This window comes from Lolium rigidum, chromosome 6 (assembly GCF_022539505.1).
Source record: "Lolium rigidum isolate FL_2022 chromosome 6, APGP_CSIRO_Lrig_0.1, whole genome shotgun sequence".
In the NCBI taxonomy this organism is placed as follows: domain Eukaryota; kingdom Viridiplantae; phylum Streptophyta; class Magnoliopsida; order Poales; family Poaceae; genus Lolium; species Lolium rigidum.
The window spans coordinates 47430472-47502298 of NC_061513.1; the positions used below are offsets into that span (position 1 = coordinate 47430472).

General features: G+C 44.8%; 4 protein-coding genes across 6 annotated transcripts; 1 reads left to right on the top strand and 3 right to left on the bottom strand.

Annotated features, from left to right (window-relative positions):
- Nucleotides 1-23681: 23681 nt before the first annotated feature.
- Nucleotides 23682-26058, top strand: LOC124667802 (pentatricopeptide repeat-containing protein At3g29230-like). Of its 2 annotated transcripts, none has more exons than XM_047205044.1 (3): nt 23682-25593; nt 25687-25789; nt 25873-26058. In XM_047205044.1, exon 1 carries the CDS (start codon nt 23682-23684, stop codon nt 25425-25427), a length of 1746 nt encoding a protein of 581 aa, XP_047061000.1. In that variant the 3' UTR covers nt 25428-25593; nt 25687-25789; nt 25873-26058. The 2 variants fall into 2 exon arrangements, with proteins under 2 accessions (XP_047061000.1, XP_047061001.1); XM_047205045.1 differs by having other exon boundaries at nt 25702-25789.
- Nucleotides 26059-28391: 2333 nt separating this feature from the next.
- LOC124666387 lies at nt 28392-29559 on the bottom strand. 2 transcript variants are annotated; one of them, XM_047203716.1, is made up of 3 exons: nt 29342-29559; nt 29146-29219; nt 28392-28801 (listed from the first exon to the last, which is right to left on the bottom strand). In XM_047203716.1, exons 1-3 carry the CDS (start codon nt 29460-29462, stop codon nt 28616-28618), a joined length of 381 nt encoding a protein of 126 aa, XP_047059672.1. In that variant the 5' UTR covers nt 29463-29559; the 3' UTR covers nt 28392-28615. The 2 variants fall into 2 exon arrangements, with proteins under 2 accessions (XP_047059672.1, XP_047059673.1); XM_047203717.1 differs by having other exon boundaries at nt 28392-28798; nt 29342-29556.
- A 3861-nt stretch (nt 29560-33420) lies between these two features.
- On the bottom strand, nt 33421-33907 carry LOC124660598 (putative lipid-transfer protein DIR1). Its single transcript, XM_047198424.1, has one exon. It carries the CDS (start codon nt 33905-33907, stop codon nt 33581-33583), a length of 327 nt encoding a protein of 108 aa, XP_047054380.1. The 3' UTR covers nt 33421-33580.
- Nucleotides 33908-36945: 3038 nt separating this feature from the next.
- LOC124662564 (protein NRT1/ PTR FAMILY 2.13-like) lies at nt 36946-38918 on the bottom strand. The gene is made up of 3 exons (XM_047200384.1): nt 38738-38918; nt 38422-38639; nt 36946-38343 (listed from the first exon to the last, which is right to left on the bottom strand). The coding sequence occupies exons 1-3, from the start codon at nt 38916-38918 to the stop codon at nt 36946-36948; spliced, it is 1797 nt and encodes a 598-aa protein (XP_047056340.1).
- Nucleotides 38919-71827: the final 32909 nt, after the last annotated feature.

The window sequence follows — 71827 nt, forward strand, 5'->3', positions numbered from 1 at the left end:
AGTGAGTTTACAGCTTTACCAAGATCACGACTACTAGTTTCTCTTGTCGGATGACTTTAAGATTCGTGACAGTCTAATCGGATGCTTCAACCGCTCTAAAGGACGGTCGTTTTTTATAATCTTCGTATAATATATTAGAGGTTCCGGTCCCATAGATTTTGGTTCCGGTCCCGCATTTCTGGTTCCATCAATTTAGTTCCGTCTATTTACCATCATAGGATCAGGGTGGATGGACGGTTATTAAAAATGTCAACCATTGTAAAACTTGTATTAAACATATTAAAAAGTATAAAAAATATAAAACAAAATGTTGCGCATACATCTCAACATCATACTGTTCATGAAGTCGTTTCAGGGAAAAGTGACTTCTTATGTGGCTTGTGAAAAAAAAAAGACAAAAATCGATGCTAAAATAAGCCTTTTTTACTCGGCGTTTGTTTGTCTTTTTTGCATAGGCCACAAAAATTATCATTTTACTATAAAACTGTAAGTGATGATACAGAATGTGGAGATATATGTGCTAAAAAAATTGTCCAATTTTTTAATATTTTAAAATTTATTTTTTAAATAAAGGAAGCATATGCACCTGGGATCAAAAGTGCATTTCTTTGTTCTACATTCTATTATACATATATACATGACCCACTTGTCATTTGTATATCTTTTCTATTTTTTCTCTCTCCTTTGTCCATTGTTCTTTCAGTCCTAGCCCTCATCCTCCTTGATCTCGAGCGCCACCTCTCCCTACTCTCAGCAATGGCCTACATGTGCCCTAGCTCGCTATCTGGCAGCTAAAAACTCTGGACGACCATTGCCCCTCCCCTCAATGCCCGTCCCCCATCTACAACTGCCTCTCCCCTCCCACTCACAATCCATAAACATATAATGGCCAAGCATCACAACGACGTGATGCGCGCCACAACGTTAGATGGCTTGCTGTGTGCTGACATGCGAGACGAGTGCTCCGAAGAGGATATCTAGTGCTCCAACTGATTTGGGTGTTACTTGATTACAATTTGCAGGCAATTCTGAGCCTTCAGATAGAAAAAGAATGGCCAAGGTGTAGCACAAAAACAACCCAGAGTTTAAGGGGTGATGCGCGTGGTTGACGTATTGTCTTTTCGTTCGACACGCGTCCGTTGGGAACCCCAAGAGGAAGGTGTGATGCGCACAGCGGCAAGTTTCCCTCAGTAAGAAACCAAGGTTTAATCGGCCCAGTAGGAGTCAAGAAGCACGTTGAAGGTTGATGGCGGCGGATGTAGTGCGGCGCAACACCGCAGATTCCGGCGCCAACGTGGAACCCGCACAACACAACCAAAGTACTTTGCCCCAACGAAACGAAGTGAGGTTGTCAATCTCACCGGCTTGCCGTAACAAAGGATTAACCGTATTGTGTGGAAGATGATTGTTTGCAGAGAAAATAGTAAAACAAGTATTGCAAGCAGATTTGTATTTCAAGATAAAAGAATGGACCGGGTCCACAGCTCACTAGAGGTGTCTCTCCCATAAGATAAAATCATGTTGGGTGAACAAATTACACCGGGCAATTGACAAATAGAGAGGGCATAACAATGCACATACATGACATGATAAGTATAGTGAGATTTAATTGGGCATTACGACAAAGTACATAGACCGCCATCCAACTGCATCTATGCCTAAAAAGTCCACCTTCAGAGTTATCATCCGAACCCTCCAGCATTAAGTTGCTAAACAACTGCACAATTGCATTAAGTATGGTGCGTAATGTAATCAACAACTACATCCTTGGACATAGCGCCAATGTTTTATCCCTAGTGGCAACAAAGACAACACAACCTTAGAACTTTTTGTCACCGTCCCTGTGTCAATGCGTGCATGAACCCACTATCGAGCATAAGTACTCCTCTGGAGTTAAAAGTAAAAACTTGGCCGTGAGCCTCTACTAGAAACTGAGAGCATGCAAGATCATAAACAACACATGTATAATAACTTGATAATTAACATGACATAGTATTCTCTATCCATCTGATCCCGACAAACACAACATATAGAATTACCTATAGATGATCTTGATCATGTTAGGCAGCTCACAAGATGTAACAATGAAGCACAATGAGGAGAAGACAACCATCTAGCTACCGCTATGGACCCATAGTCCAGGGGTAGACTACTCACTCATCACTCCGGAGGCGACCATGGCGGTGTAGAGTCCTCCGGGAGATGATTCCCTCTCCGGCAGGGTGCCGGAGGCGATCTCCCGGATCCCCCGAGATGGGATCGGCGGCGACGGCGTCTCGCAAGGTTTTCCGTATCGTGGCTCTCGGCATCGGGGGTTTCGCCACGGAGGCTTTAAGTAGGCGGAAGGGCAAGTCAAGAGGCGGCACGGGGGCCCACACCACAGGCCGCGCGGCCAGGGCGGGGCCGCGCCGCCCTAGGGCTTGGCCACCCCGTGGCCCCTCTTCGTCTCGTCCTTCGGACTTCCGGAAGCTTCGTGGAAAAATAGGCCCATGGGCTTTGATTTCGTCCAATTCCGAGAATATTTTCGTTACTAGGATTTCTGAAACCAAAAATAGCTAGAAACAAAGAACTCGGCACTTCGGCATCTTGTTAATAGGTTAGTTCCGTAAAATGCAAGAATATGACATAAAGTGTGCATAAAACATGTAGGTATCATCAATAATATGGCATAGAACATAAGAAATTATCGATACGTCTGAGACGTATCAAGCATCCCTAGTTTAGTTTCGCTCGTCCCGAGCAGTGTAAAACGATAACAAAGATAATTTCTGAAGTGATATGCCATCATAACCTTGATCATACTATTTGTAAACATATGTAGTGGATGCAGCGATCAAAACAATGGTGATGACATGAGTAAACAAGTGAATCATAAAGCAAAGACTTTTCATGAATAGTACTTCAAGACAAGTATTAATAAGTCTTGCATAAGAGTTAACTCATAAAGCAATAAATCAAAGTAAAGGTATTGAAGCAACACAAAGGAAGATTAAGTTTCAGCTGGTTGCTTTCAACTTGTAACATGTATATCTCATGGATAATAGTCAACATAGAGTAATATAACAAGTACAATATGCAAGTATGTAAGAATCAATGCACGGTTCACACAAGTGTTTGCTTCTTGAGGTGGAGAGAGATAGGTGAACTGACTCAATATAAAAGTAAAGAGAATGGTCCTTCAAAGAGGAAAGCATCGATTGCTATATTTGTGCTAGAGCTTTTATTTTGAAAACATGAAACAATTTTGTCAACGGTAGTAATAAAGCATATGAGTTATGTACATTATATCTTACAAGTTGCAAGTCTCATGCATAGTATACTAATAGTGCCCGCACCTTGTCCTAATTAACTTGGACTACCGGATCTTTTCAATGCACATGTTTTGACCAAGTGTCACAATGGGGTACCTCCATGCCGCCCGTACAAAGGTCTAAGGAGAAAGCTCGCATTTTGGATTTCTCGCTTTTGATTATTCTCAACTTAGACATCCATACCGGGACAACATGGACAACAGATAATGGACTCCTCTTTAATGCATAAGCATGTGGCAACAATTATTATTCTCATATGAGATTGAGGATATATGTCCAAGACTGAAACTTCCACCATGAATCATGGCTTTAGTTAGCGGCCCAAAGTTCTTCTCTAACAACATGCATGCTCCAACCATGAAGGTGGTAGATCTCTCTTGGTTCAGTACAAGACGGACATGCATAGCAACTCACATGATATCCAACAAGGAATAGTTGATGGCGTCCCCGTAAACATGGTTACCGCTCAACAAGCAACTTAATAAGAGATAAAGTGCATAAGTACATATTCAATACTACAATAGTTTTTAAGCTATTTGTCCCATGAGCTATATATTGCAAAGGTGAATGATGGAATTTTAAAGGTAGCACTCAAGCAATTTACTTTGGAATGGCGGGTAAATACCATGTAGTAGGTAGGTATGGTGGACACAAATGGCATAGTGGTTGGCTCAAGGATTTTGGATGCATGAGAAGTATTCCCTCTCGATACAAGGTTTAGGCTAGCAAGGTTATTTGAAACAAACACAAGGATGAACGGTACAGCAAAACTCACATAAAAGACATATGGTAAACATTATAAGACTCCATACCGTCTTCCTTGTTGTTCAAAACTCAATACTAGATGTTATCTAGACTCTAGAGAAACTAAATATGCAAACCAAATTAGCAAGCTCTAAGTATTTCTTCATTAATGGGTGCAAAGTATATGATGCAAGAGCTTAAACATGAGCATAACAATTTCCAAGTATCGAATTATCCAAGACATTTTAGAGTTACTACATGTAGCATTTTCCAATTCCAACCATATAACAATTTAACGAAGGAGAAACTTCGCCATGAATACTATGAGTAGAACCTAAGGACATATTTGTCCATATGCAACAGCGGAGCGTGTCCCTCTCCCATAAAGTGAATGCTAGGATCCATTTTATTCAAACAAAACAAAAAACAAAAACAAACCGACGCTCCAAGCAAAGTACATAAGATGTGGCCGAATAAAAATATAGTTTCGGGGAGGAACCTGATAATGTTGTCGATGAAGAAGGGGATGCCTTGGGCATCCCCAAGCTTAGACGCTTGAGTCTTCTTAATATATGCAGGGGTGAACCACCGGGCATCCCAAAGCTTAGAGCTTTCACTCTCCTTGATCATATTGCATCATACTCCTCTCTTGATCCTTGAAAACTTCCTCCACACCAAACTCGAAACAACTCATTAGAGGGTTAGTGCCTAATAAAAATTCACATGTTCAGAGGTGACACAATCATTCTTAACACTTCTGGACATTGCATAAAGCTACTGGACATTAATGGATCAAAGAAATTCATCCAACATAGCAAAAGAGGCAATGCGAAATAAAAGACAGAATCTGTCAAAACAGAACAGTCCGTAAAGATGGATTTTATTAGGCCACCAGACTTGCTCAAACGAAAATGCTCAAATTGAATGAAAGTTGCGTACATATCTGAGGATCAATCACGTAAATTGGCATAATTTTCTGAGTTACCTATAGAGAATTAGACCCAGATTCGTGACAGCAAAGAATTCTGAAACTGCGCAGTAATCCAAATCTAGTACTTACTTTTCTATCAAAGACTTTACTTGGCACAACAAAACATAAAACTAAGATAAGGAGAGGTTGCTACAGTAGTAAACAACTTCCAAGACACAAAATAAAAACAAAATACTCGTAGGTAAAAACATGGGTTGTCTCCCATAAGCGCTTTTCTTTAACGCCTTCGCCTAGGCGCAGTAAAGTGTATCTCAAGTAACATCGAAAGATGAAGCATCAACATCATAATTTGTTCTAATGATAAAATCATAAGGTACCTTCATTCTCTTTCTAGGGAAGTGTTCCATACCTTTCTTGAGAGGAAATTGATATTTAATATTACCTTCCTTCATATCAATAGTAGCACCAACGGTTCGAAGAAAAGGTCTTCCCAATATAATGGGGCAAGATGCATTGCATTCAATATCCAAGACAACAAAATCAACGGGGACAAGGTTATTGTTAACCATAATATGAACATTATCAATTTTCCCCAAAGGTTTCTTTTTAGCATTATCAGCAAGATTAACATCCAAATAACAATTTTTCAATGGTGGCAAGTCAAGCATATCATAGACTTTTTTAGGCATAACAGAAATACTTGCACCAAGATCACATAAAGCATTACAATCAAAATCTTTGACTCTCATTTTAATGATGGGCTCCCAACCATCCTCTAGCTTTCTAGGAATAGAAGTTTCAAGTTTTAGTTTCTCTTCTCTAGCTTTTATGAGAGCATTTGTAATATGTTTTGTGAAAGCCAAATTTATAGCGCTAGCATTGGGACTCTTAGCAAGTTTTTGCAAGAACTTTATAACTTCAGAGATGTGGCAATCATCAAAATCTAAATCATTACAATCTAAAGCAATGGGATTATCATCCCCAAGGTTGGAAAAAATTTCAGCAGTTTTATCACAAGCAATTTCAGCAGCTTTAGCAGCTTCAGTGTAATTTTGCGCGCTTTGCACTAGGAGTAGAAGCTTTGCTAACACCAATTATTTTATCATGGATAGTAGGAGGTGCAGCAACATATGAATCATTAGCATTGCTAGTGGTGGTAATCGTCCAAACTTTAGCTACATTTTCCTTTTTAGCTAGTTTTTCATTTTCTTCTCTATCCCACCTAGCACGCAGTTCATCCATTAATCTTATATTCTCATTAATTCTAACTTGGATGGCATTTGCTGTAGTAACAATTTTATTTTCAATATCCCTATTAGGCATAACTTTCGATTTCAAAAGATCAACATCAGAGGCAAGACTATCAACTCTAGAAACAAGAATATCAATTTTATTGAGCTTTTGCTTCACATACTATCTTTTGCGAGTGCATCATTAAAACTGCTGAGCCCATCTTAATGGCTATAAAGAAAGAACTTCTTGGGAGATAACCCATGTGTTATTTTACTACAGTATTTTTGTTTTATATTTGAGTCTTGGAAGTTGTTTACTACTGTAGCAACCTCTCCTTATCTTAGTTTTATGTTTTTTTGTGCCAAGTAAAGTCTTTGATAGTAAAGTAAGTACTAGATTTGGATTACTCGCGCAGTTCCAGCATTTCTTTGCTGTCACGAATCTGGGTCTACCTCCCTGTAGGTAGCTCAGAAAATTAAACCAATTTACGTGCATGATCCTCAGATACGTACGCAACTTTCATTCAATTTGAGCATTTTCATTTGAGCAAGTCTGGTGGCCTAATAAAATCCATCTTTACTGGATCTGTTCTGTTTTGACAGATTCTGTCTTTTATTTCGCATTGCCTCTTTTGCTAAGTTGGATGAATTTCTTTGATCCATTAATGTCCATAAGCTTTATGCAATGTCCAGAAGTGTTAAGAATGATTGTGTCACCTCTGAACATGTGAATTTTTATTATGCACTAACCCTCTAATGAGTTGTTTCGAGTTTGGTGTGGAGGAAGTTTTCAAGGATCAAGAGAGGAGTATGATGCAATATGATCAAGGAGAGTGAAAGCTCTAAGCTTGGGGATGCCCCGGTGGTTCACCCCTGCATATTCTAAGAAGACTCAAGCGTTTAAGCTTGGGGATGCCCAAGGCATCCCCTTCTTCATCGACAACATTATCGAGTTCCTCCCCTGAAACTATATTTTTATTCCGTCACATCTTATGTACTTTGTTTGGAGCGTCGGTTTGTTTTTGTTTTTTGTTTTGTTTGAATAAAATGAATCCTAGCATTCACTTTATGGGAGAGAGACACGCTCCGCTGTAGCATATGGACAAATATGTCCTTAGGCTCTACTCATAGTATTCATGGCGAAGTTTCTTCTTCGTTAAATTGTTATATGGTTGGAATTGGAAAATACTACATGTAGTAATTCTAAAATGTCTTGGATAATTTGATACTTGGCAATTGCTGTGCTCATATTTAAGCTCTTGCATCATATACGTTGCACCCATTAATGAAGAAATACTTAGAGCTTGCTAATTTGGTTTGCATATTTGGTTTCTCTAGAGTCTAGATAACATCTAGTATTGAGTTTTGAACAACAAGGAAGACGGTATAGAGTCTTATAATGTTTACAATATGTCTTTTATGTGAGTTTTGCTGTACCGTTCATCCTTGTGTTTGTTTCAAATAACCTTGCTAGCCTAAACCTTGTATCGAGAGGGAATACTTCTCATGCATCCAAAATCCTTGAGCCAACCACTATGCCATTTGTGTCCACCATACCTACCTACTACATGGTATTTATCCGCCATTCCAAAGTAAATTGCTTGAGTGCTACCTTTAAAATTCCATCATTCACCTTTGCAATATATAGCTCATGGGACAAATAGCTTAAAAACTATTGTGGTATTGAATATGTACTTATGCACTTTATCTCTTATTAAGTTGCTTGTTGTGCGATAACCATGCTTCTGGGAACGCCATCAACTATTCCTTGTTGAATATCATGTGAGTTGCTATGCATGTCCGTCTTGTCTGAAGTAAGAGAGATCTACCACCTTAATGGTTGGAGCATGCATATTGTTAGAGAAGAACTTTGGGCCGCTAACTAAAGCCATGAATCATGGTGGAAGTTTCAGCTTTGGACATATATCCTCAATCTCATATGAGAATAATAATTGTTGCCACATGCTTATGCATTAAAGAGGAGTCCATTATCTGCTGTCCATGTTGTCCCTAAGTATGGATGTCTAAGTTGAGAATAATCAAAAGCGAGAAATCCAAAATGCGAGCTTTCTCCTTAGACCTTTGTACAAGCGGCATGGAGGTACCCCATTGTGACACTTGGTTAAAACATGTGCATTGCAAAGATCCCGGTAGTCCAAGCTAATTAGGACAAGGTGCGGGCACTATTAGTATACTATGCATGAGACTTGCAACTTGTAAGATATAACTTTCATAACTCATATGCTTTATTACTACCGTTGACAAAATTGTTTCATGTTTTCAAAATAAAAGCTCTAGCACAAATATAGCAATCGATGCTTTCCTCTTTGAAGGACCATTCTTTTTACTTTCCTCACCTATCTCTCTCCACCTCAAGAAGCAAACACTTGTGTGAACCGTGCATTGATTCCTACATACTTGCATATTGTACTTGTTATATTACTCTATGTTGACAATTATCCATGAGATATACATGTTACAAGTTGAAAGCAACCACTGAAACTTAATCTTCCTTTGTGTTGCTTCAATACCTTTACTTTGATTTATTGCTTTATGAGTTAACTCTTATGCAAGACTTATTAATGCTTGTCTTGAAGTACTATTCATGAAAAGTCTTTGCTTTATGATTCACTTGTTTACTCATGTCATTACCATTGTTTTGATCACTCGCATCCACTACATATGTTTACAAATAGTATGATCAAGGTTATGATGGCATGTCACTTCGTAAATTATCTTTGTTATCGTTTTACCTCGCTCGGGACGAGCGTAACTAAGCTTGGGGATGCTTGATACGTCTCCGACGTATCGATAATTTCTTATGTTCTATGCCATATTATTGATGATACCTACATGTTTTATGCACACTTTATGTCATATTCGTGCATTTTCTGGAACTAACCTATTAACAAGATGCCGAAGTGCCGCTCTCGTTTTCTCGCCGTTTTTGGTTTCGTAAATCCTAGTAACGAAATATTCTCGGAATTGGACGAAACGAAGACCCGTGGGACTATTTCGCCACGAACCTTCCGGAAGACCGAAGAGCATACGAAGTGGGGCCACGAGGTGGCCAAACCACAAGGCGCGGCGCGGCCAAGGGGGCCCGCGCCGCCCGTGGTGTGGGCCCCTCGTCGCCCCCCGACTCGCCCTTCCGCCTACTTAAAGCCTCCGTCGCGAAACCCCGAGGCGAAAAACCACGATACGGAAAACCTTACCGAGACGCCGCCGCCGCCGATCCCATCTCTGGGATTCCGGAGATCTCCTCCCGCACCTCGCCGGAGAGGGGATTCATCTCCGCGAGGACTCTACACCGCCATGGTCGCCTCCGGAGTGATGAGTGAGTAGTTCACCCTCGGACTATGGGTCCATAGCAGTAGCTAGATGGTTGTCTTCTCCTCATTGTGCTTCATTGTTGGATCTTGTGAGCTGCCTAACATGATCAAGATCATCTATCTGTAATACTCTATGTTGTGTTTGTCAGGATCCGATGGATAGAGAATACCATGTTATGTTAATTATCAAGTTATTACATATGTGCTGCTTATGATCCTGCATGCTCTCCGTTACTAGTAGAGGCTCTCGGCCAAGTTTTTGCTTTTAACTCCAAGAGGGAGTATTTATGCTCGATAGTGGGTTCATGCCTCGCATTGACACCGGGACGATGTGATGTAAAGTTCTAAGGTTGTGTTGTGCTCGTTGCCACTAGGGATAAAACATTGGCGCTATGTCCGAGGATGTAGTTGTTGATTACATTACGCACCATACTTAATGCAATTGTCTCGTTGTTTTGCAACTTAATACTCGGAAGGGGTTCGGATGATAACCCGAAGGTGGACTTTTAGGCATAGATGCAGTTGGATGGCGGTCTATGTACTTTGTCGTAATGCCCAATTAAATCTCACTATACTTATCATGCCATGTATGTGCATTGTTATGCCCTCTCTATTTGTCAATTGCCCGACCGTAATTTGTTCACCCAACATGCTTTTATCTTATGGGAGAGACACCTCTAGTGAACCGTGGACCCCGGTCCATTCTTTAATACCGAAATACAAATCTAGCCGCAATACTTGTTTTTACTCGTTTTCTCGCAAACAATCATCTTCCACACAATACGGTTAATCCTTTGTTACAAAGCAAGTCGGTGAGATTGACAACCTCACTCGTTTCGTTGGGGAAAAGTACTTTGGTTGTGTTGTGCAGGTTCCACGTTGGCGGCGGAATCTCTCGGTGTTGCGCCGCACTACATCCCGCCGCCATCAACCTTCAACGTGCTTCTTGGCTCCTCCCGGTTCGATAAACCTTGGTTTCTTTCTCGAGGGAAAACTTGCTGCCGTGCGCATCATACCTTCCTCTTGGGGTTGCCCAACGAACGTGTGAAATACACGCCATCAAGCATATTTTCCGGCGCCGTTGTCGGGACTCCGAAGAAAAGCTACACCACAAAGATTTCTAACTCCCACGTCAACTACGCACCGGATCCCGGCGGACAATCGGCTCCGCAGGAGTTGACGGGCACGCACCCATGTGGAAGAAGAAATCTATATTTTGGGAGCTAGAATATTGGAAAGTCCTAGATGTCCGCTCCGCAATCGACGTGATGCATGTTACGAAGAATATTTGCGTGAACCCGCTAAGCTTCTTGGGTGTGTATGAGAAGACAAATGATACAAAGGAAGCACGGCAGACCAAGCAACGTTTGAAAAACCCGCATGATCGGCATCCGGAATGGTTTCAAGGTCGTGCCAGCCTACGCTCTTACCAAAGAAGAGAAGGTCATCTTTTTGAATGGCCGAGCAAGATGAAGGCCCCGTCCGGCTTCTCGTCGAATATAAAGGGAATAATAAACATGGTGGACAAAAAGTTCCAAAACCTGAAGTCTCACGACCGCCACGTGATTATGACGCAATTGCTTCCGATTGCTTTGAGGGGCTCCTACCGGAAAATGTTCGAGTAGCCATTGTGAAGCTATGTGCATTCCTCAATGCAATCTCTCGAAGGTAATCAATCCGTAAGATCTATCACGGTTGCGTAACGATGTGGTCCAATGTCTTGTCAGTTTCGAGTTGGTGTTCCCACCATCCTTCTTCAATATTATGATGCACCTCCTGGTTCACCTAGTCTAAGAGATTTCCATTCTCGGTCATGTATTTCTACACAATATGTTCCCCTTTGAGAGGTTCATGGGAGTATTAAAGAAATATGTTCGTAACTGTGCTAGGCCAGAAGGAAGCATCGCCAAGGGCTATGGAAATGAGGAGGTAATTGATTTTCGTGTTGACTATGTTCCTGACCTTAAGCCGATTGGTCTTCCTCAATCGCGGCACGGGGGAAGGCTAAGTGGAAAAGGCACGATCGGAAGGAAATCAATGATATGTATGGACGACCATTCTATGACTGAAGCACACCACACAATTCTGACCAATTCCAGCTGGGTGGCTCCGTACTTAGAGGAACACAAGAATATTTTACGCTCGGACAACCCGGGGAAGCCTGAATCCTTGATTAGAAAGGCCCACATGGAGACTTTCGGCGGTTGGTTGCGAAAACATTTAATGAATGACAATGATGTTGGATATCAGTTGTACATGTTGGCCAAGACACCATCTTCGACTATAACGACTTTCCAAGGGTACGAGATAAATGGGAATACATTTTACACGATCGCCCAAGATAAAAAGAGCACCAACCAAAACAAGTGGTGTCCGCTTTGATGCAAAGAACCGAGAATGGGCAAAAGGTCACATATTATGGTTACATAGAGGAGATATGGGAACTTGACTATGGACCCTCCTTTAAGGTCCCTTTGTTCCGGTGCAAATGGTTCAAGCTAACAGGAGGTGGGGTAAAGGTGAACGAGCAATACGGAATGACAATGGTGGATTTCAACAATCTTGGTTACCTTGACGAACCATTCGTCCTAGCCAAAGATGTCACTCAGGTTTTCTATCTGAAGGACATGAGTAGCAAACCGAGGAAACGGAAAGATAAGAAAACGATCGACACATCATGCGATGATCCAAAGCGCCACATTGTTCTTTCAGGGAAAAGAAACATTGTGGGAGTGGAGGACAAGACAGACATGTCAGAAGATTATAATATGTTTGGTGAAATTCCGCCCTTCAAAGTGAATACTGACCCAAGCATTAAGTTAAATGATGAGGATGCTCCATGGATACGGAATAATCGTAAGCAAGCAGGGACACAAGGGAAAAAAATGATGTGTAATAATTTATTGTACCAAACTTTGTTGAATGGATCATGTGAATTATATTATCTGTGATGTGTTTGGTGTCCATTTTCGAATGATTCGATTGATTCGAGATAGCACTGATGATACATGAAATTTGAACTACAACCAATGATGTGAAGGACATGCCTAGGCCTAGGAGTACATCTTGGAATGTTGGAGTGATTTAGTCATACTCCTGCCTAGGCGTATAATATGCATACTCGTAGTCTTGATAGTCGCCACCGTTGTACTGTAGTCGTCGCCTTCTAAGTTGCCGCCGCCGCCGCCGCCGTCGTCGCCGCTGCCGTGCGGCGCCGTGGCTCGAACCGAGGGTAGCGCAGCGGGGATATCGCCGGCCATGATGTAGTCCATGACGCTCCGTAAAGTCCGGCCGTACCACCATAGCCGACGGCCGGCCTCGTGGAAGTTCCCAGGAGGCGGCATCGTCCTCCTCATACTCGGCGAGCGCCCTCTCACGCCGATTGATGAAGAAGGCGTCCCAAGTATGTCGGTTATTGGGATGCCGCCGGGATTCATCCGCCGCTCCGACGTGAGGTCGAGGCGGTAGTGGTTTGTGATGGCCGCCCGACGCGCAGCACTCGAGGGACCGGAGGGACCGGCACGCCTCCGGCGCTTAGGCTCCAGCCCGGCGGGGACGCGGTGAGTCCTGGTGGACAAGGGTAGTTCGAGGTGCAAAGCTCCTCCACCTGCTGGTAGGTTAGAGTGGGTACGGTGGAAGCCATGAGAGATTGTAGAGATGTGATAATGCTGGACAAGCCGGGCTACATATATGTAGTGGGAAATGGCGGGAAAAATCGGAGCGGGAAGACAGGAGGCGGGAAGAAAGTGGCGGGAAAAAAGAGGCGGGAAGAAGGAGGCGGGAAGCGGGAGGCGGGAAGACAGGGAAGAAATGGCGGGAAGAAGGGGAATCCAGAGTTGGTCATCTAACCTTTAGTCCCGGCTGGTGGGTGCAACCGAGATTATAGAGATGTGATAATGCTAGCCAAGCCTCTGATATTTTTTCCTGCAAACCCGTGAAAGACAGAGGCGCGGAAGAAATGGCGGGAAGAGGGGGGGGGGGCGGCGGGAAGACAGGAGGCGGGAAGAAATGGTTTCCATTTTGAAATGAATTAGTTTCATTTTTCTGAATTTTTTGATATATTATTTCCATTTTTTAGATTTTGAAATGAATTATTTTTAATTTTCTGAATTTTTTGATATATTATTTGTATTTTTCTGATTTTGAAATGAATTAGTTTCAATTTAGTGAATATTTTGATATATTATTTCCATTTTTAAGATTTTGAAATGAATTATTTAATTTTCTGAATTTTTTGATATATTATTTGTATTTTTCTGATTTTGAAATTAATTAGTTTTATTTTTACGAATTTTTTATATATTATTTCCATTTTTAAGATTTTGAAATGAATTAGTTTTAATTTTCTGAATTTTTTGATATATTGTTTGTATTTTTGCTGATTTTGAAATGAATTAGTTTTACTTTTATTTTTCTGAAGTTTTTTAAAAACAGAAAAAACACCTTTAGTCGCGGTTGGTCTGGACAACCGCGACTAAAGGTCTTTCCACGGGAACCTCTAGAATTCGGGCGAAAACCCTTTAGTCGCGGTTGGTGTCGCCAACCGCGACTAAAGTCCCGACAATATAAATACAGCGCGCCGCGGTTGGCGGTTCATTCTCGTCTTCTCCAATCTCCTGGCGAAGCTCTGCTCGACGCCGTCAGGCTGCCCTCGACGCCGCCATCAAGCTCTGCTCGACGCCGCAGCCCTTCTCGACAACGTCGCCCACGCCCGCCGCCATCGACGCCGCCCTCGCCGGCCGCCTCCGTCTCGTCGTCCTTGCGCACGCCGTACGTCGTCGCCCGCGCCCGCCGCCCTCGCCCGCCGCTCGATCACCCGGCCGCCGCGCACGCGCCATGGGCGATAGCAGAGAGAGAGGCAGGGGAAACAGAGAGATGGAAGAGGGCCGGCCCTTTTTTGTTTTTTGTTTTTTTACTAAATACAAATTAAAATCTTAACTTATATAACAAAAAAGGGTAACAAAATGGGGGAGAGGCGTTTTGGGACATGGGTGTGGCCGATGTAGGTAGCTGCATGGCTGGCCAGGAGGAGCCGTTGGCCGCTGATACCGCGGAATCAACTCGGCAGGACGATCCACAGACGCCCGGATGGAAGAAGAGGTAGCTCAATGTGCGGCCTAATTTTCCATATTAGTGTGTTTGTGTACGGTTATTATCATGTAATCTGTGAGATTTGTTAGTCAGTGATGTAGGTTTGGATTAGTTTCGATCAGTTATGAAATGTAAGTAGGGTGCATGGGTTCCATTACAGCTGACGAAGAACAAATTGGCTATTCATGTGAACAGACATCAAATGAAAAAATGGTAGCTCGTGTACACCAATGAAAAATTTGAGCTAGTGATTTAAGAATGTACTAATTGCCTACAAATTGTAAAACACATATTGCAGGTGAAGAATGCCTGTCCCTGTGCTTCTGTATGTACGTTAGATTTTAATTAAACTAATTGGCCGGAGAAAATGAAGTTGGTATATACCCGTAACCGAACATAGATCGTTTGTAGATGGCGATGGAAAATGGCCTGCTGCTATGTGTTTTCTTAGGCAATTAGAACTGAATCTTCTGATGTCAGATGTAGGCGCATACGGGGGTAGGTAAATTTTGTTGTTACCTATTTCTTTGATGAGAAGGAACTCGCGGATATCTCGTGTGAGTAGTTAGACCTTGCGCTTGGTAATTTTTGTTTGTGTGCGTGGTTGTTATGCTTGAGCATGAACGGAGATGTAATTTCTGAACCAGCATCCGGGATATTGTTGTTTACTGAATGGTTGGAAAAAACTCTGATTTGCAGAGTCTGTGTCGGCCCTGCACCACCAGGTAGAACTCATTGCGCGGAACGGCAAAGCGCATTGGAGAAATCAGTCTGGTGTTATGCAGAGAAACTCGGCGATGAGGTCATTGACCCCTGCTTTGGAAAAACCTTGACTCGATAAGTGAGGCATACAATTTCTATAATATGTATTCCTGGGAACATGGTTTTGGGATCCGATATGGAAAGAGCCGGTTAAATTCTGAGAAGACAAAATGCATGCAAGAAATCGTCTGCGGGTACTCGGTGAGGCTGATGTTTCGAAATTTTATTTATTTGCTTATCTGTTTCTGGTGTTGTATAAAGCATTTACATACAGTTTCCTTTTGTCCGGTGACGCAGGGCAAGCCAACAGGTGAAAATACGAGGTCCTGTCGCTGTGAATGTCCTGCGATAATCCGGTTGTTGAGGTCTGCAGACAACGGTTGGTACATTACGGAGCATTGGGTGACTCACAATCATGTGCTAACGGAGACATGTGGTGAGACTGCATTCTGGCATTCACACAGGCACATAGATATGTTCACCAAAGACTTGGTGAAACAGCTTAGGGATAACAACATTAACCTGGGGAAGGTGTACAACATTATTGGAAGTTTTTTTTGGAAGTGTTGATGACCTCCTCTTCACGAAGCGCTCTCTCGGGAATTTGTGTGGACAGATAAGCCGAGAAGATGCAGACGATGATGTAAGGAAGACAATTGAGGTTTTTGACCAGATAGGTGCGAAAGACCCAGATTTCGTGTTCAGAGTGCAGGCTGATTTAGATACGAGGATCAAGAACCTCATATGGACAACCGGTGCAGGCATGCTGGAGTACAAATATTTTGGCGATGTCATAATATTTGACACGACTTAGCTTGTATGACATGCCATTCCGTCTGTTCGTCGGGGTTGATAACCACTTCCAGAGCATAATTTTATCTGGGGTGGTGGCGCGAGATGAGCAGATAGATAGCTTCGAGTGGGTGTTTATGGAATTTGTCCCTATGATGGGAGGTGTTCCTCCGCAAACCGTACTGGCAGGTGATTTAATTCTGCTTCTGCATTTAACAAAGAGCTTTGAGTATGCTTTCCATTGTGTATCTGGCTCTGGAACTTGACCGTGGATTGAGGACTAGTTGCAGAGGGAGAAGTTGGGTAGAGGCTGATGGAGGGCGGCGGTGAATACTTGGCCACTTAAAGCAGATCCAATCTGGGAAACGCATGTGTGCTTTTTTTTGTGCTTCGTGTCACAATATTGGAAGCCTTTGAAGTCGGTCCAGATTGGGTAATTCCGTCTGCTAGCCATCTTAGACCGAGTGGGGGGCAACGGACGAAAGGGCTTTCAATGAGGTCGGTGTGTGGGACATGGTACTGTTAAAAAACCAACATACGTGACAGAATACATCATCCTATACAGTCTGACACACAAATCTCTATGCAATTGAATGGTCCGGATAAAGGGATCATCTGGACCTGGGTTTCGTTTCGAATTTCTCCCAACAAAATGAATTAATTAATTTTGAAAATAATTAGTGTTTTAATTAACAAACGGTAAACAAAAAGGTAAATCGATCTTAACTATAAGAAAAGTACAACGACCACGCGCGTATACGGATGGGGCAGCAAGGTGCGCCGCCTCCTCCGTATACGCGCGGGTTTTTTTTGTTTTTTTAGGCGAGAGAGAGAAAGAGAAACACACGTACCGACCCCGCGCGTATACAGAGGGGGTGGCGAGGGGCGACGCACAACTTTGTGCGCCGCGCCCCCTCGTCGCCCCCTCCGTATACGCGCGGTGTTTTTGTTGGATCGAGAGGGGGCGGCGAGGGAGGCCCCTATGTGTGTTGTCCTCGGCACCGCCACCGCCCTTTTGCCACCGCCGCCCCCCTTTCACCACCGCCACCGCCCCCCTTCTGCTGCCCCCTTTCGCCACCGCCACCGCCCCCTTCTTTACTTAATTAATTAGTTTTTACTACATGTTTTCAGGACTGACATATGGCGGACGATAGAGCTGACCCGATTATGGAACACTATGATCCGGAAGCCGAAGCACATTTAACCGCCATCATAAACGGCGATATTGAGTATGTACCGGAAGAACATGAAGAAGATGTCTCTTCTTATGTGAACCTTGACGGTGAAGGTGTTGGTGAAGGTCGAAAGGTGATGGCGAAGGAAAAATGGAAGTTCTTGAAACGACATACGACGATCTCGAATTAGCAACCACCTCCGGCGAGGTATATATATACATTGAGCCTCTGGTGATACAAACTTACTGATTTGAATAAATATGTATTAACGCGCGCGACTCTCTTTCTTTTTTTAGCCCTCGACCGGATCGTCGAAAAAATCGAGTACGACAAAGCGTGGAAAAACCAAGACGATGAAACAAGGAGAAACATATACCATCGATGTTGTCAGTGCAACCGGCAAGCCGCTGGAGCCCCAAAAGCACTACACAAAGTTTATCAACCAATGCGGAGTCGTTGTTAGAGACAACGTCCCGATCACCGTCCAGGAATGGAATGAGCCAAAGAAGGCACGTCTTGGTTTCAGTTTTGTCGACAAGAGAACGAAAAAGGATTGCTGGAGAAAGCTTATGGAACATTTCATTCTACCTCCGAAATTCAACAAACGCGATGAACAGTGGTAACGAGATTCCGGTGGACGTGAGAGGAGGAGGCTAGTCAAAGAGTTCGCTCTTCAGAAGATGGCCGAAGCATTCCGGAACTTCAAGAAAAATTTAGCCCGTGACTATGTCAACCAGAACAAGACTCCGGATTTTAATGGACAATATGAGAAACTGAAAGATGATTGGCCAGAATTTGTGAGGCAAAAGAAATTAGAGCATTTCAAGGAAATATCGATAAAAATAAGAAAAATGCGGCTAAGAAAGAGTACAATCATATTATGGGGCCAAGAGGATACCGCCTTTCGGAGCCTAAGTGGGAGAAGATGGAGAACGACCTGAGGGGGAATCCCTCTAGGTATAGAGGGATGGGACCCAAGAGCCAAAAGCTGGTGGTACGGGCATGGGGGATCGCTAGACCCGGAGACAGGGATGTGTGTTCACCGGAAGAAAGCGTTTAAACCCACCCAAGCCCTTATTGACGCAATGACACAAGCTCAAGAGGGGAAGATCAAGTTCAACAGAGAGAACGACACGCTGATATTAGCCCTCGGGAATCGTGAACACCCAGGACGTGTACGAGGCAAAGGCGCCATTCCGTGGAAAGTAGGGTTTTCCCAGGAAAATGACCCGTACAGTTACAGAAGCCGTAAGAAAAAGACGGATCGGGATGCAGATCTTGTGGGGCACTTGGCATCGGAACTCCATGAGGTGAAGCAGATGGTGTATGAACTAGTAAAAGAAAGATCGGCTGCAGGGCCGCATGAAGATCATGCAGCGGATCTCGGAAGCCAGCAGCGTGGCTTCCACGGATGCCCTGCCTGGTGCTAATGCACCCTTGCTGGCTCCGGCTGGTGCTAATGCACCCTTCACCTCGGCTGGTGCTAACGCACCGACGATCGAGATTCGTGCACCGGAGCCTCACTACCCCGTGGATGATGTAAAGGAGATGAAAGAATGTGATATGCATTATCCAGTGGGGAACATTTCCACGAAGGTAGCTACCGGCAGTGCTTTACCCTGTACACCTGGAGCACTCCACCACAACAACCCCATTGAAGATGGCTATGCTCTTGTCACGGTGGAAGACATAGTCCAAGGGTTTGAGGACCTGGAGATTGACTATGCTACACCCGAAGGGGAGAGAAGACTTGGAGATATCAAGCTCCAGTTCATTCTATGGAAAAAGAAGTACATAGTGTTTCCAGGCGAGGCGCCAAGGCTAACAAGTCCACCCCCCTCCAGTGGTGGTGGTGGTGGCGGCGGCGGCGGTGGTGGTTTACCTACACCTCCTTCACTTCAATCGACGCCGCCCCCCAATCCACAACTTCCGGCGGGTAAGCAGCCGCCGCCCCCCAGTCCTCCTCCGGCGGGTACGCCGCCCCCCAATCCACCTCCTGCGAAGAAGCAGAAGCAGGCGGACAGCAAGGCAACCCGCTCCTAGACTATTAACCCGGATCCTTATGTACCTAAGACCACAAAGGTACCGGAGCCATCACTGAAGCCTCTCCCCCCAAGGCCTTGGGAACTTAGTGAAGATGAAAACAACTTGGCCACGGCTGGTCAGTATGAGAAATGGAAGGCGGATATGAAGGCGAAAAAAGAGCCTGAGCCCAAGCCAGTATTTACTGAGAAGGAAAATAAGTGGGCTAAGGATTTTTTGACGAGATCGTCCCAAGTCGAGCGGAATATGCCTGACGACTATGGACGTGAACTTCGTAGGCAAGCAGAAATATTGGCGGAGAAGAAAGCCTTGGCGGAGAAGGAGAAGAAAGCCTTGGAGGAGAAGAAAGAAGAAAGTAAAAAAAGCGGGAAACAAGTTGCCCAGCTCGGGGAACAAAATAAACAATCGACCCCCTGCTCATAGTGAAAGCCGGTCCGGAACTGGACCCCGGTATCATAGCAGCTGCGGCAGCACAGGGAATGACTGTAACGAGTGCCATAAAACAAGCGTCCAAGATCGGTATCACTCTTCGTGCATTGTTAGGCCTTGAGGAAGCGCCAGTAAGTGAAGTAGCATTTAAATATGTGCCGAATGTGCCTCTCGTCGAGCCTGCGCAGGAAGCGAGTCTACCAACACAAATGCGAAATCTGCTACGTTGTACAAGAATTTCATAAAAAATAAGGTCGGCAAAGAATATATTTATGCAGAAGTTAGAGAGTAGCATCACTTCAAACAGTACTCTGTACAAGTTCATATGAGTGAATTGTTCCAGTTGTTGAATCTGCGCGAGCTCTACAAATCTATCCTGAGTTGCTACGTTCTGTAAGTGATTTATTTCTACCTCATCTCGTTCTTCATTGTCTGCACTATATATATTGTCCTAACTCTATTGTTGTGTACGCTATTATGCAGAATGAAGATTTGGGAATGCAAAAAAAGAAACATCTATGATATTGGGTTCATTGACCCACATATCGTTAATGGATATGTGTTAGAAAGATACCCCCAAGACGTGGAGAAAGACTTGTACAAGTTTCTTACAAAGCAGCAACTCAAAAGTCAAATTCTATTTTCTTACCATTTTGGGTGAGTGTTTCTGTCTTGTGCACATATTCTTTTGTTTACTCCATGCATGGTATGTCTAATCGATGAGTTATGCATGATTGTGCATGTAGCGTGTCCGCAGGTTCCACTGGATTCTGCTAATAATTGAATTTCACACCTCCAGAGTTGTCATCATGGACTCTCTGAATATGGATTCAAAGCTTTGGGCCAACATGAGAAATATGCTGCAAAAGTAATTATTTTCAATCATTTGCGCTCTATATCGATCGGCCTCTTTCGTTCATTTCCTAATATCAAGTAACTAATAACTCCCTTGTTCATTTAATTTTCTTTGCCATGTATGGTTTGGAGACAGTTCTCAGATCAAATGGTCGGTGAATTCAAACATGAGCTAGAATTTAGAAGGTTAATTAATGTGGATATTCAGCCACCGGGGACCAATCTATGTGGATGCTATGTTTGTGAGTTCATCCGGAGGCACACCTCTGAGCGGAAGGCGTCAGATAGCAACTTGTAGAGGAATAACTTGCGGAAGAAGCTTAGTCCAGAAGCTCGCTTCCGACCAATTCAAGACGAATTAGCAGGATTTTTGGTGAGGGGAGTCCTCCACCCTAAAGGAGAACACTATTACGAGAACGAAGAACTTCTGATGCCGTAAATTGTGTATGGAAACTTGTTCGAACTTGTATATGGTCACCCGAGATTGAATATATATTGTATATTCCTCTTGAATTCTACTTGTTTGAAATTTCAAACTTGTTTGAAATTATACATTCATATGCATGTATATAGTAGCGTAGAATATGTGTACTGAAACTTCTTCAAAATTAAAATAAAACACAAAATAAAATATATAAAAAATAAAACACTACAAATTAAAAAGAAACCAGATTTAGGGGGGCTAAAACCCTAAACCTGCGGAGGTCTTTAGTCGCGGTTGGCCAGGCGAACCGCGACTAAAGGTCCTCCGCCCCGACGGACGCCTGGCGTCCACGTGGACGGGCCTTTAGTCGCGGTTCGTAAGCAACCGCGACAAAAGGGGGGGGGGGGGGGGCTTTAGTCGCGCATAATTGGTCCCGGTTGCACAACCGGGATTAATGGCCTTGCGAACCGCAACTAAAGGCCCATTTTCTACCAGTGATAATGCTCCATTCCGCCCTACTCATTACCTCCAACTTGACATTACACAAGAAAGTAGAGAGCTCTCCGTTGATGAGCATGACATTTGGAAACGATTGGAAAAAGGGAAGCGCCATGGCCTTGGTAGAAAGGGCAAGAATAAAACAATGTGCACGAATTTTAATATAAAGGAGGGCGATGCAAACATGATTTTTTTCCATCTTAGGGTCAACACAAGGAAGATGAGAAATTATATCGTAAGGCTCGAGTACATTCACTGATGGTTAACCGACCACAAAGAGAAATAAGAAATCATACACAACCACTTCAAAGCGGCGATTGGAAGAGGAAATCCTAGGGTGCAAGCTTTTATGGGAAGATATGAAATTTGGTGATACAAACTTAACCGGCTTTGATGACCCATCCACCGAGGAAGAAGTGAAATGTGCTATTGACCAAATGCCCATCGACAAAGCTCTCGGTCCCGACGATTTGACATGTCTCTTCTTCAAGAAGTGTTGGAGCATAATTAAAGGGACATGATAAAAGTGATCAACCAATTTGGTGACCTCCAAGTGGAAAATCTTCAATGGTTCAACTCCGCACAACAGAAGGTTCATCACCATGGCCTGATGAACCGCTCTCACTAAGTTTGTGCTATCCTCCCAAGGCATATAGCTTGGCACCTCTTATTGTCCCGCCGAGCATGATCAGTTACATAAACAAGATCGAGAGAGCCTTTGTTTTGTCGGCGAAAGACAAAACCACCGGACCGTAGTGCAAAGTTAGTTGGTACACCGCCCGTCGCCCCAAAGTGCTTGGAGGCCTTGGGGTAGTTCATACGGAAAAATTTGGGAGGGCTCTACTTTTGAGGTGGCCATGCCTTGAATGGAATGATAAAGATAAAATTTGGGTGGGCACCATGAACCCTTGGAATGAAGAGGACATGGATGTCTTCTACGCCACCACAACTATCACGGTGGGGAACGACCACAAAACACCTTTTTGGGAAGCTCTGTGGCTCAACAGAAAGAAACCTATTGACATTGCCCCTCTCAATTTTGAGGCATCTAGGGTCGAGAAATGTTGTGTTGGAAAGGCAATGAACAAACAACCTTTGGGTGCATCTCAACCATGTGGACCTTGACGATGAAGTGGAGGACAACATTGTTTAGAACCTCTTGGCCAATGGGCAATATTGGGTGGCTTCGGCATACAATGCACATTTCATAGGGGCCATATCCACAAAATTGGTTTCGAAGGCTTGGGCACTGCCAAAACTAAAAAAAATCGCTTGGCTCGCAAATCAAAATAGGCTTAGAATGGTCAGTCGGCTTCAAAATAACGCAGTTGGCTAAATTGTTGACTTTGATCTCTTTGCAAGCGTGTCCCGTAATTGATTGTACATATCCATTATTCATTGTCATTACACTATTCCTTTGGAGCATCATCAAAGCGTGGTGTGGTCTGCACCACCTTGATTTCCATGCATGGCTAGAGCAAACAATCTCTAGTTGGTTCCTTGCAATGTCGGACAACTCAACACCAAACCACAAAGCCATGGCTTCGCTCACCTTGCTCACTTGGTGGGAGATATGGAATAATAGATACGCAAGAGTTTTCTGCAATAAGCAAGCCCCTCTATCGATTGTCTTTAATAGAATTAGGTGCAAAGCCCCCTTGTGGGTCATCGTGGAGGCAAAGTTGAGCCAAATCATGTTGGGAGTGAGAACTTGTTGTAACCACCTTTATACTTTGTAAAACTCTCCTTAATTAATACTCCTAGATTGAGACAATTTTGTCCCCGTTTCAAAAACAAAAGCTCATTCACAACCTATGTCAATTAATAAAATTTCAGTTGCAACTCTACATGCAATTAGACAAATCTCAATTGCAACACATTTTGGTTAGCACGGAATCGTAACATACTCCAATGATTTATGAGTTCGTCCGAAAATTAAACTGAGAATTAGCAAAACTGTTAGTCAAAAAAGTATTGTGAGACTCAACTCATCCTAGAATTTTCAGAATTAAATCCATCCAAATTCGAGAACAGTTGGTCGTTTCAACATTTCAAAGTGGCCATGTCTTCCCCGCCTCCGCTCGCCCTCTCGATCCTCCTCTCCCGCCTCCGCGGCTGCAGCGGCGCCGCCAGCCACGCGCTCCAGTGCCACGCCCTCCTCCTCACCTCCGGCCACCTCGCCGCCTCCCCGCTCCGCCTCTCCAACCTCCTCCTCCTCGCCCTCGCCTCCGCCTCCGCGGCCTCCCACGCCGACGCCGTCTTCGCGCGCCTCCCGGTGCCCGCCTCCCGCCACCCCTTCCCCTGGAACACCCTCATCCGCCTCCACGCCGCCGCCAGCCCGCGCAAGGCCCTCGCCTACTTCGCGCGCATGCGCCGCGCCGCGGTGGACCCCGACGCCTACACCTTCCCCGCCGTGCTCAAGGCCTGCGGCTGCGGCGTCGGGCTCCTGCTGCACGCCGAGGCCGTTACGAGGGGCCTGGATCGCGATCTGTTCACGAGGAACGCGCTCCTCAGCTTCTACTGCCGGATCGGGGACTGCCGCTCCGGGCGCAAGGTGTTCGACGACGGCGCGCGGGACCTCGTCTCGTGGAACTCCATGGTGGCCGGGTACGTTGCATGCGGCGAGGTGGAGCTGGCGCAGGAGCTGTTCGACGAAATGCCGCGCAGGGACGCGTTCTCCTGGGCCACCATGATAGATGCCTACGGGAAGCAGTCCGGAGGCGTGGACCGTGCGCGCCAGCTGTTTGATCAGATGCCCGACAGGGATTTAGTGTGCTGGAACTCCATGATCGATGGGTATGCTAGGCAGGGGAGGATGGTCGAGGCGAGGGCGCTCTTCGATGAGATGCCTGAGAGGAACGTGATCTCGTGGAGCATCGTCGTTGACGGTTATGTTAGGTGCGGGGAGCCTTCGGAGGCTTTGGAGCTTTTCCAAAGGATGCTGAGGTGCGGCATTAGGCCTGATAGGGTCGCTGTGGTCGGGGCTGTCGCGGCGTGTGCGCAGCTGGGAGCTCTGGAGCAAGGCAGGTGGCTGCACTCTTACTTGGAGAAGAAGAAGGTTTTGTTCGATGTCGTGGTCAAGACAGCTCTAATGGACATGTACATGAAATGTGGGCGCTTGGATCTTGCCACGTTGATCTTCGAAAGCATGCCTGAGAAGAGCGTGGTTACCTGGAATGTGATGATTGTTGGGCTTGGAACTCATAGTTGCGGGCGTGATGCTGTCAAGCTTTTCTATCAAATGGAGTCTGAAGGAGCACCAATGGATGATCTTAGTGTACTTGCCGTGCTGACTGCTTGCACGCATGCTGGGTTGATCTCAGAGGGTTTAACGATATTTCATAGAATGAGCAAGGATCTTGGGATAGATCCTAAGGTTGAGCATTATGGTGCATTAGTTGATCTCCTTGGCCGTGCTGGACATTTGGACCAGGCTAGGCACGCCATAGAGACAATGCCGATGGAACCAACTCCAGAACTATGGGGATCTCTTCTTGCTGCCTGCCGAAGCCATAGGTGTGTCGAGCTGGCTGAGCTGTCGGTTGAACGCCTAGCAAGTCTTGGAGCAGATGACTCCGGAGTCTATGTTCTTCTGTCCAATATATACGCTGATGAGGGAATGTGGGAGGGTGTCATGAGGATTAGGAGACTGATGAATGCTGAAGGGATGAAGAAGGACACTGGAAGGAGTGTGATTGAGGTGGATGGACAAATAAACGAGTTTGTGAACGGAGGCAGTTCACATCCACATAAGGACGAAATTTACTTCATGCTGTGGAATTTAGCTAACATGGTAGCATCTACTTGATTACTCCACTGTACAGCAAATGTGTCTGAATCCTGTGGTCTGATGCCTGTTGATTTAACATTCATGGCATTTGATTCTAAACTGTGGGAGGAGCTCTTGAAACTCTGTTATTTCACACGGTTTCTCTGAACTCGGAAGCTGCTTGTCATGACGAATATATGCAAATGTGAGACCTGATACGATAAAACATAAAAAGTATTCAAGTATTTCAACTGCTGCCTTTGTTCATGCCCAAATCCAAGTTGACCATATTTCGCAGCTTCCTTGGTTTCAGGAAAACAAACTGTTTGGTTGGAACTCTGGCTTATTTCCTGATGAAGTGAGCTATCCCCCCAAGTTCTATTGATATACCAGCCAAACAGGTGCTTACTTCTCAATAACTTGCAAAGTGGTCCATACCATTATTTGTGTTCTATTTTCTTGACTTAGTTGCACACTGTTAAAGGTTTCTAATCACAAATTTTGAGATCCATGGGGTGGTCCATTCCGTTTCTTTGATTGACTTGCACAGAGGTAAATATAGTTTCGACTTTCATATTCAGTAAAATAACATATTGGTTGAATGAAGAAGCTCTATTGGATCCCTTCTCTCAGCCAATTTTCATTGGTAACTAACAGTTTGGGGCTACCAGTTGATGATTATGAGTTTTTTAAAATGATTTCAGGTTTAACAACAAGTTTGGCCTTAATAAGAAGTCTTTGAACCTCTCGTGCTTCGCTATTTTACATCATCAGAGAAGACAAATGAATCTCAGATTGAAGGCTAACATCATCGAATAGGCCCAGTAGATCCGACCTTCAGGAATATACGCGGGTAGTTATTTCTTTATATGTTCTACATTTGTTTCAGTAGTTATCTTTGAATGAGACAATTGAAATTAATCGTGTGAAATATAGTAGTTACACATCAACGATGCAAATAATGAACCATGTTCATTTCGAAATCATTATTTCCACATTACAAAGGCATTCACTTGGATGACCATCAGCAAATTTCATACCCTCGGTGATTGCAAAATGGTTGGCAATGTTGTTGGTGTCCTGCATGCTCCCGATTAGAAGCACACTCTAGTTTGGACTAGAATATAATGACACATTGATATAATCTCTGATGAATACTATAGGGATACGAAGGGCTGCAGGGCCTTGATGACATTACTGTGGGGATGTCAACGTTTGGTACATGACCCGCGTTTAATCCTAATGTTGGGCCCAAGGCAGGCATCTTGTGTCATGCAAAAGAAAACAGCTTGAGATGGATTCTCCTGCTTACTTCCATGTGAATGCGTTCTTCCTTGCATGCAGGACCACTTCACTAGGAGCAACTATGACCTCTTCTTGTTTTCATAAGACAAATGATGACCTACTTCTACCGCCAAAGAGTAGCACTAGGGCCACTGCATGACAGCTTTTTATTCCTCTCGCCATATGAATCCTTTTCTCTATTGTCACTCTCAGAATACCACTGGACCGATCTTCTTTTTCTCTCATTGTCTATTTAGGAGATCTGCATGCTGCTCCTGAAGCCATTTGAAGGTACAGTAGGGGCATGTGAAAGTGCTTTCTTCCGCTCTTCACTTGTGACCGGTTGACGGCCAGCATAGTATGATTTACTTGCTTTGAGCCTTCTCTTGCTTGGTTGCAAGTCTTTTGACCCCTTGAGGAGTTGGGGTTTATGTTTTTTCTTGGTTTGAAATTATGAAGTTCAAACGTGCCTTTTTAATATCTGGGACAGCATTTACATGATACAATACAAGGCTAACTCTGCCTTTAGACACAATTCTCCCTGAATTCGTTGGGTGAATAAATGAATATTGTTCGACCATGCATGGTTAGCACCATAGCTGTTAATTTCTGAAGACTGTCAAGAGTTCTGTTGTGTGTTGACCTTTTTAAAATCAAGTTTTAACATCTCTCTACTGGGTAAAAGTAAAACACTGTAGATTTTTGCGAGCTCTAGTGGTCTACTGGTCAAATGAACTTAATAATGTAATGCATGGGTCTGCAGGTTACTGTGTCATCGTGTTGGTACTCCACACCAGCTCTGTTGGTAACTACATCACCGCTCACAAGCAGAATCTGAATATAGGATGAGCAGAGGTTCATGCAGACCTGTAGTACAATATATTAAGGAGAGCAATGCTTGCCAACGGAAAGTAGTGTTTGAACGTCACTGCATCTGTCAGTTTGCTTTCGTAGGCAGGAGTTACTCTATAGTGTCCTACTGTCCTGTTATATATAAGTGTCCTTACTCCTTACCCCTCCAGTAAAAGAGCTACAGCTAATTAAATTTTCCTGTTGAGACAAATCCTCCACTGTTCTTTGTTGAATGCATACAAGGCACCTTGCAGGCTTTCTGCTTGCAAAATAAATGTTCTATTTGGCACTGATTGTTTATATCTATGGTACAAGTTCTGTGTCAAAAAATACGACACACTTATAAAATTGTAAATTTACTTTAAGGTTGAGACAATATGATGGTCTTATATATAATGAATTTTCTCTCAGAAATATATGCTCGGTTAAATTTAGAAAATTAGGTCTGCTCTGCTAAAAAATGCAGTTTGCACAGTGGTCTTCTTTTCATCCCTTACCCTTACCCTTAGTCATCATCATCTTTCTTCTATGATGATTTGTATAGATGAACTGCAACCTTGTACATGTCGTTGTTACCATGGAAATAGGAACGACACTGAATCCCAGGAGTACTGAAGATGACAGGATGGAGAAGATACTGTTAAACGTCTGCTGGAACAGAAGAGCATTTACAGCAATTATACACTTTAAAAGCCCTGATAGCGACCAGGCGTCCAGAAGATCCAGTCTGAAGCTCTAAGGCTTTTCAAGCAGAGGACTACATTGAGGTATGTTTACTCGATATCTTCTTGCCATAGGTTAATAAAGAGAGTAAGAGACTGTTTATCTGCACAACTAAGTTGCTCTTCAGATTTCAAAATTCCAGACCATTTACTCCCAAAATTACTAGTCCAGAAACTGAACTAAACATCTCATAGTACAAAATGCCTCTCCAGGCCGCTACTAGCTAGCCTCTTGTAAAAAGGAAAAAAGATGAACCCGATTTTAACAGAGAAAGAAAATAGAAGGGAAGGGAAGAGGAGACTGAAGGAGAACTACTACTCTCTACTAAGACATATCATGACACACAAGCTCCTACTAATTATTAATAATCACCTGTGGCAGACACACTTGTAATGATATGCACTATTCATGGGGTCATTTGCATCCACCGGGACTTGCTCAGCAGTACACTTGAATCGACACCCCCTGCATTCGTTGTACGTGCACATTGGAGCAGTTGAACCAATCATCAATCTCCTCGCATACTTGGGCTGTTTCTCCTCGTTTAGACCCTGCTGTGAAGCATGTGTACATCATGTTAGCTCTTGTTGCTTTCAGATGGCTATGTCATGGGGCCCCATTTGCTGAATTAATTTGGGTATCCCGTATCCATGCTGTTCTGCTCTTGTTCTTAGAACTTCTCTTACTACTGTACGAGTAAGAAAGAAGGCAGTGGGCTACCATATCCCCTTCCTACCAATTTGTTTTACACTCATTTCTCTCCTACCAAAAACTCCTTAAACATGTATATATTATTTCAAGGAAGTTGAAGAAAACTTAAGACATCAAGTGCTGAAAACATTAGAACATATAGCACTGATAAGAATGACACTTAGTAATAACTAAATGACATACGTACCTTCATGTTCTCTTGCAAGTTTATATGTTCTCCAGATAATCCCTGATGAGGATATTGTTCTCCATAATCTGCACCTGTACAGCACATTCGAGTGAAACAAGTGAATACGTAGTGAAAGCATGCAGATTAAAGAAAGAATAGAAAGAAGCCATTGTTATGCAAGAATGGAGAAACGCCACTTAGCTAAGGAGTGAACCTGAGATGCTGCCGTGGTGACCCTGGTTGCAGAGAGCATGGCTGATGAGCATGCAAGAGAGGAGGAAGAAGAGGAGCAGTGAGCTTGAGGTAGTTGTGGGGCAACCACTGGCCACAACCATCTTCTTCAAACTGGAAGATGGATAGGAAATGGGAGGGTGGTAGTGTGCTTGGATTAGAGAAATAGCTTAAGGGAGCAAATGTTGCAGGTATATAGATGGCAGATGTGGAGACTGGTGCAATACTGCAAGAACCCTTGTGGCTGTGCTCTTGCCTAGCATATGTATGCATATCCCTGTGCCATACCATGCAGACAATGATATAGAGAGGGCGCATGCAGTGGGGACTGCGGTGACCACCAGGTGGCTCCGCTCTCTCGTATGCACGCACACACGGGATTACAGAGGCCGTCTGAAACTTAGCAACGCGGGACCGTCCTTCCATTGTTTTGCACCGCATCACCTTGTCCTTTCCTACGCATGTGCCTTCTCTGCATGCATCTTATTTTCTTTATTCCATTTCGAACGTCAAGAAGTCAAATAATACCACTCTTCAGTAGCCGTTTAGCTCACATTTTTATTCCTTTTGCTGTACAGAGACAGGGAGGAAAAGGAGGGTCAATTATTCGGCGACAATCATATATACTGTCGAGGCGGCGGATATCTTAGAGGAACAAACTTCAAGGAACAACGTAGGCGGGAGTAGTGAACTTATTCAGTGAAAGAACATGCTTGCTTCAAGAAACTACCTAGGATACTTGGAATGTCCATGAACTCATGGTGATGAAGGACAAAGGGAAGCTGACAAGTATGTGTGTATGGCGCATCATCTCTGAACATGTAAAGGTGTATGTGTGGCAGAGGAATGTGAAGCATTAGGATGGATATCCATGGATTCTGCATTTCGGCTGGTAAATCTGTGAGATGCAGGTGCTTGGATTCTGCACTTCTCCCTGCCTAGTTCTTGTTCTGTTCATCGCTGTCACTCTCCTTCAACACGACGGCGTGGGCTGCGTATGGACTTTGGGGCAACATCCAGAGCCGTACCAGTTCCAGTCTGGCGATTTTTGCAGTCGCAGAGAGCAATTCTTGGAAGCTTTGGATCTGCGGTGCGTTGGTCATATTATTTATATGCTTCTTCTCTTCTCTTTTTTCCTTGATGAAGATGTACTAGGCCTAGGCGGCTGTGGTTATGGGCATTGTTGGGTGGTTCTTGCTTACAGTCTCATAGGCAGTTTACCGCCGGGAGATGCTGGTAGTCACGAGACGCCAACTGGTCAAGATTTGGTTCAGTCTGACCGATAACCAAGTGGGTACTGGCTGTCCAAGTCAGGACATATTTGCCACGAAGCATCCAGCGAGCAAATATTCTTGCCAGGATTTACTGAGTTAACTTTCACTAGTTGAGCACATTGCCTGGTGTCTGTATTCCAACCTGTCGTGCTAAGGGGGACTTGGTGTTTTTAGCCCCACAGATCACAAGGACATGCTATAGTATACCCAACTAAAAAACATTCGCAAAATCCATATTTTCTTGGATCGATCACAAGGTGCATCCAACAAGGTCAATACAAAATTTTGAACCCTGTATGCCAGTATCCAACTAAAGTTTGTCGCTCATTTCGCGCGATAAGTAACCATAGATTGGGTGGTTAGTGCTCGATGGTTATACCATAGCCCTATAAATTAAATTTGATGGTTAGTGCTTGATGATATTGATGTCTTGTGTGCCTCGTTTAAGCAGTTTTTTCCCTTCTATTTTGTAGGCGACTTATTTGCCTCACAACAAAGGCATCATTACTGACCTCGTCAATCTTGATGCTCAATAACTCCATGCTTTGGCATACATCATGTGAGTGTATCTAAGTTGTATTCGGTTGTTTCTTTAAAACATATATTTGAATGATATATTATCTTAAAACAAACTAAAGGAATTCCGTATAAATTCAAGTGGCGAAAGCACACATAGAACACAAATAAACATTTCATAAGTTCTAACATCTCGGAAGGAAAATTGTGCAATTAGGGCGCACAAAACAAATGTCCGATACCCGCAAAAAACAAATGTCCGAGATCTGTAGATCTTATCCTTTGTGATCCAAAGGGCGTTTGTAAGAAGAATTCCTATTGATGGGATATGCTTGGAACCACATATTTTACAGATGTGGTTACATACCAAATCATCCTTTTCATACCGCCTCGTGTGAGGTACTACCTCCATTCCTATGAATAAAGTGCACGCCATTTTGAGATAAAAAGTTTTAACCGAAAGAATGAGCAACAAATCTCTGTAATGTGCACTGGTGAATCCAGCCCATTTTGCTAGGATGGAGCAGGCATTGCGGGTTGTGCATTTTCCTTATTTTCTATAGAAGATATATGGGTTGGTCCAAATCTTAGGGCGGGACCCACCCCATCCTTCCACCCTTCTGGCTCCACCACTGGTAATGCAGTACATAGACTATATATTGTTAGAGTCGTATTGAAAAACACTTTCTACTAATACCAACTTTATATCCAATATTCCATGTATACTTGTACATGTATATATGGTTTGTCCCGGTATTTCAAAAAATCCATATGGCTTAATTCAGGTAAGTTTAATTCACACAAATATTTTAATGAGATTTCATTATATTTTAAAAAAATCAACGATCCTACATCTTTCACTTATATTCCCATGTTGGGGAAAATTGTCACATCATCTGGTTACAAGAATTTTTTTCAAAAAAAATCAACATGCCTATTTCACTCTATTTTTCAGATAGACAATGATATCGCAAAAGTTCAGGTGTTTTTTCACAAATATTTCAATAGGATTTCATTTCTCAAAACAAATGCAGTGAATGTTCATAAACATTCTTTAAAAAACATTTTTCAAGGAATGTAATCGCATGTGTAAGCGTTCTCCATTGTACATGCCCTTAATGCTCTGCCAACGAGTCCGTTGATTCGGTGCATTCCGTTTTGGGTTCGGTTAATTTGGTTTTGGTGCATCCGGAGGAACATGAGAATTGTTGGGATGGAGGGTTTTCACTTGTGAGATAAGTAAGGCCGTAATGGCGAAGGTATTTGATCCAATGTGCTAGAAATTAGATTGATGAGAAAAAAACTCTTCTTCGAGGCGGATCCGTAGCGTTGGGGTGGAGTCTGGTCTGGTGAGAACCGGGCTCCGATTCGGTCCGAGCCGACGATGGTGGCGTCCTCGGGAGTCATCACCTTGTTGAAGGCATCGTTGCTAGAAGATCCGACCTCAACCTCTTTGTTTCGGGGGAAACCCCAGATCTGGATATATAGATCAGATGATGGCGGCACCTCTGGTGTTGTGTTCCCTCTTGAGGGCATCGTTCTGGAACAAGTGATACCTGGAGGAAGTCATCTGGCGGAGCGGTGTTCCATCTACTACGCCGATGTTGGCGGGTCTCGGCGGCATGGTGCAGCGGAGCCTCGGAGACGGACGCAGCGTGATGGACATGCGCAGGATGGTGGTGTCGTCTGGCGTCGTGGTGATGTTGATGGCAGACCTGGCAAGGTCAATGCGCTGATCTTTCTTGGAGATGGGTTCGCGGAAGAAGGCGGTGGTGATTCTTTGACGTGTGCAATGGTGTGCGCTGAGGGTCCGCTAGACTGTTTGTGCTTCTCACCTGCCAATGGGCGGCTTGGGTAGTTTTTAGATGATGTGTGTTGGTATGAGGTCAGGGTAGTGGCTCTGTTATTGGACACCCCCTTCATCTTTCTTTAGGTTTAGCGAGTTGTTGCTAGAAGGTGGCTTCAAATTGATCTTTGTATTCTTCTTGTAAGGTTTCGTGAATAATTTAATAAAGGATGCAGAGGTGGGGCACTGCTCCCTTTTCGAAAAAAAACATAGTACGACAGAAGCATTTGATAAATGCTGAATCGGCCACACACACATATATATGGTACAAAGTATACATGTGATGGCTAGGGAAGGACTAGACGTTAAGAAACATGGTAAACAAGTTTTATTGCTGCAACGAAGTTGAGGTAGTAGACACACGACAATATGACTTGCGTAGAGCACAAGAGGATTACATGGGTGGCTCGCACAAAGCACGTACGCACGACCGAATGAGCCAACCGATCAGAAAGTAGTAGTACAACGAGTGGGAAATTAATCAACAGCAAATTAAACACGACGTGATAACATTAGTTATTCATCCGGCCGGCCCTCGAGCACCGCCGGATCATGCGATGAGCGCGCGCGAAGCAAGTGAGCTCGATCACTTGCAGGAGGTGGGCGCCCCGGCGTCGCACTTGGACGGGATCTCCATGGCGCGCTTGGGGTCGATGTCCGACGGCAGCGCGGTCTTGTACCGGCAGAGGCACGAGAACTGGGCGCCCTTGAGCGCGGAGCAGCACTGGCCGCTGGGCGCGCTGTCCGTGCTGCCCCACCTGCAGTACGACCGGCACTCGTCCGCCAAGCTTGACGGGTTGATGCCGCACAGTTTGCCGGCCGCGCCCGACGCTGCCGCCACCACGAGCAGCGCCACCAGCGCGGCGGCGGCGACGCCGGCGTTGCTCACCATCACCTTCCTCCCGGCGGCCATAGCTAGCTCTTGGATCGGATTGGATCGATCAAGCTAGCTGCAGTGTTGATGCGCGTGGTGTGTAGCGCTTGCTAGCTTGTCTGTGTGTGTCACGTTAGACGACGCCTACAGGCTTATATAGCGTGGGGATAGCTTGGCCCGTGAGCCCGTGACGACGTGCATGTGGCCGCGCGCTTGGCCGCATTACGGAGTGGCGGCCAGTCACGGGTGAAGTAGCCAGATCAGATCGTCGGCACCAACGCGAGCTAGCGAACTACCTGAACGCAAGGTACCCTGGCTGCATCATGTATGTACCTACTGGCACTGCACACCGAACCAATGGGCAAGCACGATATATATCCGGCGGTTTGCTGGCTAGAATTGGACGTTTGTTGGGGCGCCATTTTGTTCTAAGTGGGGGATCTTAATTAATCCAAGTCCAGACAGCATGCATATGCAGGCGTTTGCAAAGGGTTTCATATATGCATGGTCGGCGAATGAGACATATATGGGCTAGCTGTTAGCTTTAAGCGATTTCCGGGTGTGATTTATTACCGAAATCAACATCATAGATGCACTGCTAGACTTAACAATACACATTAGACTAAGCATATCTAGCAGATCTAAATATGGAGCAAGTACTAGTGCAAACAAAGAGAGGAGAGAAGCACATACATTGGCGACACGGAAGGTCTTCACCACAGGTTTCTTGTCGTGGTCGGGCATGATGTCGTCGAAGTTGCCGAACCCATAGATGACGGCGAGGAAGCATTAAGCCGGCGATGAAAAACTCGGACATAGAAGAGAAGTGGCGTCGAGACGCTCCCTAAAAACTTTACCGTCTGCCTCCCAGACTCTCAGCCAATGAGTTTCGGAGGCCTCCTCTTCCGAACGTAACAATTTGGTCATCTATAAAAGATTTCTAACTCGAATTGGATTCAGGAACACGCGTGTGTGGCAAGGCGAGCAGCGTAGGAGGAAAAGTGCGAGTGGACTCTTCTTCTCACTCACTTAGTGAGAGTGAAAGAGCCCACCCTATAATCAATTCTGATTCTGTGCTAAGTGACAATGTAGGACAAGACTTAGTTACCGTAGATATTCTAAGCTGCCATTATTAAGAGCCTTGAGATTTTAGAATGTGTAGGCTACATTGGGCTGCCAATATCGGGTGAGATACGGCCCATTTAAATTCAACACTAGCTAGGTAGCTCACAATTTTATCTCAAAAAAAGGGTAGCTCACAATCCAGAGTGCAACAGGTCATGCATGTGTTTAGGTCCTCATGCATTTTCTGCGCTTTTTTCTAGAGAAATATGAATATGCACGGAATATTTGCTTGCGATCTACGCGCAAGCACGAGATGCCTTGCTCTGTTTCTATCTCACGCCTAGGCAAAACAAATGCTTCATCTGGACTTCTAGCGGAACTATTTTAGAATCCGGCCCATGGGTTAAGCACCAACAGGATGGAACCGAAATGATGCAGGTCGGCGCCAAGGATGGTCAGCGTTCAAGTGAGGTCATGGCCATGGAAGATAGCACCAAAGTGAGGTCGTCCACCATAGATTTGGCTGAACCCAGTGAGCCCATTGCTGACAAAATTTCTTGGCGCCAGCCAGCACAACTTCGACTCCATTCTCATTCACGCTGAACCTAAGGGTCAAATGAGGCATTAGTTACGCCCAAAGGTTAGATTTGTCAAAAGATACTATATACCCCACTTCTAGTTATTTCGAGATTTCTAGTTCAGATTTTTACTTGATTTAACTTGTGAATTTGAAGATAGATTAGAAGTGGGGTATAAGTGGGATGCCCGCTTGACACTCTAGACAAGTCCTTTTTGAAAGATTTTTTTTTGAGGACAGATGTATCGGAAAAGAAATACTCGTTGCTTTGAGATGGTGAAGCTATATGTCCATCTTTTTTTTTGAAAAAACACAAAATACCTGCCATTTTCATTGACTGGGGAGGAGTGAGTTGGTAGGATTAATTAGCGATGAATCGGCCGGGAACTAATAAAAAACCATCACCACCTGTGATGTAAGACGATCACCTCGATGGCACACATAACTAACTTGGCTACAAACACAGACCTCGTCGCCTAAGCAAGTACCATCATCGAGGTTGTCTGCCAGTGCTATCATCATCACTCCCCGAGCCAATGACTCCGGTTAATGGGGAAGGCCATCTAGGAAGCCATCGCCGCAATGGCGTTGTGAAGCCCCATGTTGATCAATGAAAAATAGTCAAGCCTCTACGTAGATGGATGGCAGCTCAGATTCGGACGGTGAGCTCCGAAGGATAGGTGTGCATGCAAGACTCTAGGGTCCAAGATTTTATATGTTGATAGAGTACATCATTGATTTCATCTACTACGTTTTTCCAGAATTTATTGAAACTTTGTAATGTTAGAAAAATCGGCTTCCATGTAGCTCAAGCTCTAAAGAAAATTTCTGAATATAATAGTAGTACTTTATATCTTTCTTATGGTGGCTATTTGACCTATGAAACAAATAAGAGAAAACCCTTAGAAGGACCATTCATAACCTGAGCAAGTGAAACTCAGTAAGTGCAGTAGAGCCAGTTTACTGTAAAGATATTACCACCTCATATTATCCATGAATGGTGTAATAAACTAATCACAGTATTTTATCAGTTACACACCTACAACACTCAATGCACCTATCTCAGGAGAGCGGCTTCACTATCACTCGTACAAGTACTTTTCTGTTAGCACCCTAGCTCTCAATCTTCGAATTCACTCAACAAGTGTAGCTTTTTTTTTTTTTGATAATGGGACTCAACAAGTGTAGCTACAATCATGGAAACCAAAGGATTAGAGGATGGAGAGAGGAACCGAGGAGAAAGACGAAGCAGAGTCTGGTTCAGGCCGATGACATCCGTTCCAAGCCCCCTCTCCATGGCCACATCCTGATGTTTATCTGAACAGGCCGAGGCACAGCAGTGTTGGCCCAGATTCCAGCCTGATCTGAGAGTAGAAGGGTCTCTTACAGGAAGTGTCGCTGACACCACAGGTACGATAGCCGGAGAATGGTCCGCCTACTGGTCCTTGTACCGATAGAAGTTGGAGCAGACGAGGAAGTAGACGAGGTTGACCGCCCCGAACACGGCCATGGAGTAGTAGAAGTAGTCCAGCCTCCCTGCGTTGATGTCGTCGCTGACCCATCCGCCACCGCCAGGCAGCCTCGTCCTCGTGTTCACGACCTTCACCACCAGCGTGGCCAGATAGTTGCCGGCGCCCTGGGCGCAGTAGAAAGCTGCGTTCCCGAGCGTGCGCATCTGGTGCGGGAACTGAGTGTTGTAGAACTCCATCTGCCCGACCATGCTGAACGCCGCGGACAAGCCCATCACCACGAGCTGCGGTGCGACGAGGAACACGGACTGTGGCGACGTTCCACCGTGTCCCAGCGCGGAGTCCCTACGCCGGCGCTCCACCATGGCTGCGATCAGGAAGGGCAGCACGCTGATCGCTAACCCGACGCCCTGCCTCTGCAGCAAGGTGAGGCCGCCCTCCGTCTTGGTTAGCCGCTGCGCGACCGGGGCGATGAGTAGCTCGTAAATGGGAAGGAAGAGCGCAACGGAGAGGTAGAATATGGCGAATATCGACACCGGCGGGATGGAGAAGTTCTTGCCCATGTGGAGGTCCATGGTAAGAACCTGCAGAAACGTGTAGTTGGAAATCTCTACCATGCCGATGAACCACAGCACGCCGGAGATCCATATGGGAATGATCTTTACGATGCACTTCACCTCCTCCACCTGCTGTACGCTGCAAAGTTTCCACGGCCGCGCCGGGAACCCGTCGGGCCGCTTCTCGTCGGCGTCGGTCACCATGGCAGCCTTGTTTAGAAAGCTGAGTTGCAGCGTGAGCGGGAGCCTGAAGTCTACAACGCGGCCGGCGGCGGGAGGGGGGTCGCTATAGAGTAGCGCCTCCTGCCGCTGCGCGTCGTTGGGGTGCTGCAGCCGGAGCCGCCACTTCCGGCAAGATGCGACGGCCACCCGCGCGACGCTAGCGAAGATGCTGCCCTCGGGCAGCACGTAGACGTACCACGGCGTGCCGACGAGGAACACGACAAAGGTGGCCAGCATGAGAGCCGTTGGGATTGCAAGGCCAAGGCCCCAGCTCACCTTGTCCTGGACGTACGCTATGACGGTGAGCGCCAGGAACGTGGCCATCATGGTGACGACGTAGTACCCGCTGTAGTAGCGTCTGAGCCCTTCCTTGTGGCGCCTCTCATCGAACTGGTCCGCGCCAAATGGCAGGCTGGTCGGACTCGTGGCGCCTGTGCCGACGACGAGCAGCCCCATGGCGATGTACAGCACAGCGCGCTGGAGGCCCGACGGGCCCGCGCACGTGCCGGCTTGCCGCGCCAGGACGCCGCATGATGGCGGCTTGAGCTGATGGATCGTCGCGGTCAGTGTGATCGCCACCATTCCCTACACGCATGGGCTCCCAACACATGAGAATGAATGATTAATTAGTCGTACTTGCTTCGTCAGTTCATGATCGCTTACAAGGAAGCCGGCTATGGTTCCGAACAGCAAAGTCCGGAACCTGCCACAAAATGCGTCGGCGACGAAGGCTCCGACCACCGGGGAGAAGTTGGAGGTGCCGCTGAAGATATTAGCCAGGTCTGTCGCCGCGTTCGCCTTCATGCTGTAGTGCTTGATGAGGTAGTTGGTGATGGGCTGGGAGAAGGCGCTGAACGCCATGGCCGTCGCCGTGAAGAATCCTGCGGACATAGCACAAGCAGAAGATGTAAGAAATGTGGGCTTCAATAAACGACTCTCCAGACCTGATGAAAATTAAGCGTCCAGTCCAGGCATGCACCGATGATGAACATGACGGCCATCCATCCTCTCGGCCGCAGCGTCGTCCCGCCGCCGGCGTCTTCGCCCGCTTCGTCGCCGGCCCCGAACTGCTTGCCGCTTACCGTGGGAGGCACAGGTGCTTCCGGTCGGCCGCCGTCACACATCGAAAAGATACACTTTGGAATTGCAACTGATGACATCGATGGCTACCGATCGATCGATCGATGGAATGGGTATATGAACTTTGAACACATGGATGTTCTGTACTTAAACTGTGATCTCCAAGAAAAGTAAGCGGGTCTATCGTTGCCCCCAGTCCAATCCCGCTTAACTAAGTTATATTTAGTCAAAATTCTTACCGGACAAGAAATGGCCATCTCGACGCACACCCACTATGATTCCCACTTCCCAACATCTGGATGTTTATAAGATTTAAGTTTATGTATTAGGTTACAATTTTTTGCGGGGGATTAAGTTACAAATTTTAATATACTTAGTATGCAGCGTGCGTATTTTTTGTGATTTTTGTACAACTAAAAAAATGGTTAGTTTCCAACATCACGCCAACATGCAAAGATCTATTATCTACCTGCCTATTTTTTTTTAAAAGGAAACACGGTTGTTGCGCACTAAAAAGAGTGTACTTCTTGCGGGTTTGATCTCCTATCCACTGGCGGAGGCAGGGGCCTGCCACAATATTTTTTCTTGTAGATCATGGCATATTTTTTGTTGGTAAAACGGATTCAGATTTTTGTTTTTTCACATTCCGGCCCTCCCTATAATTTTAGCCCTCCGATTTCTTCAATTGCCCCCCTTCAAAAAAGTTCCTTGCTCCGCCCTTACTCTTATCCTCCTATTGGCTGGCGAGTTGGGTTTACCAGAACCCCATTCCGAAAGTTCACTCTAGCTCCTATAAGGTACTTCAACTTGCTGAGATTTCGAGTAAATACCTTGATTTAATAGAAAACAACATGTTCTAGAACCAATACCCATATATCTTCTCCATTTGTTAGAAGTTCATGAGCAAATGTCTCATTAAGCTCATACAACATCTTAATCGTACCCGCCCCAAACAATCCTACAAAACATATAAGATCAGCCACCTTAATTTGGAGGAAAATTGATCATTTATTCTTCAATTGTGTTGTAGGAAGAAATGTTTGGGATGTGGTAGCATATGTGCACTTGATATTAAAGGGTGGTGACTGCTTGTAGGGGGGTAAAACTTCGAGATAAGCAGTGCTTCAGAGCGAAGTTGTCACTGATGGTGGCGGATAAGATATTGTATCTGAACAAAAGGTTGACGCTCAGTGACAAAAATATTGGGGAGTTGATAACAATCTCGTTAGTTAAAAAACTATTCGAAGAAGTGTTTGTATTGCTAGGGTTGTGTTTCCTTGTTTTCTTTAGATGTTTCTTGTTTCCTTAGGAGTTGCCTTTGTTTATTGTTATCATCATGTAGGGAGTTTTCCCTCACAATATTTTGTATCTCCTTACTTTGACATATTTCTTAATGAAAGCTGGGTAATGTGGTCGTTCACTCGGAAAAAATGCATTCTCATCTACGAACGCAGTAGCGCGCGTCCTAACTTAATTGAAATAGAAAGTACTAGAAGGTGATTCCTGCCTCTGTCATGCCGCTTTTTTTTCTTTAATGGTGGTATTGAAAATGTCGGTGGAGTCTTCATGGGCACCATTTTTCGATGACTCAATCGCATGTAAGACACTTTTATGTGAATTCAAAACATGGCAAGGACTTTCTCTGCATACTGAGTAATGCAGCGGACTAAGAAAGATACAAGGCATGTATAAGAAAATAACAGAAAACCGAAGGACTAAACTTCATAAAACCTTGGAACGCTGAGGCAACAGGTGCAACAGGTGCAACCTGCTCCTTTATATACTTTTGTTTTCTTTTCCTTTGTTCCATAGATGATAGATGGTACATCACGCTGTTGAATTGAGGACATACATCTAGAGTGCAAGGAGGACAGGATGCATGGTAAATTGACCGCGCGTTGAACCCGGCTGCTAGTCTGCTACTGAACTAAAATAATCATATACGAGGCACTATGCGTCTCCACAAATCTTTCGAGGAAGGTGCAATATATACTGGCTAAAAGCCTAGTTAACGATTCGACGTAAGTACTCATTTACCGTTTGGCTTCTGCGGGGCTTTACCTAAGATTTGATAATATATCCACGTGCCGATTGAGGACATAAAGTCACCACAAGCGGCCGAGCTTCATCTTCCATAGTTCTCGATATATTTTCATGGCAGTCAAGCACATAACGCGTCTGATCTAGATGGTAGGTGGTACAGTACTGTTTCTGTGGGGCGCATGTGCTCCTCTTCTCAAGTCTTAACTTCCTCCTCCGTTTCAAAATAAATGTTATAAATTTATATAGATTAGCATGTATCTAGACATGTTCTAGTGTGGATAAATACAAGCTTAGATAAATCTGTGACATTTAGTTTCAAACGGAGGGAGTAGCATTTGCATGCACACCTCGATTTTTTTTTGTTACGTATGACTTATATTTTGTTTGGCATCTTAAATATGTATTCAGGTTTTCGAATAAATATTGCAAATCGTGCAGTTGTTGCATGTCGGGAAAATTAACTTGATTCGTGATAAACGTGTTAGCATTTGAAAGCCATGCCTGAATATGAAATACAAAACACCTTTAATTATCATTTTATAATTGTGGATATGTACTCCAAGTTTATTGGCAACTGTTTTCTCTATTACTAGTTATTTTAATGATGGGATTTCTATTTTTCAGCCCCTTGGTTTCTTAGTTTTACCTAGTATTCTCCGGGCTCTAATCTTTTCCTCAATTTTTCCCTTGCTCTTGTCTGAAACTCTCACAAAGAGCTCGAACGGCGGTTGCCGTCAAGTTGACTGTTATGCTGACATGTGGGGCCATACCGTGCGGGACATCTCGAGCAGAGCTTGTCATTCCAGATCGGCTTGCCTAGACCTAGCCCTACCTTCATGGCTAAGATCCTTTCCTACATCTCATAGCACACATAACTAAAAAAATTGCACCATACTGCAGGTGCTCCTAGCTAAGCCGCCGATGCAATTGTTGGTGCATAGCATTCGTGCACTTATGTAGCGGCCCAGGGTAGTACCCCTATTAGATTTGCTTGTTTTTTTCTTTTATGCATCATCATCTCATCATGCATCATATCATCCATGTTTTATCAAATAAAATTATTTTATAAACCTTCCCTTGTCTTCCCTTTAAATAAAACCCTATTCCCTCCCTCTCATATTTCTTATTTTATAATTAAGTTTTCCAACAAATAAAATTTTGAATATAAAGGTGATTTGCTTTGGTTACAAATAAAGTAAATATTTTGAAAACTAATTTTGAATCTACCTCTCACCTTTGCCTCAAGTTCAAAACAGAAAAAGAATTTGAATTCACAAGATTTCAAATAAAAACGAGAAAAAGGAATTCTAAAACCCTAACCCCTCTAACAGGCCGCAGCCCCCATCTGGCCCTTTTCCCCTTCTCCCCTGGTGGCCTTTTCCTTCCTTCTGGCTAGCCCAAGCCGCGTGACATAGGCATCCCCAATGGACCTGCCGAAGATGATACCCGGGGTTTACTGAAGGCCCATGACCCGAAGTTTTATGAAGCCTGGAAGCCCAGTCAGGAGATAGTTTGGAAAGATAGAGTTGTATTAGGAATATCGACTTGTAACTATTACGTGACAGACTCAGATAGTCTCCCGGGCTTTGTAACTTGTACATCACGAAACCCTCGGCTCCACCTCCTATATAAGGGGGAGTCGAGGGACAAAGAAAGGATCGAATCATTGTTCACGCAACCCTAGTTTTCATAGTAGTCGAGTACTTTTCCGGCTGAAACCTTCGAGATCTACTTGCCCTCTACTTCCAACAAAACCCTAGTCTACAACTTGTAGGCATTGACAAGTTAATATCTTGTCACCGCGGCCCGCCTTCTCTTCCTCCCTTTTCTTTCGGCCTGGCCTAGCCCGCGACCGAAGTGGTATGCAGCGCGTTGTCGTCTTCCTTCACACAGGAGGCGTGAACCTCCCGTGGCGATGTCACCCCGCACCACCAGCAAAATCGACGGGAGCTTCGACGCCGCATGCCGGTGGTCACCGCCGTCGTTGACGCGCAAGCTTCGCCACGGTGTCGTCCACGTGGCCACGGGACCAACCTGTCAGCCTCAAGGGTTAGAACCCACCTCGGTGAGAATTCTTCCCCAGATCCAGATCCAAACTAATTTGCACCAAGGCCCCTGGATCTTTTCCTGTACTAACCACATTCCTCGGTTCTGTTACTCTTTTGAAAACCCCCTGTAAACCTTTTGAACAAACCTGGGGTCCCTCCCTGGAAACAATTTTGTTTACGGGTTCTTTCCTATTTAAATAAAACCTAATTTCTATTTTAAAATGATAAAAATTAATCTGCTAATAACTTTTAAATGGTAATTCAAAATGAAAAGTGTTATATATGAAAATTGATCAGAAAAATGCAAGGAACATGAATATGCCATCCATGCTTTCTGCCGCATTATGCATCATATAATTTCGTGATAGTTTGCATTATCACCTAATGGATAACATATGGAATATGTGGGATATACTTTAATTGTTGTCCCGGTTCCATTTAATATTGAAGTAGCTCACCCCTGCCATGTTGTGCCATGCTAATAAACATTTAAATTTGTCTGTAGAAAATGCAACTCCAACCCTAATTTGTTTGCCCGGGATTTCGACTCCGATTAGTATGGATAAGTTGCATCGCATCATCGTTGCCATGTCATGCATATTATCTTGATCATGTCGATTCTTCTTCTGTAGTAGTAAGAGGTGCATCTATTGGTTGTTGTAGCGCTTTGCTTCTTCCCGGATAGGATCACGAAGTGGTGCTGTGAGCTAGGACAAGTTCTCCAGATGTTTCTCGGCAAGCTTTAACAGGCAAGCATTTTCACACTCCTGTCTCTGCGGGAGTCTCATACCTATTTTATTTTGCCTTCTCTCTTATGCTAGCCTTGAGTTGCGTTCTTGTCACGTGTCCTATCCACTTGTTACCTCAAGCAACCCATATTGCCTCCACTACCCTCCTACAACTGTTGTTTGGTTATCGGATCTGCCTTGCGAGTCGTAGTGCATGCTTAGCACCGTTTATATTTGTTACCGTTATCATGATCTTATCGGGTTATCGATTGGGAAATCATGACACATGGTTTATGGATATGTCAGTTGGAGGTATCATGCTTACTTAATTGTTAATAGTTGTTAAGCGGAGGCATCGGTGGGTCAGTTGCTCGTTTTATGACGGCTCACTTGTGTTTCCATGAAACTTAGGATCCCGAGTTCCTGTTATCTGCTCCGAGACTTAGCGCTCTAACCACACGTGGGTATGTTTATTGGGTCTCCCCTCGACCACTGCGGGAATCAACAGCTTTGTCCAGTGGCCACAACTAGTCTGAAATGTTTTACCTTTTGTTATTGTGTGCATGCTAGCTTGCTACTTATTTATTTTGGGAAGCCCCTGGGTGCCTTGTATCCCTTGTTTCTGGTATGCACATATAGGATGCGGTAGGTTCGTTCATCGATGTTGAAGCAGGTCATTCTCCCCAGTGTGTGATCTGACCCTCGGAAGCCGTAGGCGCAAATAGCTAAGTCCGTTTCGGAGAGTCGGCCGGACTTTGACGCGGGTCAACTTGGTTAGGTGTCTTCCTGGACATTTTTGTCGTGAATGAGAGTGCGTGTCGTGGTATCCTTCCCTTGCTCGGTTTGGTTGATCGTGCGTGTGGGCAAATTTGGGCACCCCTGCAGGGTTACATCTTATCGATAAGCCGTGTCCACGGTTATGGACGACTTGGAGCTGTATGACTCGACCATAGACAACTTACACCCGATGTTCAATTACTAATAACTTGTGTAGTAAGATAGAACAACTTAAATAATAACTGGTTAAAACTTGTCAACCATGTGAGTGCCCTTGCAAGTACTTCCTTTGCGAAGGGGGGAACACATCGGCTGGGTTATGTTTGCAGAGTATAGAACTGTTAGTTATGCACTCTCTTATCTATTCTAGCACATGTAAGTTGAGAGTGTCTCTATAGGTTTTAGTGTTTGTGCGCTGCCGTTTAACCCCACCATATTGCCTATGACGTCCTCTTGCGTCCTCTAAGTCGCATGCGTGCCTCAAGTACAAAGGACGACTGGTTGACGAATGTTTATACGTCTTGAAGTCTTTGGGATAGAACCGGGTGATACGTTGCAAACGTATCTATAATTTTTGATGCTCCATGCTTGTTTTATACCAATTCTCTATGTTGTATCTGCACTTTGCATCATTTTGTGCGTACAAGCTGGATATGGCCAAGGCCTATGACCACGTGGATTGGCGCTATTTGGAGGGTGTAATGACGAAGCTGGGCTTTCATAGCACATTGATACGGTGGATTATGCAGTGTGTTACCACCGTACGGTATTCAGTTCGTCTCAATGGACATGCGTTGGACACCTTCACGCCTACACGGGGGCCACGCCAAGGCGATCCTCTATCCCCATATTTGTTTCTCCTCGTCGCTGATGGCCTCTCTCGACTGGTGCAGCGAGAAGTTGAGGTTGGCCGGTTAAAAGAGCTAAAGATCTGTCGGCATGCTCCTGGCATGTCGCATCTTCTTTTTGCGGATGATAGACTCCTTTTCTTCGAGGGATCGATCCAACAAGTCAGGGTCGTCAAGAGTATCCTTGATCGCTATGAGCATGCTACGTGGCAGCTTGTCAGCTTAGGCAAGTGCTCGATAATGTATGGGTGCCGAGTACCTGATCATGTGCAAGCTGAAATCAAACAACTATTGTGCTATGACACTGAGAGCTTTGAGGAGAAGTATCTTGGCCTCCCTGTTCGAGAGGATCAGATGCGTAGAGGAAAATTTAAATCGCTGAAGGAACGCTTCCAAAAGAGGTTGAGTGATTGGGTGGAGAAATATTTATCAAGTGGTGGCAAGGAAGTACTCATCAAAACAATTCTGCAAGCTTTACATGTTTATGCGATGAGCATTTTTCAGTTCCCTGCCGGTCTAATTGAAGAGTTGAATCAGATGATCCGGGACTTCCATTGGGGAGATGAGCATGAGAGAAGGCGTATGCATTGGCTATCTTGGGACAAACTAACGCAGCCAAAGCTAAATGTGTTGCCTGCCAAAACTCACCGGCGAGCAGCGACGAGCAACACGAAGAGCCGGGAGGCTCCCAGGACGGCTGGTGGGCCCTGGTCCCTCGGGCGACGGCCCGCAATGCTCTGGCACACGTCCTGACGGTCGCAAGGGCGTGCCACCCGACCTATACCCGGTCGGGAAGGTGTTTGATCGCTTCGATTAGTTTCCTGCATGGTAGACACGTAAACATTAAATGAGCCTCGATCGGCTCTCGAGTTACCTCGCTCATCGGCTCAAAGAGCCGATTGACCCATGGTTCATGTTAGATCTTGCAATAACATGGGTATCCTGCTTCATTAATATTAAGCTAAATCGATCTACGACAGTTTAGGGTTTTCACCGTATGACCGGAACATCCTACACGTAGTTGAGCCTAGCAGATACGAAAGATGATGGAAAACTACCCCTAAAAGAGGCCTAAAAACCAACATGGAGTCGATTCCCGGAACATCCCTTCTAGGATCGGCAAACCATACCTAACGCACTACCGGATCGTTCAACCCGTTTGCAAGGCCTAACCATACAGATATCAAACTAATCCTTGAAGAACAAGGAGCAACTATAACAGATCAAATCTACTAAATAAAGATGAAGCAAGATGCCGCCCTTACACCTAAGACAGGTGTAAGGGCGGCTAGACATCGAGGGGCAGCATAGCTAAGCAAGCATATCAGAAGAACAACGATGCAAGCCCCAAAACATCTACGATAAATAGTGTTACTCGCCATCAACAAGGCTTCAGTACGAGCAACACCAGATAACGAATAAACCTATACTGCCGATGCGATCTAGGCAGCATGATGCTTACCCGGAAGAAACCCTCGAAACAAGGGGTGGCGATGCGCCTAGATTGTGTTTGTTGTGAACGTGGTCGTCCTCCTTTCTCAATAACCCTAGATACATATTTATAGTCCGGGGACTTTCTATCTTTGGAATAAACCTAACCGTGTACGAGCTAAACTCTATCTCTTAATTCTAATCTACCATAATATACAGATACACGGGCAACCTAGCCCAAACTCTCGTACAAAGCCGCTTCAGAGACACTTTATACGCATATCCTTCAAGCCCATCTCAATCACGGCCCATCTCCTGCTCTGGCTAAATTCTGGTGATAACACATGCCCCCCTGGTTTTGATAATGATAATTTCAAAACCACTCTGTTTTTTCTTCGTAAGGTCACATCGTGGCAGAGCAGAACCGTCACAGTATCCTTTCATCATGATGCCTTGCCTTCTCAACTTCTCTGCACGATTTGACAGTTTTGGCACCATGTCCTCGGAAACCGTCGTAGCATTAAATTTCCACTATATCCCCTTTATTTAACCGCATCGAGCAGTTCGCTTCTTCATCCCCCTGCCCCGCATTAGCCATCGGAAAACCCTCCTTCGCACCATGTCTTCCTCCTCCTCCTCTACCTCATCGGATCTTTCCTCCCTATCCTCTTCTTCTCGTGAGCCGACGCCGGAGTGGGGCTCGTTGGCGGCGCACGACATCCTCGCCCCAACGACGTGGGACAAGGAGGATCACGATTCCTCCGTCTGGTCCGAGGATGACAAGTCCTTGACCGACGGAGAAGACGACCTCCAGTTCCTCGTCGATGGGGAGCTGGAGGCGGAGAGCGAGGATGACTCCTTCTCCTGGGATGACTTCACCTCCTCCGACGAGGAGGAGGAAGAGGAGGATGACACCTCCTCCGATGAGCCGCCGGCGAAGCGCTTCCGCGCCGGGTCGGACGACGACGACGATGACGAGGGGGAAGAAGCCCCTGCCGAGGGCTACGGCAGCAGCGACGAGGAGCTCGCCGGTAGCAGCGCCGACGGCAGCCACGACAGCGCCGACGAGGGCAGCGACGACCCTTAGACTAGGACTACTAGCATAGGACTAGTAGTAGTAATCGGCTCTTTTGTTCTTCCTCTCCTGAGCAATTGGCTCTTCTCTGTAAAAATCCTCTTTATTAATGAAGAAAGTATTTCTATGTCGATTTTGCCTTCATACCAATTTTGCCGATTGTCAAAGCGAGTCAACACGCATAGAGCCGATGGCAGCTGATGTCTACGGGAGCTTCTATTCTTGTAGACAGTGTTGGGCCTCCAAGAGCAGAGGTTTGTAGAACAGCAGCAAGTTTCCCTTAAGTGGATCACCCAAGGTTTATCGATCTCAGGGAGGAAGAGGTCAAAGATATCCCTCTCATGCAACCCCGCAACCACAAAGCAAGAAGTCTCTTGTGTCCCCAACACACCTAATAGGTGCACTAGTTCGGCGAAGAGATAGTGAAATACGGGTGGTATGAATATATATGAGCGAGAGCAACGGTGCCAGAAAATAGCTTGCGGGCGTGTAGTTGATGGTGGTAGTATTGCAGCAGTAGTAACACACAGTAAACAAGCAGTAGTAACGCAGCAGTATTTAGGAACAAGGCCTAGGGATTACACTTTCACTAGTGGACACTCTCAACATTGATCACATAACAGAATAGATAAATGCATACTCTACACTTTTGTTGGATGATGAACACATTGCGTAGGATTACACGAACCCTCAATGCCGGAGTTAACAAGCTCCACAATAATGCTCATATTTTAGTAACCTTTAGTGTAAGATAGATCAACAGACTAAACCAAGTACTAGCATAGCATGCACACTCGTCACCTTCATGCATATGTAGGAGGAATAGATCACATCAATATTATCATAGCAATAGTTAACTTCTCAATCTACAAGAGATCATGATCATAGCATAAACCAAGTACTAACACGGTGCACACATCTGTCACCTTTGCACACGTGCGGGAGGAATAGAACTACTTTAATAACACATCACTAGAGTAGCACATAGATAAATTGTGATACAAACACATTGCAATCATAAAGAGATATAAATAAGCACCTCACTATGCCATTCAACGGTGAATAAGTATTCTGTGAAATCTAGCCTAAGAGACCCACACGGTGCACACACTGTCACCTTTACACACGTGGGACTAGGAGTCTCCGGAGATCACATAAGTAAAACTCACTTGACTAGCATAATGACATCTAGATTACAAGCATCATCATATGAATCTCAATCATGTAAGGCAGCTCATGAGATTATTGTATTGAAGCACATAGGAGAGAGATGAACCACATAGCTACCGGTACAGCCCCGAGCCTCGATGGAGAACTACTCCCTCCTCATGGGAGCAAGCAGCGGTGATGAAGATGGCGGTGGAGATGGCAGCGGTGTCGATGGAGAAGCCTTCCGGGGCACTTCCCCGCTCCGGCAGGGTACCGGAACGGAGACTCCTGTCCCCCGGATCTTGGCTTCGCGATGGCGGCGGCTCCGGAAGGTTTTCCGTATCGTGGTTCTTCGCATCGGGGTTTTCGATCCGGGGGCTTTATATAGGCGAAGAGGCGGCGCAGAGGGCTCGACGGGGGGCCACACCATAGGGCGGCGCGGCCCCCCTCCGGCCGCGCCAGCCTAGGGTTTGGTGGCCCCGTGGCCCCCTCCGACCTCTCCGGTGTGTTCTGGATGCTTCCGGGATTCTAAGATCTTTGGCGTTGATTTCGTCCGATTCCGAGAATATTTCGTTACTAGGATTTCTGAAACCAAAAACAGCAGAAAACAGGAACTGGCACTTCGGCATCTTGTTAATAGGTTAGTTCCATAAAATGCACGAATATGACATAAAGTGTGCATATAACATGTAGAAATCATCAATAATGTGGCATGGAACACAAGAAATTATCGATACGTCGGAGACGTATCAGCATCCCCAAGCTTAGTTCTCGCTCGTCCCGAGCAGTAAAACGATAACAAAGATAATTTCTGGAGTGACATGCCATCATAAACTTGATCATACTATTTGTAAAGCATATGTAGTGAATGCAGCGATCAAAACAATGTATATAACATGGGTAAACAACTGAATCATAAAGCAAAGACTTTTCATGAATAGCACTTCAAGACAAGCATCAATAAGTCTTGCATAAGAGTTAACTCATAAAGTAATAATTCAAAGTAAAGGTATTGAAGCAACACAAAGGAAGATGAAGTTTCAGCGGTTGCTTTCAACTTATAACATGTATATCTCATGGATATTGTCAATGCAAAGCAATATAACAAATGCAATATGCAAATATGTAAGAATCAATGCACAGTTCACACAAGTGTTTGCTTCTTGAGATGGAGAGGAATAGGTGAACTGACTCAACAATGAAAGTAAAAGAATGGTCCTCCATAGAGGAAAAGCATCGATTGCTATATTTGTGCTAGAGCTTTGATTTTGAAAACATGAAACAATTTTGTCAACGGTAGTAATAAAGCATATGTATCATGTAAATTATATCTTACAAGTTGCAAGCCTCATGCATAGTGTACTAATAGTGCCCGCACCTTGTCCTAATTAGCTTGGGTTAACACCGATCATCATTGCATAACATATGTTTCAACCAAGTGTCACAAAGGGGTACCTCTATGCCGCTCGTACAAGGGTCTAAGGAGAAAGTTCGCATTGGATTTCTCGCTTTTGATCATTCTTCAACTTAGACACCCATACCGGGACAACATAGACAACGAGATAATGGACTCCTCTTTTAATGCTTAAGCATTCAACAAGTTAATATTCTCATAAGAGATTGAGGTTTTATGTCCAAACCGAAACTTCCACCATGATTCATGGCTTTAGTTAGCGGCCCAATGTTCTTCTCTAACAGTATGCATACTCAAACCATTTGATTGTGAAAACCGCCCTTACTTCAGACAAGACGAACATGCATAGCAACTCACATGATATTCAACAAACGTAAAAAGTTGATGGCGTCCCCAGAAACATGGTTATCGCACAACAAGCAACTTAATAAGAGATAAAGTGCATAAGTACATATTCAATACCACAATAGTTTTTAAGGCTATTTTGTCCCATGAGCTATATATTGCAAAGGCGAATGATGGAAATTTAAAGGTAGCACTCAAGCAATTTACTTTGGAATGGCGGAGAAATACCATGTAGTAGGTAGGTATGGTGGACACAAATGGCATAGTGGTTGGCTCAAGGATTTTGGATGCATGAGAAGTATTCCCTCTCGATACAAGGTTTAGGCTAGCAAGGCTTATTTGAAACAAACACAAGGATGAACTGGTGCAGCAAAACTCACATAAAAGACATATTGAAAACATTATAAGACTCTACACCGTCTTCCTTGTTGTTCAAAACTCAATACTAGAAATTATCTAGACTTTAGAGAGACCAATTATGCAAACCAAATTTTAGCATGCTCTATGTATTCTTCACTATTAGGTGCAAAGTATATGATGCAAGAGCTTAAACATGAGCACAACAATTGCCAAGTATCACATTACCCAAGACATTATAGCAATTACTACATGTATCATTTTCCAATTCCAACCATATAACAATTTAACGAAGAGGAAACTTCGCCATGAATATTATGAGCTAAGAACACATGTGTTCATATGAACCAACGGAGCGTGTCTCTCTCCCACACAAGCATGATGTAATCCAATTTATTCAAACAAAAACAAAAACAAAAGCACACAGACGCTCCAAGTAAAGCACATAAGATGTGGCCGAATAAAAATATAGTTTCAAGAGAAGGAACCTGATAATTTGTCGATGAAGAAGGGGATGCCTTGGGCATCCCCAAGCTTAGACGCTTGAGTCTTCTTAAAATATGCAGGGGTGAACCACCGGGGCATCCCCAAGCTTAGACCTTTCACTCTTCTTGATCATAGTATATCATCCTCCTCTCTTGACCCTTGAAAACTTCCTCCACACCAAACTCGAAACAACTCATTAGAGGGTTAGTGGACAATAAAAATTAACATGTTCAGAGGTGACACAATCATTCTTAACACTTCTGGACATTGCATAAAGCTACTGGACATTAATGGATCAAAGAAATTCATCCAACATAGCAAAAGAGGCAATGCGAAATAAAAGGCAGAATCTGTCAAAACAGAACGATACCGTAAAGATGGATTTTATTAGGCCACCAGACTTGCTCAAATGAAAATTCCCAAATTGAATGAAAGTTGTGTACATATCTGAGGATCATGCACGTAAATTGGCTTAATTTTCTGAGCTACCTACAGGGAGGTAGACCCAGATTCGTGACAAGCAAAGAAATCTGGAACTGCGCAGTAATCCAAATCTAGTACTTACTTTACTATCAAAGACTTTACTTGGCACAACAAAACATAAAAATAAGATAAGGAGAGGTTGCTACAGTAGTAAACAACTTCCAAGACACAAATATAAAACAAAGTACTGTAGCAAAATAACACATGGGTTATCTCCCAAGAAGTTCTTTCTTTATAGCCGTTAAGATGGGCTCAGCAGTTTTAATGATGCACTCGCAAGAAATAGTATTTAAAGCAAAAGAGAGCATCAAGAGGCAAATTCAAAACAAATTTAAGTCTAACATGCTTCCTATGCATAGGAATCTTGTAAATAAACAAGTTCATGAAGAGCAAAGTAACAAGCATAGGAAGATAAAACAAGTGCAGCTTCAAAAATTTCAGCACATAGAGAGGCATTTTAGTAACATGAAAATTTCTACAACCATATTTTCCTCTCTCATAATAACTTTCAGTAGCATCATGAGCAAACTCAACAATATAACTATCACATAAAGCATTCTTATCATGAGTCTCATGCATAAAATTATTACTCTCCACATAAGCATAATCAATTTTATTAGTTGTAGTGGGAGCAAATTCAACAAAGTAGCTATCATTATTATTCTCATCAAGTGTAGGAGGCATAGTATAATCACAACAAAATTTACTCTCCATAGTAGGTGGCACAAAAAGACCACTATCATTATCATCATCAGAAATAGGAGGCAAAGTATCATCAAAGAAAATTTTCTCCTCAATGCTTGGGGGACTAAAAATATCATGAAAACCAGACTTCCCCAAGCTTAGAACTTTCTATATCATTATCAACAATGGTGTTCAAAGCGTTCATACTAATATTACTACCAAGCATGCAAATAAGGTTCCATAGGTTTTTTAATTTTCGCATCAAACAATCCATGTTTTAAATCAGGAAATAGAATAAGAAGCTCACTCTTGTACATTATGCCAAACTAGTGTAAACAAGAAACAACAAGATGCAATTGCAGGATCTAAAGGAAATAGCGTCGAGCACAAACACAATGGCGCCAGAAAAGTACTTTACCTGGAACCGAAGTATGAGTGCCTTTTTACCTTTCCTCCCCGGCAACGGCGCCAGAAAAGTGCTTGATGTCTACGGGAGCTTCTATTCTTGTAGACAGTGTTGGGCCTCCAAGAGCAGAGGTTTGTAGAACAAGCAGCAAGTTTCCCTTAAGTGGATCACCCAAGGTTTATCGATCTCGGGGAGGAAGAGGTCAAAGATATCCCTCTCATGCAACCCCGCAACCACAAAGCAAGAAGTCTCTTGTGTCCCCAACACACCTAATAGGTGCACTAGTTCGGCGAAGAGATAGTGAAATACAGGTGGTATGAATATATATGAGCAGTAGCAACGGTGCCAGAAAATAGCTTGCGGGCGTGTAGTTGATGGTGGTAGTATTGCAGCAGTAGTAACACAGTAAAACAGTAAACAAGCAGTAGTAACGCAGCAGTATTTAGGAACAAGGCCTAGGGATTACACTTTCACTAGTGGACACTCTCAACATTGATCACATAACAGAATAGATAAATGCATACTCTACACTTTTGTTGGATGATGAACACATTGCGTAGGATTACACGAACCCTCAATGCCGGAGTTAACAAGCTCCACAATAATGCTCATATTTTAGTAACCTTTAGTGTAAGATAGATCAACAGACTAAACCAAGTACTAGCATAGCATGCACACTCGTCACCTTCATGCATATGTAGGAGGAATAGATCACATCAATATTATCATAGCAATAGTTAACTTCTCAATCTACAAGAGATCATGATCATAGCATAAACCAAGTACTAACACGGTGCACACACTGTCACCTTTGCACACGTGCAGGAGGAATAGAACTACTTTAATAACACATCACTAGAGTAGCACATAGATAAATTGTGATACAAACACATTGCAATCATAAAGAGATATAAATAAGCACCTCACTATGCCATTCAACGAGTGAATAAGTATTCTGTGAAATCTAGCCTAAGAGACCCACACGGTGCACACACTCGTCACCTTTACACACGTGGGACTAGGAGTCTCCGGAGATCACATAAGTAAAACTCACTTGACTAGCATAATGACATCTAGATTACAAGCATCATCATATGAATCTCAATCATGTAAGGCAGCTCATGAGATTATTGTATTGAAGCACATAGGAGAGAGATGAACCACATAGCTACCGGTACAGCCCCGAGCCTCGATGGAGAACTACTCCCTCCTCATGGGAGCAACCAGCGGTGATGAAGATGGCGGTGGAGATGGCAGCGGTGTCGATGGAGAAGCCTTCCGGGGGCACTTCCCCGCTCCGGCAGGGTACCGGAACAGAGACTCCTGTCCCCCAGATCTTGGCTTCGCGATGGCGGCGGCTCTGGAAGGTTTTCCGTATCGTGGTTCTTCGCATCAGGGTTTTCGATCCAGGGGCTTTATATAGGCGAAGAGGCGGCGCAGGAGGCCGACAGGGGGCCACACCATAGGGCGGCGCGGCCCCCCTCTCGGCCGCGCCGGCCTAGGGTTTGGTGGCCCCGTGGCCCCCTCTCGACCTCTCTCGGTGTGTTCCGGATGCTTCCGGGGATTCTAAGATCTTTGGCGTTGATTTCGTCCGATTCCGAGAATATTTCGTTACTAGGATTTCTGAAACCAAAAACAGCAGTAAAACGAGAACCGGCACTTCGGCATCTTGTTAATAGGTTAGTTCCAGAAAATGCACGAATATGACATAAAGTGTGCATATAACATGTAGAAATCATCAATAATGTGGCATGGAACACAAGAAATCAAGAAATTATCGATACGTCGGAGACGTATCAGCAGCGCATCGGCCTTCACCATAAAACGTGAGTAAGGCCAAATCAGTTGCCTATTTCAAACGGTAACCTGCAACCTTTGCCTAAAGAGTAAACTCAGATCCCCAAATCGCCGTTCGAACAGATCCAACTTACAGCCACGCGAATCTCAGATCTCAACGCGCAGATCCAACTCCGCAGCGAACCCAATGGCGGAATCATCCAATGCCAACGCTACGGTTTCTGGCCTGAAGGTAATCCTCAACCGCTCCCCTCTATCCGAGCATATCGTTAGAATTAACAGCAAACATCTGAATTAATGTCTCATTCCATCATTAATTTTTAGGTATCAGACATTCTGCTGCCGCATCCTTCTCTTCCAAATTCTCTCTGTCTTGGCCCTCGTTCTACTGAAAGTCCTGCCCATTTGATTTCATGCGAGGCCAATAGAATTCCCTTCGTGAACCAGAATTTAGATCTAACTTCTTGGGCCGACTGCTTACGAGCCTAGCCTAATCCTCCTGAAGATTGGGTTTCATGGTACAATAGAATATCCAAAACCCACCAAGCCACCTGGGAAACCACAGGAATAGCCGATGCCTTAGCTTTATCACTGTCTCCACTTGAGAAACATGAAAACCTTCTGAAAACTATCGGCTACTTTTGGTCTGATGCTTTGAATTGCTTCATGTTTGGCCATGGCCCCATGACACCAACCCTACTAGACGTGGCCATGATCACTGGTCTAGACATTGCATCCCCAAGCCCCTCTACTTTTATGCTGCCAAATGTCCCTTTCACACTCTCTTCCAAAACAGAGTGCACAAACTGGGGTGCTTATCTTCGACGCCACATGAAAAACAAAGGCCCTGTAACAGAGAAAGAACACACGGCCTTCCTGAATTTCTGGTTGGAACACTTCATATTCTGTGGCCCTTCACTCGCTCCAACCAAGAACTATCTCTCCTTGGCCTATGAACTTGCCAGAGGAACACAGCTGGGCATTGGCAAACTGTTTCTTGGAGAGGTCTATCGATATCTCCAACTAATGTCTGTCAAACTGTTTTCCCAAAAGACAGTCAAAACAGGAGGTCCCTGGTGGTTTATTCAACTATGGGCTCAACTGTATTTCCAGAACCATGTCCCAAACTTTCCACCTTTGGCCACTTGCACCTTTCCAGATATTAACGGGAAGCCAATCCGGTGCACTAACTACGGCCAAGCTCTATATAGCCTTCCAGGTAGTAGACTGACCCTCAAAGAAGCATCGGAGTGGTTCAGAATTTTCTATCAAGGCCTGGACAATCCTCTCTTCTTTCCTTATACGGAGTCTGAAAATTTCGAAAATCCAGTCTCCTTCAGGCTAGACAGCTTTGCCGATGACGCCAGCACTCGGCAATTGTATTCCATCATGATCCGTCCCTCGCTTCCTTCCAGCTTGGCATGAGCACCTCAAATAGGATCATCAAACCTGGTTATGAGTCTTATCAGCCGGCCGTATCGGCCGGCAATTTGGTCTTGGGCGGTGTCTCCCCACTTCTTCCTCCACCACTTAACGGAGAGCGAGCTGATCTGCCCGATGTCCTCACGAGTCAGAGGTGTTACACTTTCTTTGATGCTCTAGCCATCCCAATTCCCCACAACCTCTCTTTTACCTCATCAACCGATGGTTTTGAGACTTGGTGGTCAATGTGGAAAACTCATGCCTTCAGAAGAGCTCTGGGACCATTCCTGAAACAACTTGATGCTGAATATGATATCCCTGCAGAACAGGTACCGCTACTCACGAATTATCTTGAAGTGGCTCACCATGATTTCTTTCCTTTTATAATCCTGCTCTGTCTTCTTTCAGCAACAAGACGGTCCAGAACTCCGTGCATGATGACGGCTCCCCTTTCAATTTCCTCCCACCAGCTCCGGTGGTCTTCTTCTGCAAAAACTCACCACCCTTGAAAAAGGTCGTGATGCAGGGCCGGCCGATTTCACCAAAATCGGCTCCCAAGAGCAGAGCATCTTCTAGGCCAGCTGCCCCCCGAGCCTCAGCTAAGGCGAGAACAGCAGTGAGGAAAGTAGCTGCCAGGAAGACCTTGAAGCGCCAAAACCCTACTCCAGCCCAAGGAAGTTTGCACGTAAGCTGATCCATGCCTTGGCTGATTTTATCTATCCTTCTAGGCTTCTGCAACATGCTTATATTTCTTTTACAGACCTCTACTGAAGAAAACTCCAGCGAGGAGACACAGTCCAGTCGAAGGGACTCGAGCTCGGGCAACTCTGGGAAAACCACCACACAGAGCCAGCCAGACTTGCCACCGTCGGCTTCCAAGAAAAGGTCAGCTCCTGAACCTGCTGCTTCCCAAGCTCCCATCAAAGCAGGGCAGGGCGGATTACGCACAAAGAGCCGATGTATCAAGAGAGCTCGCAAGGAACCGCAAACCTCTTCATCAAACCAGGAGGTCTTGGATGTAATTACTCTCCATACTCTCCTTGGCTCATATTTCATGCTAACCTGTTGCTGTTCTTATCGGCTAACCACCTCCTCTGCAGACTGATGACACCTCCAGTGGGGAAGTTGAGGAAATATTGACGCCATCCGCCACCCTGGACCTAGCAACTCCTGACAGTGTGGCTGACAAGGTTGCCACCTTGGCCAAGCCCATAGCAGAAACACAAGAGCCGATCACCTCTTCATCGGCTGTTCCTCTGGTCTTAGGAGAGGTACACTCCCGTTCCTTAGCTCTACCTTCTCTTTCGCTGTATACTGACATTGTTCTTGTTGTTTCTCAGGGTCATGACCTCTCAAGCTTACTAACGTTCGACCCTGAATCCATCGAACCAGCTGCATCTAAAGCCAGCGAAGAGCCAGGCCCCAGCGCTATACATGGTCAACTCCAGCATCTCAAGGCCCTGCTCTCCTCCTCAATTGAGACATTGGTTGAAAACCCTGAAGAAGTGAAGAGCGTCCTTGAAGACGTCCAGCCTCATCTTCCGGTGACGTTGCAGGTGAAACTCTGGCCAGTTGTGACTCTGTCTGCCTACAGGTCAAGGGTGAAATTGGCTCGTCAGAGAATCGGTCTACGCCATGCCCAGCTTCCGTTGAAAGCCGATATTGCAGACAAATGTCAGCGGCTTAATGAGAAGAAGGCAGCTCGGATGCCAAAACCGACACCTCTCGTCGCACTCGCCGAACTTGAGACCTTGCGAAAGGAGTTGGAGGACCTTGAAGAGAGGGTCCGGGCAACCAAACAGCTCATCCAAGATAAGGAAGCCCTGATTGCCCACTCTCACGAGGAAGCAGAAGGCCTCAAAGCTGAACTGAAGACTAATCTGGCCGAAATACGTGCCCTGAACAAACAGCTGGTGACAGGCAAGGACGAAGATGATGAGGCCGAGATCGCCGAGGTGGATCGTGTTCGTGCTGACGCCCTCCATGCTCTTGAAGCATTCCTTCAGTAGAGCTTCTCTATGTACCCTGATAACTGCTCAATTGAGCTTGTACCTTTGCTTGTAACAGTTTATACCTCTTGAGTCGATGCCTGTACATCGGCTGTTTTATTCTAAAGTCGATGTTTGTGCATCGGCTGTACTTTACCTCCTGTTGCTTTGTATATATGTTTTTTTTATTGGCCGATTTCATGTATCGGCCCCCCCATGTTTCACTGTCCATCATCCCACATCCTTGGGACATATTTCTTGAGATGCTGGCCATTGACAACCCCTAGGAACATACTTCATGGCCTCATATCTTACCCATTTAGGTGCCCCCCGAGCCGAAACTTTCAAGTAATTGAAGGTGTCGGCTTTCTAGTAATCCGGTTCTAGGAACTGCACCTGAACATCGGCTCCACCTGCTAGCTCGATGTTGTGTTCTACTATGGCTACGTGACATGCTTGAGGTGGGATTATTGCTTTTTATTTATTTTTATTTTTTTGGGGCCGATCGCAGGGATCGGCCTTGCCACGTACGTCTATTGACTTTGGTCATGCTACTCCGTCAGGCCGGTGGATAAGACCAGCCTCACCCCGTTTTTTGAAGCTTCGATGCGCTCACAGCCGTCCAAACTGATTCCAGAGATCGGCTCTTGGTCGTCTGCATCCCAAATATTCATGCCGCCTAATGAGATCTCGATCGAGTCATCTCGCATGAACGACCTCCACTTCATCTCCATCCCACCGTATCGTGCATTGGTGCATCGTGGATGGAATGCGGCAGCTTGGCGTGAATCCAATCCCTCCCTAGCGAGGACAGCGTAGGTGCTTTTGCCGTCGACGATGAAGAACGACGTAGGGATGGTTTTCCGGCCTATGGTTAGATCCACGTTCGTAACGCCTTGCGCTTCGATGCTTGGCCGTTGAAATCTCTTAGTGTGACGTTGGTCTTGATCGGATCTTCGTTAGAGCGTCCCAAACGCCGTAGCATGGAGTATGGCATTATATTGATCGCCGCTCCCGTGTCAACCAACATCTTGTTGACAGGCTGCCCATTGATATAACCTCTTAGGTACAGGGCCTTCAAGTGCCTGTAGCTCCTCTCTCGTGGTTTTTCAAAGATAACTGGCCGTGGACCACAGTCAAACTGTGCCACTGGCACTTCTTCAGTTCCTGGAGCATGAAACTCCGACGGGAGTATGAACACCATGTTTGTATCAGCCGATGCCTTTGCATCGGCTTTTGTCTGCTTGGGGCGCCATTCTTTCTTCTGCGGACGCGTCTCTGTCTCCAACGTTTGCTGAATTTTTTCGGCCAGATCGGGCCGTGCTTTCCTCAACGTGTACAGGTACTGCGCCTCGGCTTCCTCCAAGTTACGTAGCCGCTGAACCCTACGCTTCTGGGAATGACTGAGTCCATCAGGGCACCACCTTGGCTGGTGGTACCTATCTTCTTCTGCATCTTCTGACTCCTCGAAGTCTTCATCTTGAGATGACTCAGCTCGTCTGCTCTGAGGTGGGAGAGGCCCTAGACGCTTGAACACTGAAACCTCACTTGTGTCCTTCCTCTGCCGTCTACATTCTGGGCAGTTGTCGATTGTGGGCAATCGGCTCATTCCTGAGTCCCAGCAGTGCTTAAAGAAAGGACAATCCCAGTGTCTGTCCATGTCTTCCTGCTCTCTTGATCTCCCTTTAGCGCGGCGTTCATATCCTTCGTCATCTCTGTCATGTCGACGATGTTTTCTGTTGTCTGCATCTGACCGACGATATCTGTTGTCATCTACGTCGTACCGCTGGCGTCAGTCGTACTGATGCTCATATTTGTTAAGAAGATGCGCGGAAAGTGGTCATTGGTACCGCACGCTTCTCACTTCTTCCTCGGTGAGGTACCGTCTGTTATCATATTGGGGCCGGTCGCGTGGATCGGCCTCCTTCTTATCCTTGCCACGGGAGTGACTGCTTTCTTCTTTATCCTTGCCATGGCGTTCTACAGGCCCTGCCATGTTAACTTCGAACGAGAAACCTGGCTCGCACCCCGTGGAGTGATTGAGCTCCACCATGTTGACGCCAGGAAACGGTTGCATGTCCACTTTCATGGCAAACTGACCGAAGATTAATCGGCCTTGTTCTATCGCCATTTGAATCTGTTGACGCAACACTTTGCAGTCGTTGGTGATGTGGGTGAACGTGTGATGCCATTTGCAGTACGGTCTCCCGTTCAACTCTTGCACCGTAGGAATTTTATGGCCTTCGGGTAACTTCAGCTGTTTTTCCTTTAGCAGCAAATCGAAAATCTGCTCAGTTTTGCTTATATCAAAGTCAAACCCTTTTGCAGGCCCTGGTTGTTTCACCCATTTGTAGGACACGGGTACTGCCCCTCGAGCCCATTCAGCCACGGCGACTTCCTGATCTTCTGCAGATTCTTCAACTTCTTCTGTCTCGACCAGGCCTATCGGGCGCTTGAACTTGTCTTGGTATAATTCTGGGTGGCGCTGCTCATACAATGTCAGTTTCTGGACCATATGCGCCAGTGAATTGTAGTCCACTTGGAAGGTCAGATCCTTGAGCGGCGCTGCGAGGCCTGCCACTGCCAGCTCGACTGCTTCTTTCTCAGTTAAACGAACCGAATAACATCGGTTCTTGACAGTCCTGAAACGCTGAATGTAATCAGACACTGTCTCTCCCCGCCTTTGCCGCACCTGCGTCAGATCGGCAATGCCAGCTTCGGTAGCTTCTGAGTGATATTGTACATGAAACTGCTCTTCCAGTTGCTTCCATGTCAGAACTGAATCTGGTGGCCGCGAGGTGTACCACCCAAAAGCTGGACCTGTGAGCGATTGCGCAAAGAACCTTACACGTAGCGGGTCGGATGCTGAAACCATGCCCAACTGTGCCAAATATCGGCTCACATGCTCAATTGAGCTAGACCCTTCTGATCCACTGAACTTTGTGAAGTCAGGGAGCCGATACTTGGGCGGCAGCGGGATCAGGTCATATTCGTTGGGATACGGCTTGGAATAGCCGATTGTTCTCCTCTTTGGCAGGATACCGAACTGGTCTCTCAAGATTGCACTGATTTGATCCATGGTATGAGCTGCGGGGGTTGAGCTTTCATGACTCGTTCCGGTGGCATATTTAGCTAGCCACGCCTGTTTCTCAGCGTCTCGCTCCGTAACTCCCTCCTCGCTCCAAAGCAATCCCTCCTACCGTAATCTGGTTCGTGTGCGCCCGCTTGTTGCGGTCCGGCACGTATGTGCACACGTATCCATGTGGGATCTCTTTGGGCGGCTCATACAGGAATTGGTAATCGCCGGGATCACCTCCAACCTTGTAGACGACGTATGACGGTGAACCTTGTTGCTGAGCCGCAAGCGTGAATGGTAGTTGCGGTCTGGTGTGGAACGGTAATTCTCCTTGGTGAGTCCCTAGGGCAGGTCCTGACGGAGAATACTGATGCTTCATGATTTCCTGAACCACACGAAGCGCAACACGCTCGAAAGCGTTCACCAGGCTCTCAGAATGACGATGTAGAGAATGAGCCACCATATAATTGGTTTCCTGGCGCAGGCTCGGTGCGCTCCTCCGAAGGAAGAGACAGATCTACTCCATCGAGCACGCCTTCAGGTGTGAATCCTTTCAACCTAATACCATGTGAACGGGTTTTTTCGAAAGAGCCGATGAGATCGGCTTCGAAGAGAGCCTTAAGCTCATCATACTTCTTCTTGTGCTCTTCGGTGCGGATCTTCGTACTTGACCGGTTCGTCCGACATCTCAGCTGCAGATGTTGACGTGGTTGCTGCAGACTGTCCCACCGGGCGTGCCAGAATGTGTTGCCTGCCAAAACTCACCGGCGAGCAGCGACGAGCAACACGAAGAGCCGGGAGGCTCCCAGGACGGCTGGTGGGCCCTGGTCCCTCGGGCGACGGCCCGCAATGCTCTGGCACACGTCCTGACGGTCGCAAGGGCGTGCCACTTGACCTATACCTGGTCAGGAAGGTGTTTGATCGCTTCGATTAGTTTCCTGCATGGTAGACACGTAAACATTAAATGAGCCTCGATCGGCTCTCAGGTTACCCTGCTCATCGGCTCAAAGAGCCGATTGGCCCATGGTTCATGTTAGATCTTGCAATAACATGGGTATCCTGCTTCATTAATATTAAGCTAAATTGATCTACGACAGTTTAGGGTTTTCACCGTATGACCGGAACATCCTACACGTAGTTGAGCCTAGGAGATACGAAAGATGATGGAAAACTACCCCTAAAAGAGGCCTAAAAACCAACATGGAGTCGATTCCCGGAACATCCCTTCTAGGATCGGCAAACCATACCTAACGCACTACCGGATCGTTCAACCCGTTTGCAAGGCCTAACCATACGGATATCAAACTAATCCTTGAAGAACAAGGAGCAACTATAACAGATCAAATCTACTAAATAAAGATGAAGCAAGATGCCGCCCTTACACCTAAGACAGGTGTAAGGGCGGCTAGACATCGAGGGCAGCATAGCTAAGCCAGCATATCAGAAAAACAACGATGCAAGCCCCAAAACATCTACGATAAATAGTGTTACTCGCCATCAACAAGGCTTCAGTACGAGCAACACCAGATAACGAATAAACCTATACTGCCTAGATCGCAAGATGCGATCTAGGCAGCATGATGCTTACCCGGAAGAAACCCTCGAAACAAGGGGTGGCGATGCGCCTAGATTGTGTTTGTTGTGAACGTGGTCGTCCTCCTTTCTCAATAACCCTAGATACATATTTATAGTCCGGGGACTTTATATCTTTGGAATAAACCTAACCGTGTACGAACTAAACTCTATCTCTTAATTCTAATCTACCATAATATACAGATACACGGGCAATCTAGCCCAAACTCTCGTACAAAGCCGCTTCAGAGACACTTTATACGCATATCCTTCAAGCCCATCTCAATCACGGCCCATCTCCTGCTCTGGCTAAATTCTGGTGATAACAAAATGGTGGCATGGGTTTTCAAGACTTTCGAGTATATAATCAGGCTCTCCTAGCTCGTCAGTCTTGGCGATTATTGCAATTTCCCGATAGTCCTTGCGCCCGACTTCTCAAAGCGAAATACTACCCTTCGGGCCACCTTCTTGATACTGCTTTTATCCAGGATGTATCAGCAACTTGGAAGGGCGTGATGCACGGTCTGGAACTCTTGAAGCAGGGTGCTATATGGCGCATTGGATCAGGTGCTATGGTGAAAATCTGGAGAGACAATTGGTTGCCCCGGGCAGATAATATGAAGCTGTCAGGGATGAGAGGAAGGTGCAGACTAAAATGGGTTTCTCAGCTGATTGATCCGGAGACGTGTACATGGGACGAAGCTGTTATTCGGAGATACTGTCTCCAGCATGATGTGGATGCTATTTTGCAGATTAAGCTGCCACGACGGAGGACGGAGGACTTTGTGGCCTGGCTGCCAGAACCTACTGGTGTGTTCTCTGTCCGCAGCACATACAGATTAGGCATGCAACCAAAGACGCTTGCTCTCAGCAGGGGTCAGAGCAGCTCCGAGCCAAATGGGGAGCGTGGCATTTGGAATCTGGTTTGGAAGACGCCTGTGCCACAGAAAATTCAAATTTTCGCTTGGCGCCTGGCGACTGATTCCCTGGCAGTAACCTTGAGTCTGCACCGGCGCATACCCCGTGTCCTGCCAACGTGCGATGTATGTGGAGTTGAAGACGAAGACGCTCATCATTGCATGGTCCGTTGCACGCTTGCCCGCGCGCTTCGCGATGGTTGATACGTCTCCAACGTATCTATAATTTCTGATGTTCCATGCTAGTTTTATGACAATACCTACATGTTTTGTTCACACTTTATATCCTTTTTATGCATTTTCCGTACCTAACCTATTAACAAGATGCCGAAGTGCCAGTTCCTGTTTTCTGCTGTTTTTGGTTCCAGAAATCCTACACAGGAAAAATTCTCGGAATTGGACGAAACAAAAACCCAAGACCTTATTTTCCACGGAAGGTTCCAGAGAGCCAGAGAGGGGCCAGAGGGGAGCCCAGGGGGCCCCACCCCACATGGCGGCGCGGACAAGGGGGGGCGCCCCCCTATGGTGTGGGACCCTCGGGACCCCTCCGAGGCTGCTCTTCCGCCTATATATTCTCTCCGACTCGAAAACCCTAGAGAGATAAGCCACGATACGGAAAAAGTTACGCAGTCGCCGCCATCGCGAATTCAAGTTCGGGGGACAGAAGTCTCTGTTCCGGCACGCCGCCGGGACGGGGAATTGCCCCCGGAATCCATCTCCATCGACACCACCGCCATCTTCATCGCCGCTGCTGACTCCCATGATGAGGAGGGAGTAGTTCTCCCCCGAGGCTGAGGGCTCTACCGGAGCTATGTGGTTAATCTCTCTCTCCCATGTACTTCAATACAATGATCTCATGAGCTGCCTTACATGATTGAGATCCATATGATGAGCTTTGTAATCTAGATGTCATTATGTTATTCAAGTGGATTTTACTTATGTGATCTCCGGAGACTCCTTGTCCCACGTGTGTAAAGGTGACAGTGTGTGCACCGTGTGGGTCTCTTAGGCTATATTTCGCAGAATACTTGTTCACTGGGTTATGATTTGAGTTGGATGTATTTATGAAATTGTGGTGTGTTAGTCCTCCTATGAATGCTCAAAGTGACAGCGTGGGGTGTTTATTAGTACTTGGGAATACATCTTTAAGGTTTGCTTTTGCATCCCTACACAGTGAATTAGTGTTCGTTATCCAGCCAGAGAGTAATTCAGAATAGCATAGTGAAGTGCTTATATTTATATTCAATTATGATTGCATTGTTGAGAGTGTCCACTAGTGAAAGTATGATCCCTAGGCCTTGTTTCTAAGCATTGAAACACCGTTTCCAACAAGTTACGCTACATGTTCGCTTGCTGCAATATTTATTTCAGATCGCAATTACTGTTTACTATCATCTATACCACCTGTGTTTTACTATCTCTTCGCCGAACTAGTGCACCTATACATCTGACAAGTGTATTAGGTGTGTTGGGGACACAAGAGACTTCTTGTATCTTAATTGCAGGGTTGCTTGAGAGGAATATCTTTGACCTCTACCTCCCTGAGTTCGATAAACCTTGGGTGATTCACTTAAGGGAAACTTGCTGCTGTTCTACAAACCTCTGCTCTTGGAGGCCCAACACTTTCTACAAGAATAGAAGCACACGTAGACATCAAGCTATTTTCTAGCGCCGTTGCCGGGGAGGTAAGGTAAAAGGTATTCACATCCTCCGACTACTAAGCTATTTCCTAGCACTGTTGCCGGTGTGTGAGTGCTCGAAGGTATCTCCTTTAGATTCTACAATTAAATCTTTTTGTTTCTTGTTTTTATTTTCACTAGTTAGGCTTAATGGAAAACAACAAAAAAATTAGAGATCTTTATAGTATTTATCTTGAGTTAGGACATGAGGTGTTTGAAGAGAAAATTAAAAAACCCATGGAACTTTGTTTGCAAAATAGTTGTAGCAATGTTTTGAGCATGAACTCTTTGAACACTATTATTGCTAATGCTATGGAATAATTTAAGCTTGGGGAAGCTGGTTTTGAGGAGCATGATATTTTTAGTCCCCCAAGTATGGAGGAGAAAATTTACTTTGATGATACTTTGCCTCCCATTTATGATGATTACAATGATGAATATGATATTTTCAGTCCACCTACTATTGAGGAGAAAATTAATTATGATTACAATATGCCTCCTATATTTGATGATTATGGTGATGATAATAATAATGATAGCTATTTTATTGAATTTGCTCCCACTACAATTAATAGTAATGATTATGCTTATGTGGAGAGTAATAATTTTATGCATGTAGCTCATGATAAGAATGTTTCATGTGATAGTTATATTGTTGAGTTTGTCAATGATGCTACTGAAAGTTATTATGAGAGAGGGAAACATGGTTATATGCATCTTAATAATATTAAATTTCCCCTCTTTATGTTGAGAATCTTGAAGTTGAACTTGTGTTGCCTTTTTATGCTTGTTGCTATGTGCTTTCAGTACTTGTTCCCTTACAAGATTACTTTTCATAGGAAGTGGGTTAGGCTTAAATGTGTTTTGGATTTGCTTCTTGATGTTCTCTTTTGCTTCAAATCTTATTTCTTGCGAGAGCATCATTAAAATTACTGAGCCCATCTTAATGGCTATAAAGAAAGCACTTCTTGGGAGATAACCCATGTTTTTATTTTGCTACTGTTTTGTTGTGTCTTGGAAGTTGTTACTACTGTAGCAACCTCTCCTTATCTTTATTTTCTTGTATTATTGTGCCAAGTAAAGTCTCTGATAGAAGGTTGACACTAGATTTGGATTACTGCGCAGAAACAGATTTGATGTCTGTCACGAATTCGCGTCCTTCTCTCTGTAGAAGAATCAAAAAAATCTGCCAATTTACATGCATGATCCTCAGATATGTACGCAACTTTCATTAGTTTTGAGTTTTTCCATCTTAGCAAGTTAAGTGCCTCAGAAAAATTCGTCTTTACGGACTGTTCTGTTTTGACAGATTCTGCCTTTTTATTTCGCATTGCCTCTTTTGCTATGTTGAATAGATTTCTTTGTTCCATTAACTTTCACTAGCTTTGTGCAATGTCCAGAAGTGTTAAGAATGATTATGTCACCTCTGAATATGTGAATTTTTGATTGTGCACTAACCCTCTAATGAGTTTGCTTTAAGTTTGGTGTGGAGGAAGTTTTCAAGGGTCAAGAGAAGAGGATGATATAATATGATCAAGAAGAGTGAAAAGTCTAAGCTTGGGGATGCCCCCGTGGTTCATGCCTGCATATTTCAAGAATACTCAAGCATCTAAGCTTGGGGATGCCCAAGGCATCCCCTTCTTCATCGACAACTTATCAGGTCACTTCTAGTGAAACTATATTTTTATTCCGTCACATCCTATGTTCTTTACTTGGAGCGTCTTTTTCCTTTTATTTTTGTTTTGGTTTGAATAAAGTTGGATCCCAGCAATCTTTGTATTGGAGATATACACGCTCCACTTTTTCATATTTAATACTTGTGTTCTTAGTTATGCTTTAATGTTCATGGCGAAGGCTGAAAACTGCTTCGTTGATTGCTATTTGGTTGGAATCAGAAAATGCTTCATATGGTTTTGAATAATTTGATACTTTGCAATTGTTTTGAGCTCTCATAGATCATGTTTAAGCTCTTGCATCATGTAGTTTAAATCTATTAGTGGAGAACTACTATAGAGCTTGTTGAAATTTGGTTTGCATGATTGGTCTCTCTAAGGTCTAGATATTTTCTGGTAAAAGTGTTTGAACAACAAGGAAGACAGTGTAGAGTCTTATAATGCTTGCAATATGTTCTTGTGTAAGTTTTGCTGTATCTGTTCATACTTGTGTTTGCTTCAAACAACCTTGCTAGCCAAAGCCTTGTACTGAGAGGAAATGCTTCTCGTGCATCCAAACACCTTGAGCCAAAACCCATGCCATTTGTGTCCACCATAACTACCTATATGTGGTATTTTTCTGCCATTCCAAAGTAAATTACTTGCGTGCTACCTTTAAAATTTCATTCCTTTGTCTTTACAATACATAGCTCATGGGAAAATAGCTTAAAAACTATTGTGGTGATGAATATGTAGCTATGTATCTTAGTTCTTATAAGTTGCTTGTTGAGCGGTAACCATGTTTACGGGGACGCCATCAACTTTTTACACCTTTGTTGAATATCATGTGAGTTGCTATGCATGTTCGTCTTGTCTGAAGTAAGGCTGATTTATCATGATCAAATGGTTTGAGTATGCATATTGTTAGAGAAGAACATTGGGCCGCTAACCAAAGCCATGTATCATGGTGGAAGTTTTCAGTTTGGACATTAATCCTCAATCTCTTATGAGAATATTATCTGTTGTTGAATGCTTATGCATTAAAGAGGAGTCCATTATCTGTTTTCTATGTTGTCCCGGTATGGATGTCCTTAGTTGAGATCTATCAAAAACGAGAAATCAAATGCGATTTATCTCCTTGGACCTTTGTACGGGCGGCATAGAGGTACCCCTTTGTGACACTTGGTTGAAACATATGTTATGCAATGATAATCCATGTAAATCCAAGCTAATTAGGACAAGGTGCGAACACTATTGGTATTCGATGCATGAGGCTTGCAACTTGTAGGAAGTTTTATGCATAACACATATGAATTATTACTACCGTTGACAAAATTGTTTCTATGTTTTCAAAATAAAAATCTCTAGCACAAAAATAGTAATCCATGCTTCCCTCTGCGAAGGGCCTTTCTTTTACTTTATGTTGAGTCAGTTTACCTACTTCTTTCTATCTTAGAAGCAAACACTTGTGTCAACTGTGTGCACTGATTCTTACATGTTTACTTATTGCACTTGTTATATTGCTTTATGTTGACAATTATCCATTAGATATACATGTTACAAGTTGAAAGCAATTGCTGAAACTTAATCTTCCTTTGTGTTGCTTCAAAACCTTGTATTAAGAATCTATTGCTTTATGAGTTAACTCTTATGCAAGACTTTTTGATGCTTGTCTTGAAAGTACTATTCATGAAAAGTTTTTGCTATATGATTCAGTTGTTTAGTCATTATCTTTTTGTTAGCAAACTATATACCATTGCTTTGAGTCACTTCATTCATGTCATATGCTTTACAATAGTGTTGATCAAGACTATGTTGGTAGCATGTCACTTCAGAAATTATTCTTTTTATCGTTTACCTACTCGAGGGCGAGTAGGAACTAAGCTTGGGGATGCTTGATACGTCTCCAACGTATCTATAATTTCTGATGTTCCATGCTAGTTTTATGACAATACCTACATGTTTTGTTCACACTTTATATCCTTTTTATGCATTTTCCGGAACTAACCTATTAACAAGATGCCGAAGTGCCAGTTCTTGTTTTCTGCTGTTTTTGGTTCCAGAAATCCTACACAGGAAATATTCTCGGAATTGGACGAAACAAAAGCCCAAGACCTTATTTTCCACGGAAGGTTCCAGAGAGCCAGAGAGGGGCCAGAGGGGAGCCCAGGGGGCCCCACCCCACATGGCGGCGCAGCTAGGGGGGGGGGGCGCCCCCTATGGTGTGGGACCCTCGGGACCCCTCCGAGGCTGCTCTTCCGCCTATATATTCTCTCCGACTCGAAAACCCTAGATAGATAAGCCACGATACGGGAAAAGTTACGCAGCCACCGCCATCGCGAAGTCAAGTTCGGGGGACAGAAGTCTCTGTTCCGGTTCGCCGCCGGGACGGGGAATTGCCCCCGGAATCCATCTCCATCGACACCACCGCCATCTTCATCGCCGCTGCTGACTCCCATGATGAGGAGGGAGTAGTTCTCCCCCGAGGCTGAGGGCTCTACCGGTAGCTATGTGGTTAATCTCTCTCTCCCATGTACTTCAATACAATGATCTCATGAGCTGCCTTACATGATTGAGATCCATATGATGAGGTTTGTAATCTAGATGTCGTTATGTTATTCAAGTGGATTTTACTTATGTGATCTCCGGAGACTCCTTGTCCTACGTGTGTAAAGGTGACTGATGTCTACTCACGCTTCTTTTCCTGTAGACAGTGTTGGGCCTCCAAGAGCAGAGGTTTGTAGAACAGCGGCAAGTTTCCCTTAAGTGAATCACCCAAGGTTTATCGAACTCAGGGAGGTAGAGGTCAAAGATATCCCTCTCAAGCAACCCCGCAATCACGATACAAGAAGTCTCTTGTGTCCCCAACACACCTAATACACTTTTCAGATGTATAGGTGCACTAGTTCGGCGAAGAGATAGTGAAATACAAGTAGTATGGATGTATATGAGTGGTAATAGCAATCTGAATAAAAATATGGCAGCGAGTAAACATGCAACAGAACAGTAAATAAGCGGAGATTCGATGTTTGGAAACAAGGCCTAGGGATCATACTTTCACTAGTGGACACTCTCAACATTGATCACATAATAAAACCACTCTACACTCTCTTGTTGGATGACAAACACCATTAATTGTGTAGGGCTACAAGAGCACCTCAATGCCGGAGTTAACAAGCTCCACAACATTCGATGTTCATATTTAAATAACCTTAGAGTGCATGATAGACCAACGCAATTATACCGAGTACTAACATAGCATGCACACCTGTCAACATCAGCTATGAAAGGGGAATAGATCACATCAATACTATCATAGTAATAGTTAACTTCATAATCTACAAGAGATCACAATCATAACCTACACCAAGTACTTCATGATGCACACACTCGTCAACATTACATCATGGAGGAGGAATAGACTACTTTAATAACATCACCAGAGTAACACATAGATGATATTCAACTAGATCACAAAGAGAGAGATGAACCACATAGCTACGGTAGAGCCCTCAGCCTCGGGGGAGAACTACTCCCTCCTCATCATAGGAGACAGCGATGGCGATGAAGATGGCGGTGGTGTCGATGGAGATGGCTTCCGGGGGCAATTCCCCATCCCGGCAGGGTGCCGGAACAGAGACTTCTGTCCCCCGAATTGGAGTTTCGCGATGGCGGCGGCGTCCCTGGAGTCTTTCTGGAGTTTCGTCAATCGGTCTCGAAGTTTTAGGTCACGAGGGGTTAAATAGGCGAAGAGGCGGCGCGAGGGGGTGCCAGAGGTGGGCTCCCCACCCCTGGGCGCGCCCCCCTCCTTGGCCGCGCCGCCAGGTGCTGTGGGGCCCCCTGGCCCCTCTCCGGCTCCCCTTCGGTGTCCTGGTCCGTCTCGGTGAATTATGATGTTTGGTCTTTGTTTCGTCGAATTCCAAGAATATTGCCCGAACAGCCTTTCTGGAACCAAAAACAACAGAAAGCAGGAACTGGCACTTCGGCATCTTGTTAATAGGTTAGTTCTGGAAAATGCATAAAAATGACATAAAGTGTGAACAAAACATGTAGGTATTGTCATAAAACAAGCATGGAACATCAGAAATTATGGATACGTTTGAGACGTATCAAGCATCCCCAAGCTTAGTTCCTACTCGCCCTCGAGTAGGTAAACGATAACAACAAATAATTTCTGAAGTGACATGCTACCAACATAATCTTGATCAACATTATTGCAAAGCATATGAGATGGATGGAGTGATTCAAAGCAAAAGATTGCCAACAAAAGATGATGATTAAACAATTGAATCATATAGCAAAACTTTTCATCAATAGTACTTTCAAGACAAGTATCAACAAGACTTGCATAAGAGCTAACTCATAAGCAATAAATTCAAAGTAGAATGCATTGAAGCAACACAAAGGGTGATTAAGTTTCAGCAATTGCTTTCAACTTGTAACATGTATATCTCATGGATATTTGTCAACATAGAGCAATATAACAAGTGCAATAAGTAAACATGTAAGAATCAATGCACACAGTTAACACAAGTGTTTGCTTCTAAGACAGAAAGAAGTAGGTAAACTGACTCAACATAAAGTAAAAGAATGGCCCTTCACAGAGGGAAGC

What these genes read in the sequence shown, in the direction of transcription:
- LOC124667802 (XM_047205044.1), top strand. Translation starts at nt 23,682, where the DNA reads ATGTCTTCCCCGCCTCCGCTCGCCCTCTCGATCCTCCTCTCCCGCCTC.
- LOC124666387 (XM_047203716.1), bottom strand. Translation starts at nt 29,462, where the DNA reads ATGGTTGTGGCCAGTGGTTGCCCCACAACTACCTCAAGCTCACTGCTC. An exon ending in TCACCACGGCAGCATCTCAG is followed by an intron (nt 29,220 to 29,341) that starts GTTCACTCCTTA and finishes TGTGCTGTACAG; the next exon opens with GTGCAGATTATGGAGAACAA. An exon ending in ACTTGCAAGAGAACATGAAG is followed by an intron (nt 28,802 to 29,145) that starts GTACGTATGTCA and finishes CATGCTTCACAG; the next exon opens with CAGGGTCTAAACGAGGAGAA.
- LOC124660598 (XM_047198424.1), bottom strand. Translation starts at nt 33,907, where the DNA reads ATGGCCGCCGGGAGGAAGGTGATGGTGAGCAACGCCGGCGTCGCCGCC.
- LOC124662564 (XM_047200384.1), bottom strand. Translation starts at nt 38,918, where the DNA reads ATGTCATCAGTTGCAATTCCAAAGTGTATCTTTTCGATGTGTGACGGC. An exon ending in GGCCGTCATGTTCATCATCG is followed by an intron (nt 38,640 to 38,737) that starts GTGCATGCCTGG and finishes CTATGTCCGCAG; the next exon opens with GATTCTTCACGGCGACGGCC. An exon ending in GAACCATAGCCGGCTTCCTT is followed by an intron (nt 38,344 to 38,421) that starts GTAAGCGATCAT and finishes CCATGCGTGTAG; the next exon opens with GGAATGGTGGCGATCACACT.